At 45.4% G+C, this 59,360-nt stretch overlaps 2 protein-coding genes across 10 annotated transcripts; both read left to right on the top strand.

The window, feature by feature from the left end:
• Positions 1-6,718: 6,718 nt before the first annotated feature.
• Positions 6,719-43,037, top strand: Ilf3 (interleukin enhancer binding factor 3). Of its 9 annotated transcripts, XM_046436865.2 has the most exons (22): positions 6,730-6,858; positions 16,491-16,567; positions 21,130-21,227; positions 21,532-21,570; positions 22,008-22,237; positions 22,370-22,547; positions 27,232-27,379; positions 28,717-28,808; positions 29,204-29,299; positions 30,113-30,224; positions 30,677-30,774; positions 31,351-31,462; positions 31,543-31,653; positions 32,408-32,607; positions 32,926-33,093; positions 33,412-33,549; positions 33,673-33,849; positions 33,941-34,094; positions 34,256-34,309; positions 37,962-38,327; positions 39,103-39,231; positions 39,768-43,037. In XM_046436865.2, the coding sequence occupies exons 3-22, from the start codon at positions 21,225-21,227 to the stop codon at positions 39,902-39,904; spliced, it is 2,742 nt and encodes a 913-aa protein (XP_046292821.1). In that variant the 5' UTR covers positions 6,730-6,858; positions 16,491-16,567; positions 21,130-21,224; the 3' UTR covers positions 39,905-43,037. The 9 variants fall into 9 exon arrangements, with proteins under 9 accessions (XP_046292822.1, XP_046292820.1, XP_046292823.1 ...); XM_046436866.2 differs by lacking the exon at positions 16,491-16,567 and having other exon boundaries at positions 6,719-6,858; positions 33,424-33,549; XM_046436864.2 differs by lacking the exon at positions 16,491-16,567 and having other exon boundaries at positions 6,719-6,858.
• Positions 43,038-49,483: 6,446 nt separating this feature from the next.
• On the top strand, positions 49,484-57,221 carry Qtrt1 (queuine tRNA-ribosyltransferase catalytic subunit 1). Its single transcript, XM_046437603.2, has 10 exons — positions 49,484-49,756; positions 49,993-50,061; positions 50,171-50,309; positions 52,312-52,390; positions 52,492-52,607; positions 56,046-56,184; positions 56,436-56,511; positions 56,642-56,751; positions 56,824-56,911; positions 56,995-57,221. The coding sequence occupies exons 1-10, from the start codon at positions 49,514-49,516 to the stop codon at positions 57,145-57,147; spliced, it is 1,212 nt and encodes a 403-aa protein (XP_046293559.1). The 5' UTR covers positions 49,484-49,513; the 3' UTR covers positions 57,148-57,221.
• Positions 57,222-59,360: the final 2,139 nt, after the last annotated feature.

Raw genomic sequence — 59,360 nt, 5'->3', positions numbered from 1 at the left:
TTGAACTTGCAATTCTGTCTCAGCCTTCCAAACCACTGGGATTGCAGGCAGGCACCACCAAGCCCAACAATGGACGATTCTTAAGTAACCACTTTTGTGTAACTGTGATGGGTATGCAATCTACAACTTTTGTTTGTTTTGTCTGTTTATTTTTATGTTGTGCTGAGGATTGAACCCAGTGCCTCACGCATGCTAGGCAAGGGCTCTGCCACTAATCTACAACCCCAGCCCTTACAACCTTTTGTTTATGCAAGCATATATTATAACCTTGAGCTACATCTTCAACCCCATTTACCATATTTTGAGTATAGTCATCCCTCAGTATCCATGGAGAATTTATTACAGCTTACTAGGCTACTGAAATTTGCAGATTATCAAATCCCTTATACATAATGATGTAATATGTGAACAGCTTCCCGTAGACTCAGTCATCTCTAGGCAACTTGTAATACCTGATGCAATGTAAATGGTATGGAAATAGTTGTTACGCTGTTGTTTAGGGAATAATGACAAGGAAAAAAACTCTGTACTTATTCATTATAGATGCATTACACAGGGCCATGTGCAGGATAGGCAAAAAGAAAAAAGTTCTACCACTGACCTACAAACCCCAAAACACCTTTTTTTAAAATATTTAATTCTTAGTTTTAGGTGGACACAATATCTTTATTTATTTATTTTTTAATGTGGTGCTAAGGATCCAACCCAATGCCTCACGCATGCCAGGCGAGCGCTTGAGCCACATCCCGAGCCCCTAAAAACATCTTAAAAAAATTTTTTTCATATGCTGTTGGTTGAATCTGCAGATGCAGAACTTGCAAAAAAAAAAAAACAGGGCCAACTATCCTTCTTCTGTTGTGCATAGCACCCCACTTCTATTACTCTATATTTTCCAAGGATGAAAGTGAAAGCAGAAAGGTTTGGTGACATGGCTAAAGGATGCCCAGTTGGAAAGGGGCCAAGAAGGCATTTCAGATGAGATCAGGTACTTTCAGGGTGGTATGGCTGTAGGCCCAAGAAGGTATTTCAATGCACGCCTCCTTGACTCCAAAGTCCTCAGTCTCTACGCTGTACTGATACTGACCTCTCTGGATGCTGTCCTTTTTGTTTGTTTGTTTTAATTTTTTAAATTTGTTCTAATTAGTTATATGCTGACTTTTGCCTGGATGATTTGAATCTGGTTTTTCCTCACCTCCAGCTCATACCTGCCTCCAACATAGCTCCTCACCCCACCCACTTTTTTCCACCTGCCCAGCTTTCAATTCCCATCAGCAATCATCTGGGTCACAGTAGTCCAGCCAAGCAGCTCCCCAGTTCCGGTCCCTCTTCCTAGACACATTGTTTCCCCCTACAGGGGACAGAAGGCTCTTGTGAACCTTCTTATCATGCCCCCCTTCAAGAATTCTCCTTCGTAAGATCAAGGCCAGCCTGGGCAACATAGCAAGACTGTGTCTCAAAAAATAAAAAGCACTGGGGATGTAGCTCAGTGGTAAAGTGCTCCTGGGTTCAATCCCCAGGACCAAAAAACCATAAACAAAAGCCAAGGTAACTAACAGGATACTACTACAATGGTCCAAACATTGTGGTGGACTGCACTCAGGTGGTCACACGTGGAATGTGAAAGAAAGCAAGGAGTCAAAGAGGAGGGGTAAGGGAGGGTGGGAAGAGGGAAGGGAAAAAAAAAGAAAAGAAAAGAAAACCAACAAGGCAAGGGTGCAATGTCACAAACTTTCCTTTAGAGGCGCCCACTGCTTGATCCTGATGTGAGCTTGGCATGTGGATTGCATTCTTTGTGTATTCTTGCACTGAAAAGTCAATAAGAGGCTACCATGGGGGAGCATGAATTCTGAGACTTCTGATTCTCTGTGCAGTCAGAATGGCACTGGCACCGTGCCCTGAGCCTAAGGATAGCTGCTGAGGAAGAGCTGCAGGTGTGGGGTATGGGCAATAACATTTCACAATGCTCAGACAAGGGTGTAAAAACACCCTAATAAAACAGATCTGTTGTCAGGTGCTGTGGTGCACACCTGTAAGACAGGAGAGAGGGGGATCAAGAGTTCCAAGCCAGCGTTAGCAAAAGCGAGGCGCTAAGCAACTCAGTGAGACCCTGTCTCTAAATAAAATACAAAATAGGGCTGGGGATGTGACTCAGTGGTCCAGTGCTCCTGAGTTCAATCCCAGGTACACCCCCCCCCCAAAAAAAAAAAAAAACAGACCTGTCAAACAGATGGTCGATGTGTGTATCTGAACTCCTGATAATTTCAAGCTGGAAGCATGCAAATGATTTTTTTTTTTGGTACGGAGATTGAACCCAGGGGGAGTTTTACCATTGAGCCACATCGCGGGCTCTTTTCAGTTTTTGAAACTCTCTTGTTAAGTTGCCCAGGCTGTGCTCAAACTTGTCCCTGTCTGAACAGCAAGAGAAGCTAAGATTAGAGGCATGTGCCACTGCACCTGGTTCTATCTATATGTTATTGGGAATTGAACTCAGGGACACTTTATCACCGAGTTACATCTCCAGATCCATGTTTTTATTTATTTATTTTCTGTATCGAGGATTGAACACATAGGGCACTTAACCACTGAGCCACATCCCCATCCCCTTCTATGCTTGATTTTGAGGCAGGGTTTCACTAAATTGCTGAGGGTGTTGCTAAGTGGCTGAGGCTGGCCTTGAACTGGCAATCCTCCAGCCTCAGCCTCCCAAGTTGCTGCAATTACGGACATGATTCAGCTTATTTCTGGGTTGGTGTCTTTTTCTCTATCAAGTTCTTTCAACAGGATATTAATCTCTGTCCTCAACCACACCTTGTGGCTTCAAGATCAGGTTTCATGCTCCATGGACCCTAATTTTGGTGAATTACTCTCTTTTTAATATATTTTTAGTTGCAGATGGACACAATATTTTTACATAGTGCTGAGGATCAAAACCACAGGTGCTATGCAAGGATTCTACCAACGAGGTGAAGTACAACTCCAGCCCCTGGTGAATTACTCTTAATATGTTTGGGCACTGGGCCTAGTTTTGGAGTCAGGCAGGAGGATCTGCCATTTGAACTACAGAGTGAGCAAGGAAAAGGAATTGTTCTCTAAAGCAGTGTGGTCATCCTATGTCCATCCTGAGATGAAAGGAAGGCAGCAGCAGTCTAGCTTTCAAGGGGAGTTCTGGGTATGATCAGGAACTCTCCTGTAATCTTCAAAGATGAGGAAGGCAATGGATGGAGGGGAGTGTTGTTAATGAGGTTGGCAGCACCCTCAATGGAGGACAGCAAGAGCAGGGGCTGGATCTGTCAAACTAATGAGAGTGAGGTGGGAAAAGCAGAAGGGGGAACAAACAGATGTCAGGGAGTGTCTTGTAAGGCAAGATGATAGAGAAGTATGATACCTATAGGGGACTGTTAATCCTGGGGCAGTGGAAATCAAGGACAGTGGTTGGAGGCTGGGTCAGGGTAGGGATGCAGGGAGGAGAGAGGGCAGATGGCATCCTGCATCTTCTACCTTTTATGGTGGCCAAGGAGTAACGTGGACAGGGAGCAATGTTGGATATGGCTCATCAGTTTGGGCTGAAAACCTTTTACCAACCTGCGCCCAGGGGATTTTTTGGGGGGAGGTATAAGGGATTCAACCCATGGATGCTTAACCACTGAGCTACAAAACCATCCCCCCTCAGCCTTTTTTGAGACAGGGTCTCAACTAAGTTGCTTAGGATCTTGCTAAACTGCTGAGGCTGGCTTTGAACTTATGATCTTCCTGCCTCAGCCTTCTGAGTCACTGGAATTACAGGTGTGCAGCACCTTGCCTGTTCTTTTCTTGACATTTCTAACTCAGCCCAGTGGGTCTTATAAAAGTGCAAGTTGGCCTGGCATAGTGGTGCAGGCCTGTAATTCCAACTACTCAGGAGGCTAAGTCAACCTCAGCAACTTAGTGAGACCCTTCCCTGAAGTAAAATATAAAGGTCTGGGATGTAACTCAGTGGTAGAGCACTTACCTAGCATGAATGAGGCCCTGGATTTAAACTCCAGTATCAAAGAAAAAAGACTAGGAAGGATGGGGTGCCAGTCAATAGGTATCAATGATAAGCATGACTGCTTTTTCAAGAACCTGCTCCTTGCCAGGTACTCAAGCAATTCCTTAAGGTTTGAGTAACTACAGATTGGTCCTGGGCTCCTCGTGGAGGAGATTCTGGTTTGATCCAAGGTCTGTGCTTAAGACTGTGATCTACCTTCTCTTAATTGGGTTTGCAGGCCCCTTTGATGGGAGCTGCTTTATAGTAATAAGACATTCAACAGCATTTTCTTCAGAAGGAAAAAAGAAACATAAAAGATATGAAAAGAAAACAATGAGAACAAAAATATTTTCTTCAGAAATGTTAACAGGAGGTTCTCTGAAAAAGGCCTATAGGCTTGGGAGTCAAAAAAACTAGAAACTATTCTTGTTCTGCCACTTGGTAGCGCTGTTAGTTTAGGCAAGTCCCTCGAGACTCAGCAAGTTCCTTCCAGTGTAAAAAAGAGGTATTGTTGGTCTTTCTTCAAATAAGATCATGTATGTTAAAAACAACTTAGGTTCTGTTATTACCATTCATTATCATCAGTGTCCTTGAAACATCTGTAAGGTAGTGAATTTTATCTGAAAACAAGACCTATTCAGGTTACCACATTTTTCTTTTTCTTTTTTTATGGTGCTGGGGATTAAACCCAGAGCCTTGTACATATGAAGCAAGCACTCTACCAACTGAGCTACGTCCCCAGCCCCCACATTTTCTTTTAATCTAGAAGTTTATTTGAATGAGATGATCTCTGAAACACATCAAATGAACCAAAACTGTCAGAGGTACTCATCATCTATTATTTGTGTGGAAAACATCAATAATTCCTGTAGAGACAAAACTTTTACAATGGCTGCCAAGAGAAAGGAGTCCTGGATGCCTGAGGGAGATTGACTTTACTCTTTCATCTTTTCGCCCATTTGACACTTCATATTATGTGAATATATGATCTACTAAAAATTCTTTAATCTCAGCCATACAGGGACAAGGCAAGATCCTATCTCAAAAAATAAAAAACACAAAATCTTAAGTAAAGTGTAAATAATACAAAAGCAGTAGGCACAGCAGGCATCCATTTGGGTAATCATATTTTTACACATTATGTTCTTAATAAAAGAACATGTTCTTAAATATCATTTTGGGAGATTCATTCTGCACAAATAACTGTGCCGATGCTTTATTTTACTTTAACAAGATACGAAGGTTCAGTGCCTTGGTCACACCGGGAACTCAAACCCAGGACAAGGACTTGATTCTACTTAAAAAAAAAAAAAAAAAGAATTTAGAAACAAGATCTCGCTGTATTGCTTTGGGTCCTGCTAAGTTGCTGAGGCTGGCTTTGAACTCATGACCCTCCTGCCTTAGCCTCCCAAGCCACTGGGATTACAGGCATGTGCCACCGCACCTGAAGATCCATTATTAAAACGTTTTTGTTCGTTTCCCTACGTCCCCAAATCTTCTCACCTTCTTCAGCAACTTAAAAAAAGTATTTTTAGTTGTAGTTGGATACAATACTTCCTGACCCAAATAAGCATGGCACCTGACACCTTTTTTTTTTTTGCCATACGATTTATTTTTTTTAGTCATACATGACCGCAGAACTATTTTGACACATAATACATACATGGAATGTACATACATCAATCATAACGTCTATTCTATTGCATCTGTCACCTTTCTAGCCACTATTCCTGTTGAGCTCCAAGGACCCTGGACCTGAACCGGGGTGTGAAGATTCTGCCACACAACGCTAGGAAGGTACCGGGTCACCAGTGCCTTTACTTTTGGGCCCAAGCGCACCCTGGCTAAACGTCCTGAGTCTCAGCCTGTCTCTTCAAAGAACGGCGTGGAGCCCCGCAGTGCGGTCTTCACCTGTGTGGCCCTCCCTGTCTGTCCAAACTGCCAAAGGGGTGGGAGGGCTGCAGGATCTCGTCCAACTCATCTCCCGTCTTTGGCGGCTCCGGGCGGGAAAGACCAGCGGGCTCTACACGGAGGAAGGTTTCGGTACCAAAGAAGTGGGGCGCCCTGCAGGGCCGGTCTGGGCTTGATTTACAAGATCGAGGGACTCGGTCCGGATTTTCCTCGTACACATCTTTTCGTCTTCGTCTGCAGCAGAAGATGGGAAGAGCGCAGCCTCCCTCCACTGGAGGCCGAATCCCCACGGGACAGCGTTTCTAGCACAGAAGACACACATGTGCCAGACATTCGGAGGCATTTCCGTCTACGAACTCCTAGAGACCGACTAAGATGGGAGCCGCGCAGCAGCGGGAAGGTCCGGTCCCTCCGTGTATCACGTGGCAACAACTGCTCGAAAACCGCCATTGAAAAAAAAGGGTCGATCTTGTCACGTGACGCAGGCCTATCAACACAGAAAAAAAGAAAACGCCAAAGAACTTGTCATATGGAAAAGGCGGCTTTTGCATTCGCAAGTGTCACGTGACAAAGCAAATACGTCAATGGGTGGGACCAGCACCAGAGGCACGTGACCAGCCAGAGACTATATTCCCACCACGTGACCAGAACACACCTCCTTCTCTTTCCGCTCCTCCCTCTTATTCCGGCTGGGCTTACGTCGAGAGAAAAGCGACGAAAGGGCGGGGCTTCCGCCGGTCACGTGCTCCCGCACCTCCCCGGCGCGCGCGCCCGCCCGCCCGCTCGCCCCCGGCCCCGGCTCCTCCTCCCTCCTCTTCTCGCCATTGCAGTTGGAGTCAGCCGCCCGGCGCGCACCGCGTGGCTTTAGGGGGGAGACCCCGGTGGGCTGTGGCAGGAGGGAGGCGACGGCGGCTGCGAACGGGGAAGGGGACGCCGACAAGGTAAGCGTCAGTGTGGCCGCGGCTGGGCCCACTCCCGCCTCTGCCCCTCCCCCCCGCCCGTTCTCCCTCTTAGCACGGTCCCAGTTGAGCGGTTGCGGTGGCAAGGCTGGTGACTTCTAGTGCCTCTTGCTTGCTTTTGGCTCCCGGGTCCAGACATCCAATGCCTTTCTCCTTTGCCGGCCTCGCTCCCGCGCTCGGCCGTTACTCTCCCCCATTGTGCCGAAGAAACAAAATGGCGGCGGCGGTGGCGGCGAGGACCCGGTGCGCGCGCATCCTCCCCCCCACTTCGTGGCCCCTCGGCCCGCTTCGGCGCCTCTCGCGGGGGGTGCGCGCGCACTGGACCCTCGGTTGCCGCCTCTCCCGGGCCGGGCTTTGTCTGTCGCTGCGCCGCTGGGCGCACGCGCGCACGTGCCTAGAGCACACACCCCCTCCGGTTCTGAGCATCCTGGCAGGGACGGACCCCCCCCCCCCCTGCTTTTTCACCCTCTCCTCCACTTTGTCCCAGGTTCTTTCTGGGTTCCTGGAGGGTCACAGGTTTCTAAGGCGGGAAACGTCGCCTCCATTGTCCTCACAGGGTGAGGAAAGACGGATTTCCCCCTTAACGTAAACCTTTTCTCTAGACCTATTACGGAGGAAGACTTTGTGGGTTCGTCGTGTCCCCAAATCTCTGGTCCAGAGGCCTCCACGAGGTAGTGGCCAAACTTAGGATTTAAGATGGCTCGTTCTTTAGATCAGGTGGTTTTCATTGATGTTGAATGTTTTCCAGATTGTTTAGGATTAGCATCCTACCCCCAAACGCTGATGTGATGTGATTCTTGGGGACTGTTAACTGCAAAACTGGGACCCAAACGTGCGTTCTTAAATCCTTTTGTACCTTTATTTTCTCAAGTAGCTGAGCAGTTGAGATTCTTGAGGTTAACCATGAGGTTCTAATCCAGTTAATCTGCTACCTGGATGAATTATTTGTGCTATGTGATGACCTGCATGTACTTCCGCTGTTCATTGACCAAATTTGGGAAGAGTAAGCTTACTTTTCTCACTATTTCCAAAATTGCTTGCAAGTTGCTATTTAGGGACATGATGGATCAACAAGAAAGTATCATTTTTCGGTGATAAACCTCCCTTTTCTGGATACAGGTACTTCAGTGGTTCTGAATCTTTCTGGTTGTTCAAGATTTTGTGGTCTCTACAGTAAGTGGTATCATAGCATATTTAGGGTCTAGGAAAATGAGACTTGCTATCTGAATGTAGGACTTAAATTTAGGATTTTACACTGTCTTTTCCTCAGGTATTTGTGATTGGGACCCTCCATGGATTGCTCACAGTGCTGCCACTATGCTTTGTGTGTCCTCTCCTGGGATATGGCCACCATATCAGACTGTGAAGAAAGTGTGTAGACCTGAGCCTCATGTACAGCTGGAAAGAGGAAGGGAAAAGGCCTAGGAAGCTGACAGGTGTTACTGAATCTGCCCAGTAGTGCTGGGGTCTTTGCATTTAAGCTGTCTCTTGGCTGTTTGGAGAGCCCTTGCACCCTGAGATTTGTGAATGGAATGGAACAAGCCTTAGTGTAAGAGTTTCACAGGCTTATTGTATTCCTGATTGTGAAGAATCTAAATTTGTTGTTCCTTATTTTTCTTCCTTTTTGTTTTTAATCCTGTATTGGGGTTTGAACCTAGGTCTTATGATAGGCAAATATTCTGTCACTTAGGTCCTGATTTTTCTTTAATTCTTTCTGTCCAATAACACATTGACAAGAGCAGCTACTAAGACTTTGATCTCACAGATGTGCTTTTTTTAGGATCTCTGGATAAGGCCTTCAGGTAGGACAAGGTGGAGCCAGTGCTGTAAGTTGATCTCTTTCCTTTGGGTAAACCATAGGCAGCATCTTTTCTGATTTTAGGCTCTAGAAAGATGTAGAATTTAGAATTTTTTTTTCCTTAAAAAGGCATTAGATGTTTTCTTCGGGGTGAGGCAGCAGTCTCTTACCTCTTTCACCCTTCTTTCAAGTGCCTTCCAGTCACCCCTCATGGCCTCATGGGAGTGATTTCTTTCCCCAAGAAACTTGAATTTTTATAAGCCTTTGGCCTTGGTGTCCTGCTACATTTTGTCAGCAAGTTAAGTCCACCTTTTGCAGTTGTGAAAGATGGGCAATGTCACCATCTAGTGTTAGCATGAATGGTCCAGGAACTTAGGGGATCCCTTTATTTTGATCTTGCTTTGATTGAAACTTCTCAGCAATTTGGTTTTTTTCTAGGTTTTGTATATTGGGCGCCTTGTATTTTAGCAAAGTCCCAGGAGAGAGAGATTTGGTTACTGTTAACAGTGGGTTGGAGTTACAGGCAACACAGTGAGTGAAGTGGGCTTTGGGCTCTATAATGATGATGTGGATTTCCGTTTTCTGCTGTGGCATTTGGCGGTTTTATCCAAAACAAGTAGGTTATCTCTCTGCTTTAATATTTAGAGTAAGTGCTGAAATCATAATGAAGGCAGATGTGTGTAAGGGAACCTTGTATTTTTAAAAATTGTCTATGGTAGGGGCTGGGATTGTGGCTCAGCGGTAGAGCACTCGCCTAGCACGGGCGGGACCCGGGTCAATCCTCAGCACCACATAAAAATAAAATGCATTGTGGTGTGTCCATCTACACCAAAAAATAAATATTTTTTAAAAAATTGTCTTTGGTGTGGATACCTTTTTTCCAGAGGTGATCCCTTTATAAATAACAATTGGAAATTTAAACATTTTAAGTAAGTGTTGTTTTTCAGATGTCTTGAGAAATATCCAGTTGAAAAAATTTTTTTCCTGTTGCTCATAAAATGTCTAACAGGGCTGGGGTGGTGGCTCAGTAGTAGAACACTTGCCTAGCATGTGCGAGGCACTGGGTTTGATTCTCAGCACTGCATGTAAATAAATGAATAAAAGATCCATCAACATCTGAAAAACAATGTCTATGTAACAAAGACTGAAAATGTAACTGTGTATGTTGATTGGGATGGAACCCAGGGGCCCATTGAATCTGAGGCAAGTGCTCTGCCCAAAGATGTAACTAGTTTTAAAACCAAAATGTGTATACTACCTAAGGGCCATGTTCTTTAGACCATTTATGATCACCAGGGATCATTTAGTTACAAAGTTGAATGTATCTTTTTTATTAAAGTGAGTAAACTTGCTTCAGATTATTTTTAGAATTTTAGTAATAATGAGAATGACCCTGCTGGCAATTTGAAACACATAATTTGTCTTAAACTTGCCAAACAGCTGTCTTTCTTTCTTTCTTTTTTTTCCTCTTTTGCAGCAATCTCTGAGCTACATCCCCAGCTCTTGTTATTCTGTTTTGATACAGGGTCTTACTGATTGCTCAGGGTGGCCTTCAACTATTGGGCTCAAGTGATCCTCCTGCTTCTGTCTCCAGTAATTTATAATTTATTTTAAAAAATCTAACCCAGGGCTGGGGTTGTGGCTGAGTGGTAGAGCACTTGCCTAGCATGTATGAGGCACTGGATTCGATTCTCAGCACCACATATAAACAAATAAATAAAGATTCATCAATAACTATTAAAAAACATTAAAAAAACTAACCCATGAACATCCGTAATCTCAGCTACTCTGGAAACTAAGGCAGGTGCATCAGGAACCGAGGAGATCATGGCCAGCCATAGACTCAATATTAAGGGAAAAAATGTCAAAAACATGGAAACAAACAGCTCAGGTTCATAGGAGAATTTAATAATCATTTGATTCATAGGTACAGTGCAGTATCTTCATAGGAGGGAATAATTGTTGACCAGTTAAATGTGGAGGTTCTGTGGACTGCCTAGTGATGATAACTACATTTTCGCAAAGCAAACTGTATAAACTAACAGAAGGGGAGAGCAGGAATTAAATGAATTTTAGTGAAGTTACTTAAGTCTTTTTCTTTTAATTTTGGGGATTGAACCCAGAAGTGCTATACCACTGAGTCACATCCCCATCCCTTTTTTTTTTTTTTAATTTATTTTTTAGTTGTAATTGGAAACGATACCTTTATTTCACTTATTTATTCTTAGGTGGTGCTGAGGATCCAACCCAGGGTCGTGCATGTGCAAGGCAAGCTCTCAACCCCAGCTCCCCCAGCCCTTTTTGTGTTTTGAGACAGGGTCTCACCAAGTTGCTTAGGGTCTTGCTGAGTTGCTGGGATTACAGCTTCTTTCTCTGCACACAATATGAGTCTCTTTAATCCCCCCCCCAAGTTATTCATTTATTTATTTTTTAATATTTGTTTTTTAGTTGTAATTGGACACAATAGCTTTATTTTATTTATTTTTATGTGGTGCTGAGGATCGAACCCAGGGCGTTGCACGTGGTATGCAAGCGCTCTACCCTTGAGCCACAACCCTGCCCCAAAATTATTTATTTTTTTTGCAGTGCTGGTAACAGAACCCAGAGCCTCAAGTTTGCTAATAAGCAAGTGCTGTACTACTGAGCTAACCCTCAGGTCTGCTTTTTAAAATCCAAGGTTGCAACTTGGAAAATGGTTTAGCAGTTTTTTATAAAACTGAACTGGCAACTGGGACTGAGGTGGTATAGCTCAGTGGTAGATCACTTGCCTAGCATGTGCAAGGCCCTGGGTTCAATCCCCAGCACCCCAAAATACTAACTAGCTACTACTATGTGATGGAGCAGTTACACTCTTGAAAACATACATATTCATAGTAGCTCTAAGAGTCACGATCTGGGGGCTGGGGTTATGGCTCAGTGGTAGAGCATTTGCTTCCCATGTGCAAGGCCCTGGGTTTGATCCTCAGCACCACATTAAAAACAACAACAACAACCCAGATGTCCTTCAGTATGTGAATGGTTAAACAAACACTAGCACATGCATCCTAATGAATATTATTTAGCAACAAAAGAAGAACTCTATTGAGTGAAATAAGGAAATATGAAAGGTTACATAGTCTACAATACCATTTCTATGCCATTCTCTGTGTGTGTGCTGAGGATTGAACCCAGGGCCTTGCACATGCTAGGCAAGGTGCATGGTAAGAACTTGCTTTACCACTGAGATAACACCCTCATTCCTCTGTGACTTTTTTTAATTTTTGTTTTTTGGTATCTGGGATTGAACTAGGGTGCTTAACCACTGAGCCACATCCCTTGCTCTTCTTACTTTTTATTTTGAGACAGTCTCACTAAGTTGCTGTGGGTTTCACTCGTTTGCTGAAGTTGATCTCCAATTTGCTGTCCTCCTGCCTCAGCCTCCTGAGTCACTGGGATGATAGGCCTGTGCAGCCATGTCCAATCTTGTGCTGACATTCTTAAAATGACAAAATACAAAATGGCTGATTGGATTAGTGGTTGCCAGGGGCTAGGGAGTTGAAAAGGCTAGAGAAGGTTGAAAAGTGGATTTAAGCACAGAGCAGCAGGAGGGATCCTTGTGTCGTGGGGGCATTTTCTATACTTTTGACTGTTTCAGTGTCTTATAGTGATTAAGCTATTGTGCTATAATATTTTTGCAAGGCATTACCACTGGAGGAAAAGAGTAGTGTATTTTTTTTTTTTTTTGGTAATATGAAAGATTGAACCTAGGTCCTAGGGGCCTGGATCACTAAACTACATCTGTAGCCCTTTACATTTTTATTATTTATTGGTACCAGGGATCAAACCCAGGGTTGTTTTAGAACTGAGCTACATCCCCAGCCCTTTTTTAATTTTTTATTTTGAGATGGGGTCTTGCTAAGCTGCTGAGCCTGATCTCTTGGTTCAGCCTCCATAGTCACTGGAATTACACACGTGTCACCACTTGACACTAAAAATGAAGGAAGGAAATAAACTTGAAGATGATAGTCCTTTAAATAGAAAATATTAGAAGTAGTTTATTCCTAATCTTTTTTAAAAAAATATCTTTATGTGGTGCTGAGGATTGAACCCCTGCCTCACACATGTGAGGCAAGCAGGCGCTCTACCTCTGAGCTATAGCTCCTATTCCTAGCTTTTGACCTGTTGGTCAGTAGAAACATTGTTGCAGGCAGAACCAGGAACAATTGAGTTATACTTTTAAATTTGTGGTGGATTATTCAATTTCTCAAGAGTAGCACAGAATTTAGATTAGCATCAGCTGGCTGGGTTGATTTGTATAAAATTGCTTTCCATATGTTCTTGATGATGTGAAACTATAAAAAGTTTAAGGAATCACTGAGAGTAGCTCGTTTGTATCATTTTACTTCAGAGCCCAGGATGGGCTAGCTTTAGAGACATCCAGAAGCTGGCTTGAGTCCATGCAAATTTTAAAACCTAATTCAGTCTTTTTAAGATGGATATCCACTTCAGGACCATCCCCCAGAGTCACTGGGAAGGCTTTTAAGATTTTGTGAAACAAGGTGGCAAATAGGTGGGTCATGCCTGTTTATTCATTCTCCAAACATTGGTGTGCCAACTTGGGTATGCTTTTTCCCAGCTGCAAGTTCCTTGAACTTCATATTGTAGTCAGTGAGGAAGAAGGCTATCACATCCTAGGCATAAAGGTTTTGTGGTTTTACATCTTACTCTGCATGCTGTGGGTGGGCTGGTTTCAGGAACAAAAGAAAGATACCAATTCCTGCATGTTAGAATATGCAAACCACATGCAAAACATGTTTAAAATCCTGGTGCTTCACTTACCACTTTTACCTGCCTTGCGCCCCCCCCCCCCCCCCTTTCATGAGGCTGGTCTTGCTAGTGCCAAGCTGCATCATGACCATGGTTACAGGAGCAGCTTTTGTGGAGGTAGATTGCTATGGGGCAGTGGAGGCTTGTGTATAGGTGGGTGCTGTGGGCTTCCCTCCTTTATTGTTCATTCCTTAAAAATCTCTTGAGAAGGAGGTTGGTGCTCACCTTGAAGACTCTGGAGTCAGTTCATGAGATGGAATCCCTGGTGTTCAAGGCCAGGTCAGCTGTCTTTTTTTTTTTTTTTTGTACACAATACATTTATTTTTATGTGGTGCTGAGGATTGAACCCAGGACCTCGCACATGTTACGTTGAGTGCTCTACCACCGAGCCACAACCCCAGGCCCAAGTCAGCTGTCTTGACTGACAGATCTGGAGTCAAAACTAGATCTTGATGCTAGTTTTGTTGACTTGCAAAGAAGAATAGCTCCAGTCTTTAAACATATGATAGTCCTTTAGATAGAAAATATTAGAAGCAGTTTATTCCTAATCAGTTAATGAGTACTCTTACTTGCTTTGTTCCTCTGATTCAGAAGGCATCACCACAGTGACCTGGTCTAAAGAAGGGGGGCCCAGGGATCAATGGACTATAGGCAGGCCAGGTGTGGTGGCCATACCAGCTGAATAGAGCCAAGTGAGTCACTTCAAGGGTGCACCTGTCTACTAGAGGAGAGAATGAAGTGAGGCAGCCGCCGGTAGCCAAGACTTGCCTACCGTTTCTGTTCAACAGAGAACACAGCAGACAGAAAACTCACATATGGCAGGCTCTCTCTTTTTTTTTTTTTTTTTTTGTACCAGGGATTGAACTCAGGCACTCAACCCCTGATCCACATCATGTCCCCAGCCCTATTTTGTATTTTATTTAGAGACAGAACAGAGTCTCACTGAGTTGCTTAGCACCTCGCCAAATTGCTGAGGCTGGCTTTGAACTCGAGTTTCTCCTGTCTCATCCTCCTAAGTAGCTGGGATTACAGGTATGCGTACTGTGCCTGGCCAGGCCACTTATGTGAAGATGTGTTTCTGGGGCATGTTAATAGATGGTGGGGGTTCTTTTTTCTGTTTTTATTCTCTATTTGGGAGTGAATCCAAAGGTGCTTTGCCATTGAGTACATCTCCAGCCCTTTTCAGATTTTTTTTTTTAAGAGGGGGAGAGAGAGAATTTTAATATTTATTTTTTAGTTTTTGGCAGACACAACATCTTTGTTTTGTATGTGGTGCTGAGGATCGAACCCAGGCTGCACGCATGCCAGGCGAGCGCGCTACCGCTTGAGCCACATCCCCAGCCCCCTTTTCAGATTTTGAGACGAGAGTCTTGCTAAGCTGCCCATGTTGGTCTCAAACTTCGTGATTCTCCTGCCTCAGCCTCCCTAGCAGCTGGGATTACAGATGAGAGTCAGTTGCGCCTGGCTATGGGGTGGTATTTTGACTCAATGAATGTCATTCCCTACTGGTGGAAGAGTGGTTTTCTATTCAGGACCCTTGCTGCCTGTCAAATGGTATTTTTAGAGGTTTTGCTTCAGCTGGGGGGTGGGTGGGCAATGTTTTCTCTTGCTTTTAACAATACTCAGAATATAGTGTAGTATTTTTTAAAAATATCTATGGATTAAGGGATTTGTATAAATTTAATGTGTTAACCATTTTAATTGTCTTATGTTTAAACATATTCATAACACTGTTACAAAGAGAAAATAAGAGAAGGGTGACAAAAGTGAGCACATACCTTTACACACAGCTTCGGTTATGCTATTGACTTTTTTGTGTGTGTGCTGGGGATTGAACCTAGGGCCTTGTGCATGCTAGACAAGCTCTGTACAACTGAGCTATATCCCAGCTCATTGATTAAGCCTGTGTTTCACACCTTGTCCACTATCTGTATATTCTATTTATCCTTTAGTAACTTCACTTTTTTAAAAATATTTTTTTAGATATACGTGGACACAATATCTTTTTTTTTCCTTTTTTTAAAGGGGGGAGAGAATTTTTTTTTAATATTTATTTTTTAGTTTTCGGTGGACACAACATCTTTATTTTATTTTTATATGGTGCTGAGGATCGAACCCAGCACCCCGTGCATGCCAGGTGAGCGTGCTACCGCTTGAGGCACATCCCTAGCCAGGGCACAATATCTTTATTTTGTTTTTTTATTTTTATGTGGTGCTGAGGACTGAACCCGGGTCTCACACATATGAGGCGAGCGCTCTACCACTGAGCCACAACCCAGCCCAGTTACTTTACTTTTTATGGTGTATTTGAATCTAAATAGCAGCACAAAGTTGAAGTCTTCCCTCTGTGGCTTAGTTGGAGTTATTTTTTGTTGGGGGGTGCTACTGGGGATTGAACCCAGGGGTGCTTTACCACTGAGCTGTAATACCCATCTTTTAAAATTTTATTTTGAGGCAGGGTCTCATCAAGTTGCCCAGCTTTCAACTTGTGCTTCTCTTACCTCAGTCTCCCAAGTAGCTGGGTTTATAAGTATGCAGCATTGTGCTGGCTGTTTCAGTAGTTTTTTAGGTAATTATTGTTCTTTTTCTTTACCCCCTCTCTTCCTTCTGCCCTACCTCACTCCTGCCACCCCAGTACTGGGGAATGAACATAGGGGTGTGCACTACCACTGAGCCACATCCCCAGCTCTTTTTTTTTATTATCTGATACTGGGGATTGAACTTGTGTGCTCAACCACTGGATCATATCCCCAGTCCTTTTTTCCCCCCTTTCTTTCTTTTTTTGTCGGACACAATATATTATTTATTTATTTTTATGTGGTGCTGAGGCTCAAACCCAGGGCCTCGCACATGCTAGGAGAGTGCTCTACCGCTGAGCCACAACCCCAGCCCCCTTTCTTAATTTTTGAGATAGGGTCTTACTAAGCAGCTTAGGACCCCAGCCTCCCAAGTCACTGGGATTATAGGTGTGTGCCACCACACCAAATCTTTGTTTTTTATTCTGAGACAGGTCTTCCTAACTTGCCTGAGCTGGCTCAAATTTGCCAATCTTCCTGCCTCAGCCCCCGAAGTGATGGGGGATTACAGGTATGTGCCACTGTGGCTGCCTCCTCCCCCTCCCCCCCACCCCTGCCTTTTAAAGTTATGTACAGATCTTGAGTGTGCTCTTGAGTGGGTTTTGACCAGTGCATCATCCTAAAAAGCCCTCTTAGGCTCCTTCCCAAAGTGGTCCCTACCACTATCCCCACTCATGGTTCTGAATTTTTTTCTAGTGTTCATTAGTTTTGCCTTTTCTATAACTACTTTAAGATTGTACCCAGGGGTGTTTAACCATTGAGCCACAATCCCTGCTGTTTTTTTGGTGTGTGTGGGGGTACTAGGATGAACTAATGGGCATTCAGCCACTGAGCCACATCCCCAGCTCTATTTTGTATTTTGTTTAGAGACAGGATCTCACTGAGTTGCTTAGCGCCTCACCAAGTTGCTGAGGCTGGCTTTGAACTTGTGATCCTCCTTTCTCAGCCTCCCAAGCCCCTGGGATTACAGGCGTGCACCACCATGCCTGGCCCCAGCCCTTTTTCGTACTTCATTTTGAGACAGGGTCTTATTGAGTTACATAGTGCCTCAGCCCCCTGAGCTGTTGCGATTACAGGCATGCACCACCACACCCAGCTTAGAACTTTTTGGAGATGGAAATATTATTCATTTTGGTTCTCAGTTATACAGAACAGTTATAGGAGCCCTCACAAGTCAGTTCCCATGCCTTCTGGGAGCCTGTATTAGTTTCTAACACTTGTGTATTTTCTGACAATGCAGTATGACCCTGGCTCACCCTACCTGGTATGTTCCTGTTTCAGTCAACTTACTTCTCCAAGGAAGTTGTTTTAAACTAACAGTCCTACAAACCCATTAATAAAAGGGTCTTAGTCTTAACCTTGCTGTAAAGTCTGTTCAAGATCTATAGTGGAGGCAGACTTTGAGGTGAAGAGATGGTACTGTGTTTCATGAACCTTAGTGCCTGGCATGATCTTGCACGTGGAAGGAAGGAATGATTTTCTCTTTTAGGATATGCGAGATGGTCAAGTTTCTAGGAATGGTCCTAGTTGGCCTTACCCATCATTGTCCCAACATCTATAGCCCAAGGCCTGGCACAAAAGAGAGGTGCATGCTAAATACTTTTTCAATAAACACAGAGTGGGTTTTTTTTTTTGTTTGTTTGTTTGTTTGTTTTAGTTGTAGGTGGACACAATGCCTTTATTTTGTTTGTTTATTTTTAGAGTTGAACCCAGTGCCTCACACATGCTGGGCAAGTGCTCCTCTACTACTGAACCACAACCCCAGCTCAATAAATAAATAGGGTTTTAAATTGCGTTCTTCCTCATCATATTGATGATATTGCAGCATAGATGAGACCAAGCCTGGTGGCCATGTGACAGGACTTGGGAGACTGTCACAGTTTATCATGTAGCTTAGGTGTCTCTTTGTGCCTGTCAGAAAACAGGCTGTGTTTGTTTCATTTTTTAGTTTATCTGCCATGTCTGCACCTTTGTAGAAGTTTTTTAAGTTTACTCTGCGTTAAAAATGAAACTGGGCTGGGGTTGTGGCTTAGTGGTAGAGCGCTTGCTTGCCTAGCATGTGTGAGGCACTGGGTTCCATCCTCAGCATCACAAAAAATTAGAAAAAAAAAAAAGGTATTGTGTCCGACTACAATTAAAAAAACTGTCATGGAGGGGCTCAGCAGTAGAGCGCTCGCCTAACACGTGCGAGGTGCTGGGTTCGATCCTCAGCACCACATAAATATAAGTAAGTCATTGTGTCCAACTACAACTAAAAAAATATTTTAAAAAACTGTCATGGAGGGGCTGGAGTTGTGGCTTACTGGTAGAACACTTGTCTAGCACATGTGAAGCAGTGGGTTCAATCCTCAGCACCACATGAAAACAAATAAAATAAAGGTATTGTGTCCATCTACAACTCAAAAAAAAAAAAAGCTGTCATGTGGGCCTGGGTTGTGGCTTAGTGACATAGCACTTGCCTTGCACATGTGAGGCACTGGGTTTGATTCTCAGCACCACATAAAAATGAATAAACAAAATAAAGATATTTTAAAAAAAACTGTCATGGAAATTTTAAAACATGCACAAGCGAACCCCAGTATATCCATCTCCCAGCTTCAGCAGCTATCAACTCCCATAGTCTTTGAAACCAGGGGAACTTTACTATTGAGCTACAGTCTTCAATCCTTTTATTTTTTTGGTATTGGTGATTGAACCCTGGGGTGCTTTACCACTGAGCCACTTCCCTAGCCCGTTTTTCTTTTTATTTTGATACAGGGTCTAAGTTGTTTAGGGCCTTGTGAAGTTGCTGAGGCTGTGAAGTCTACCTCAGCTCAGACCTTTTATTTATTTTTTTTGGTACTAGGGATTGAACCCAGGGGTCTTAAACATTGAGCTACATCTCTGTTTATTTTTTTAATTTTGAGACAGGGTCTGTTGAGGCTGGTCTTGAATTTAGGATTCTCTTTCTGCAGTCTCCTGAGTAACTGGGATTATAGGTGGTATGTGCCACATTGTCTGATAGGTTCATATGTTTTTAATAATTTTTTTTTTTTTAATCGGCTCCTCCCCCTGATCCTTTCCTGTATTGGGGCTTGAACTCAGAGGCACTCTACCACTGAGCCATATCATCAACTCTTTTCAATCTGAGATAAGGTCTCCCTCAGTTGCCTAAGCTGGCCAGGTATTTCATCCTCCTTTCTGGAATATTTTAGGGTGAATACTTGGCATGTAATAAATGTATCTGAAATATGTATAAAATAGATAATGATGTTCTTTCCAAACATGACCCCAGTATCATATGTTCCTAGTTGAAAGATTATTCATTATTACAGGACACACTTGGGTGTGCAGTTTGCTCATCACTTAATCTGCATCAGTCTGGTAATGTAGATTTTTTGGGGAGTACAATTTGGTCTTTTTTCCCCCCCAGTAGTTACAGATAAGCAGCATGCTTAGGCAAGCGCTCTGCCACTGAGGTACGGCCCCAGCTCCAAGTTGGTATTATTTTTGAGGGATTTCTATCATATACTTTTTGTAGGTTGACTCCTGTAATTTTCATAGTCTCCCTGCATAGAGTAAAGGGACCACCTCCATGCTGCAGCTGTAGGGAGGAAGCTGCACTGAAACTGTTCAAGAGGGCACAGCTAGTGGCTGAGGGCACAGGGTTTCAGGCTCAGGTTTGTGTGGAACTTCCACTTGATTGAATGGCTCACCAAGGGTCCAGGCACAGGGAGCAGCTAAGCCTCAGACTTGGTCTCCCACTTTTCCCACCCCATGCTCCCTCTGTTCCTTTATCCCTCTCCTCTCATGAAGACTTTAACCCTCCTACATCCTGTTGCTTGGCTCTGTGAGGGTATCACCCACTGTTTTTCCCTAGGTGTTAAGGTTTAGAAACTTACATGTTTGTAATTCGAATTGCTAGGTAGTCCTGAAGCAACATGAGAAATTCTTGATTTGGTCAGTTATGTAAGGATTTGTTCGTGAAACTGCTTGCTGTTTGTATGATTGAGGGGGAAAGTGGAGTCATCTGGTCTGTGGATGGCTGTTGTTGTTTACTTCTTTGGAAGATTTCAGTATGGGCAGACTGTTTGTTTACAAAGAGCGGGAATTGAGTAGGTTATACTTGGCATGTTATTTAGTAGAGACCAGAATTGTAATTATAGCCACTTTTATTGTGAAGACTTACATTGTCTATTTTCGTTTGTCTCAACCTCTCTAGAGTTGAGCCCAAAGGAATACCACTTGATGTAGTTGTCATATGTGCCTGTTTTTTAGAAGGTCTTTGCTTTTCTATAAAACAGAAGCCTTTTGGCTCACTCTCGTGCTTGTTTTCCTTCTTTTTAGCACATTTAAGGCCTAGAGCTCTTCTAAAGCTCTTTTTTCTTTTTTAAGCACCAAGATTTTGATGAGCTTTTCTGCTTTTTACTGTTTTTTTTTTTTTTTGCAGGCTTGTTAATATTCTTGTATATATATTTTGGTCCTGTTGATAGAACCCAGGGCTTCTAAGCATGTGCTCTACCACTGAGCCGTACTTATAAAAATTGGTAGACTTGGGGGGCTGGGGATGTGCCTCAAGCGGTAACGCGCTCACCTGGCATGCACGGGGTGATCCTCAGCACCATATAAAATAAAATAAAGATGTTGTGTCCACTGAAAACTGAAAAATAAATATTAAAAAATTCTCTCTTTCTCTCTCTCTCTTTAAAAAAAAAAAGTTGGTAGACTTGGGGATGGGGTGTGACACAGCAGTAGAGCATTTGCCTGATGTGTGCAAGGCACAAGAAAGGAAAAAAGAATGCTTACTGTATGTGAAGAGATGATGAAGGAAAATAGAAAAACGAGTTAAAACTGACTGAGTGTGGGCTGGAAGTCAGACCTGACTTCCAGAAAGTAGCACTTTTCATTTTAAGGGAATTTATAGTTGAGTGCCTTGCTTTAGCACTGGATACTTGAAAACAAAGATGTGTCCTTCTGTGTTAACAGGCCCCTTTGTGAGGCAGCACCCATGTTCTTACTGCCAAATATCTGACTGCTAAAATTAGAAACTATGTATTAAATATTTGCAACTAATAAGATTTTCTGGTCTTATAGATAGTTGAAGTATTGATAACACCAAGGAAATCTGTGACAATTTGAAAAGATAAGCAAAAGTTTGATTTGCAGACACTACAGAAAAAGAAATAAAAATGGTAAGAAAGTTGTGTTTTTGTTTTCATTTATGCACAAAGATGTTTGTAGTAATTCCCCAAAGCATTTGACTACTACCATTTTATATTAGACTTTTTAAATTATAAAGTAATGTGTGTCATAATAATTCAAATACAGTAGTCCCCCCTTATCCGCGTTTTTGCTTGCCATGGTTTCAGTTACCTGTGGTCCATCGTGGTCTGAACATATTAAATTGAAAATTCCAGAAATAAACAATTCATAGGTTTTAAATTGTGCACCGTCACAATGCCTGCGTCATTCACCTCACTTCATCTCATCACGTAGGCATTGTATCATCATCACTTCATCACAAGAAGAAGAAGGGTGAGTACAGTGCAATAAGATATTTTGAGAGAGTCCACAGTCACAGAACTTAATTACAGTTTTTGTTATAATTGTTATGTTATTGTTGTTAATCTTTTACTTGCCTGATTTACAAATTAAACTTTATATACTTACCTATGTAGAGGAAAAACAGAATTATGTTGGGTTTGACATGTTGACGGCTTTAGACATCCACTGGGGTCTTCCAATGTGTCCCCCCGCGGACAAGGGGGACTACTGTAGTATAGAGGTGTATATTGCCCCATTCCTTTTGCTTGGATAAAACAGCTAAATTTAGTTGTCTAGCTTCCTAGTCCTTCAGTTGTATTCATACAGTCATTTTTTATGTGACTATTTGGAAATGTGCAACTCAAATGAGAAGTGGTGGGTTGCCTAGTCTCTTTACATCATTTTTAGCTTAGTTTTCACATTTCCAGCGTCCAATGCGAATTTTTGTGAATGATGATCGCCACGTGATGGCAAAGCATTCTTCAGTTTATCCAACACAAGAGGAACTGGAGGCAGTGCAGAACATGGTGTCCCACACTGAGCGAGCCCTCAAAGCTGTGTCTGATTGGATTGATGAGCAGGAGAAGGGCAGTGGCGAGCATGCTGAGTCTGACAACATGGACGTGCCCCCAGACGATGAGAGCAAAGAAGGGTCAGGGTAAGTTTGAGATTTTGTGTTGTGAGACAAGTCAGTGTAGAGGTCATCATCTCTTTTTCCTAAGAAATTCTACCTTTCTGGGTCCTGGCTATACCCACTTCCCACTGAGCCAGGCTTTGGTCTGTCCCTCAGGGAACAGAAGGCAGAACATATGACCAGGACTCTGCGGGGTGTGATGAGGGTTGGCCTTGTGGCAAAAGGCCTTCTCCTGAAGGGAGACTTGGATCTGGAGCTGGTGCTGCTATGTAAGGAGAAGCCCACAACTGCCCTCTTGGACAAGGTGGCTGACAACTTGGCCATCCAGCTCGCTGTGAGTGTTAACACCACCAATGGCCTGGGGTGGGGGCAGGCAGGAGGGTGTAATGGAGGACATGAGGCAAAGGAAAAGGATCATGTAGACTCCCTCTTATACTTGCATGTGGAGACCTCCTCTGTAGGTAATAGAAAGAATACCACAGAGCAACTGAGGGTCTGTAGGAAGTCACCTGCTGGTGATAATGGCATCCATACATTGCCAGCTAGTAAGGACCTAGTGATTGTCATGTACAAGGCTGCACAAGATCCATAGCCAGACTCAATTGGATGGGTGGATAGATGATACAAGAATTAATCTTCCTTCCTCAGCCAGACCTGGTTACAGACAGACATTTTATTTTTAAACATTCACTTATTTTTTAAAAATGTATTTCTTGTTGTACATGGACACAATACCTTTATTATATTTTTATGTGGTGCTGAAGATTGAACCCAGTGCCTCCCATATGCAAGACGGGAGCGCTACCACTGAGCCACACTCCCAGCCTCTCAACATTGATTTATTTGTTCCATTAAAAAAGCATTGTTGGGGCTGGGGATATAGCTCTGTTGGTAGACTGCTTGTGTCACATGCACAAGGCCATGGGTTCAATCCCTAGCAACACACACACACACACACATACACAAACAAACAAGAAAACATTGTAGCCTTGCATGGTGGTGCACATTTGTAATCTTCAAGGATTTGGGAGGCTGAGGCAGGAAAATCAGAAGTTCAAGGCCAATCTAGGCAATTTAGTGAGACCTTGTTTCAAAAAAAATAGAAAGGATTGGGTTGTAGCTCAGAGGTAGAGTGCTCCCTTGAGTTCAATCCCCAGTAGTAGAAAGAAAGAGAGGAAGGAAGGAAAGAAGAAAGAAAGGCAGGCAGGCAGGCATAAAGTTAACGTGGTGGCATTCCTATAATCCCTGCTATTTAGTAGGCTGAGGCAGGGAATTGTTAAGAGGTCAACCCGTACATCACTGCCGTATGCTGCCTCTTCAGGATGATCTCTGGATTTAGCTACAAAAAAAGGAAAGAAAAGAAATTTAAAATGAGCCTTAAGTCTTGTTCTGTTAAAAATAAAACATTTTCACTTGTAATCATTTGTTCTTGCACATGGGGCTGATAGTTTGGGATTCAGGACAAAGATCAAAATTGAGATCTGTAATGAGTGTAGTACCTTAGGAACACTTGAGGACCTACTAAAGAGGATGCCCCTATAGTATTTATTTTTAGACGTGATTTTTAAATTTTATTTATTTATTTTTTCATATTTTTTAGTTGTGGTTGGACACAATATTTTATTTATATGTAGTGCTGAGGATCAAACCCAGGGCCTTGCACATATTAGGCAAGCACTCTACCGCTGAGCCACAACCCCAGCCCTTAGTTATGATTTTTAAATTCGTTTTACCATTGTGTAAAAAAGTTGGTTTTTTTTTTTTTTAAAGAGAGAGAAAGAGAATTTTTTAATATTTATTTTTTAGTTTTTGGCAGACACATCTTTGTTTGTATGTGGTGCTGAGGATCGAACCCTGGCCGCATGCATGCCAGGCAAGCACGCTACTGCTTGAGCCACATCCCCAGCCCTGTAAAAAAGTTTTAAGTGTAGCAAATTGATGTATTTTTAAAGGAAAAACTTGTAGTCGTTCTTTTTTTTTGCCCCCTATGTGGCACTGGAGATTGAACCCATGGCCTTTGGCATTGAGCCCTGGGTTCTTTATTGTATCTTGGGAACAGGGTCTTACTAACTTGCTTCAACTGGCCTTGAACTTGCAATCCTCCTGTGTCAGCTTCCAAAGTTGGGATAATAGGTGTGTGCACCACATCCAGCAAGAGTCTTTAAAAAAAGTAATGGAGGGGCTGAGATTGTAGCTCAGCAGTAGAGGGCTTGCCTAGCACATGTGAGGCACTGGGTTCGATCCTTAGCACCACATATAAATAAATAAAATGAAAAGGTATTGTGTCCACCTACAACTAAAAAAAATATTTAAGGAAAGAAAAAGGTAGCTGGGTGTGGTGGCACACACCTGTAATCCCAGCGGCTCAGGAGGCAGAGACAAGGAGGATTGTGAATTCAAAGCCAGCCCCAGCAGTTTACCGAGGTGCTAAGCAACTCAGTGAGACCCTGTGTCTAAATAAAATACAAAATAGGGCTGGGGATGTGGCTCATTGGTTGAGGGCCCCTGAGTTCAATCCCTGGTACTTCCCCCCCAAAATTAATAATGAAACAGGGCCTGCCTACAGTCCCCCCAACTCAGGAGGCTGAGGCAAAGAGAATCACAGGTTTGAGGCCAGCCTCAGAAACTTGGCAGACCCTGCTTAAAATAAGAAGTAAAAGTGGTGAAGTACCTCTTTAGAAAAAAGATAAAATAATTAGTATGGGCTTGGGCTGTAGTTGGGTGGTAGTAGAGTTTATGTTGAACATGTGCAAGACTCTTTTAGTTCAAAGCCCAACTCAAAAAAAAAAAAGAGCTATCTTAATCATTTGAGTGTTATTGTTTTTCCTCAGGGATATTTGGTTGTATCTGGAGACAACAGGGGTGGGGTGGATACTCCCACACCTAATAGGGGACAGGGATGTTGCTGAACATCCTGTGATGCATAGAGCAGCTTCCCTCTCCTTCAACTGAGAGTTATTCAGCCCAAATTGAGCACAATGGCACACACCTGTAATGCTAGCAATCCAAGAGGCTAAGGCAGGATGATGCCAAGTTTGAGGGCAGCCTTGACAATTTAGCAAGATCCTGTCTCAAAATACCTAGGGCTGGGGATTTAACTCGTTGGATTTATTCCCAGTACTGTCCAAAAAGAAAAAAAAAATTCAGCCCAGAAGGTTGATTGTGCCTAAGTGGATAAATCTTTTTATTGGTACTGGGGAACCTAGGGGCACTTTACCATTGGGCTACATGTACAGCCCTTTTTATGTTTTTATTTTGAGATAGGATCTCACCAAGTTGTTTAGGGTCTTTCCAAGTTGCTGAGGCTGGGTGCAGACTTGTACACTTCCTTTCCTCTGAGTGACTGGAATTACAGGAAATAAATCTTAATTTAGATTTTCTGGTCCCTTCATTTTCTCCACAGCACAGTTACTTTGTTTCCTTTAACCAAAATATTAAGAGCTTGAGTTTTTGTCAGAAGTGCTATAAATAATAAAGAAAGGAAAAATCAGATTGTTGTAAACATCTTTATAGATTTTCATTTGTAGTACATACTTACAAACGTGTCATAGGATATAGACTTTGTGTGTGTTTATATACCAGGAATTGAATCCAGGGTTGCTTAACCCCAGAGCCACATCCTCAGCTTTAGTTTTTTGTTTTGAGTCATGGTCTCACTAAGTTGCTGTGGCTGGCTTTGAATTTGTAGTCCTCCTGCCTCAGCCTCCTGAGCTGCTGGGTTATAGGCCTGTTCCACTGTGCTTGATGGAGGTAGTTTTTTTTTTTTTTTTTTAAACCTCATGTGGTTTGTATTCCACAGTTTGGCAATTTAATGCAGCATTAAAATAGCCATAGCTGGATACCATTTGCCTATGCTTCCCACATACTTCAAACTGTCCCTGCAGCCTTATGGTGTGGACATGTTCAGTTCATTTTTCAAATCAACTTTTTTTGTGTGTGTGTGATCCAGGGATCACCTTAACCACTGAGCAACATCCCCAGGCTTCCCCCACTTTTTAAAATTCTTTTTGTACTTTTAGATGGACAGAATGCATTTATTTTATTTATTTTTATATGGTGCTGAGAATCAAACTCAGTGCCTCACATATGTTAGGCATGCACTCTGCCACTGAGCTACAGCCCTAGCCCTCCAGCCCTTTTGTATTTTATTTAGAAATCGGTCTTGCTGAATGCTTAGGGCCTTGCTAAGTTGCTGAGGTTGGCTTTGAACTTGGGATCCTCTGCCTTAAAAACCTCCTGGCTTAGAAACCTCAGTCTTAAAAAAATTGATTAATCCAAAGTTATCGATTACTAAGTAACAAAAGGAAGATTCACACTCTGTTCTCCTTCAATATATATATTTTTAAGTCTTTTATGGTGCAGGGGATTGAACCCAGGGCCTTGTACATGCTAGGCAAGTGCTCTACTACTGAGCTACATCCCCAGCCCCATGTCCTGTTCTCCTGCCTGATCCTAAGCTCTTCCCTGTTGCATTTTTTGTTTCATGGGGTTTTCACTATGTTGACTACACTATCTTTGAACTCCTGGGTTCATGTGATTCTCTTGCCTCATCCTCCATAGTAGCTTGGACTTTTGCCACTGTTCTCAGCCCTCAGTGCTTTTTCTTTTTGATACTAGCAATTGAATCCTGAGCACTTTACCACTGAGCTATGTCCTCAGCCCTTTTTATTTTTAAGACAGGGTCTCACTAAGTTACCCAGGCTGATCTCCAACTTGGGATCTTTCTGCCTCATTCTCCCAAGTCACTGAGATTACAGGTGTGTGCCATTGTGTCTGGTACACATTGCATCATGAAGTTAGTAGAAATGATTTCTCTTGCCTATGGAATTAGTGACGACTCCTTCAGAATAGCAAGAAAATTCCCCAGGGCTGAGCCAGCTAAGGGACAGGCTAGATGGAGGCTTACCTGGCATATTACACCCTGAAAAGCTGGCTTCTGTTACAGAAACTGGCAGAGTCGACTAGAACTGTTGGTTGCTCTGGGGAGAGTGTTTTGAAATTTGCATTTTCTATTTCAGGCTGTAACAGAAGACAAGTACGAAATACTCCAATCTGTGGATGATGCTGCAATTGTGATAAAAAATACAAAAGAACCTCCATTGTCCCTGACCATCCACCTGACATCCCCTGTTGTCAGAGAAGAAATGGAAAAAGTATTAGCTGGAGGTAGGGAAGCTGAAGCAGGCTGGCAGGACATTGAAAACTTGGTGTTCCCTCACTGTTCAAATGTGCTATTCAGTTTTAGACTGCTTTGATTAGAGGGTACAGGTGTAGATTTGTCCACCTTTACTCTTGAGGTCATATCTCCTATTGGCTTTGATCACTGGGAGTTTGTCCATTTGGTGGCACTAAAAGTGAGTAGCACTTTTCATAGGGAATTGCACCATTGTTTTTCTTAATCCTTGAATCTTCTTTCATATAAGCATTAAACTTGTCTCCCTGTTGAGCCATTCTCTGGCCTTGGAAAAATGGGTCCCTGGTAATCTTACAATTTTGCAGTTGTTAATGACAAACAGATGGCTTGTGCATGAATGTCACATTGGAATTGTTAGGTCAGTTTGTGTTGCAGCAGAACTGAGGGCTGCTTCCTTTGTCCTCTGCCATTGGTACTTCTGTCTGGTCAAATGTCTGAGACATCAAGGGCCCATTGCAACATTGTAAACTGTTGCAAGCCTTTCCAACTGAATCTTTGCACATAGGACACTGATTCTGTGTCCACAATTCATTGTCTTCCCTGGGCCTCTCCCATGACTGTCTCAGACTTTATTCAAGTCCCAGATAGATGGCAGAATAGATACACACTCCGGCTCTGTTGCAGCATAGAGTGACATGGCACCCTTTTTGCAGTTATGTTATTTACCTTTGGCTCTCATTATCTGAAGCTGAAAAGCAAAAGCCCTTCTAGCTTATCCATTTAGGGACGCTGGACCTTTGACCAACAGGACTCTCTCTGTCAAGGGCTGGGGCTAGGGCAGTCCCGCCTAGTGGGCGGAGGTGGTCCCCTTTGCCACAGATGCCTTGGGATGGCTGTTGTGGGAAGCTGAGCGGGAGTTTATTTCCCCTCCCCCACCTTTTTTGTCGTTTTTTTTTCTATTGAAAATTCTAGTTTAGAGAATTTATGGGGAGGAAGCAAGGGAATAGTCTATTAGAAGATAGGATGCACCTATCTTTCCTCCCTTCCCCATGGATTATTCCTTTTAGAATAACTTCCCACTTCTAATTTTATTTTTTTGTTTTTTGTTTTTTTTGTTGTTGTTTTTTGGTTTTTTTGGTTTTTTTTTGTTTTTTGTTTTTTGTTTTTGGAGGGGGCCTCCAATTTTTCTGATTTCCTCTCAGGGCAGAGTTCATTGCACTCTAGCTTCTCCTTCCCTGGTCAAGGGTGGAGATGAATTCAGATTCTGGGAGACTCAGCTGCCCTTTAGGAAGCTGCCATATCCCCTTTCCACCTGACAGAAACCCCTTGGTCAAACTGTACCTTGTCTTCTTATTCCATCCATGAATAGAAACGCTATCAGTCAACGATCCCCCGGATGTTCTGGACAGGCAGAAATGCCTTGCTGCCTTGGCGTCCCTCCGACACGCCAAATGGTTCCAGGTTTGCATTTTGTTCTTCTCTTTGTCTTTTGGTAGAGAATTCCTAAGTTTTAACTTGGCTAACTTTTACCATAAAGTTTCTGTAACATTGACGATAGCCGTGCTGATCTTAGCACCTGTGGCCATGGCCGTGCAGCTGCTAACACAGAGCACGTAAACAAATTTGACACCCCTGAGGAGCCTTGTGACCAAGCAGGTGGGCTGCTGCTGCTTTGTGTTAAGAGTAACAGCAGTGTCATACACCCGGTGAAGTCACTGCTGACCACATAACTTGGTGGTTGTGCACACTTAACCGTTTACCCTTGGCAAAGCAGCACCATGAAACTTGTGTTGTCCATGTTGGTCTTGTTTCTAGGGAAGTGCTTTCATGTAAAGAATCTGTCCTTTCTTCTTTAGGCAAGAGCCAATGGGCTGAAGTCATGTGTCATTGTCATCCGAGTTCTGAGGGATCTGTGTACTCGTGTACCCACCTGGGGCCCCCTCAGAGGATGGGTAAGGCACCCGTAGCCATGACCAGAGGGTTGTATATAGCAGAGGCTGTCTCCTATTTCAGGAATACTGGGTGATATTGGGCATGTATGGCCTTTCAAGGTGTGGCTATCATGTCCCTTCACTGTTTCTTGTTGGGCAGTTACTGTTGTCCAGACTCTGGGTTGGGGCCTAAGAGCTAGATAAGGATCCTCCATGGGGGATGTTCAGGCTTAGCCTAGGGGAAAAGGCAGGCCAGCCTGTACAATGTGACTTGTTTCATAAGAAGCATTTGCAGATCCTCTTGGATAATCAGCAAACTAAAGCTTTTGAACCATTCCTAGCCAGCTGCCTATTTCCTTTGGGTGTTTTTATGTACCTACTTATATGCTCAATATTGTATATTGGTATATACAGCCAAAAAGATTTCTTGGGCAAACCTGGTGATATGGCTCAGTGATAGAGCACTTGCTACGCATATGCAAGGGCCCTGGGTTCCATTCCCAGGATCTCCCAAGAAAGAGAAAAAGGAGCTTGTCCCTTTGGAGGTAGCCTGCATTGTCCCTTGAAAGATTATTCTTTGCTTTATCTTGAAAGCTTCTTGCTCTCAAGGTGGTACCCATTCTCCCTTGAGTATGTCTCTGTGGGGGAAAAAAAAAGAACGAAAATAGTGTACTGAATCCTGCCCCAGGTCTCACCTTTGGCTTTGACATAACTGGATGGCTGTGATGCTAATACTCCCCACCCCTGTCCCACTCACCCAGTGATATTGCCTTGCTTTGGACTTAGCCAGGCCCATCCCAAAACCTGTTACTCACTTTCACTCTTTCCTTTCAGCCCCTGGAGCTCCTGTGTGAGAAGTCCATTGGAACAGCCAATCGGCCCATGGGTGCCGGCGAGGCCCTGAGGAGAGTGCTGGAGTGCTTGGCGTCCGGCATCGTGATGCCAGGTTGGGGCCTTGTGGTTTGCAAGTTGCAGGGAAAGGACAGGGATCAAGGGCCTTTGGCCACCTCCTCGCTGGTCCACTGACTGGGTTAGGGCAGCAGCAGCAGCAGCAGCAGCAGCAGCAGCAGCTCCGTGTACCCCGCTAGGGCCGAAGCATGTGATTACCCTCTTGCACCATCATATCCAGCCCTGTGCCGGGTCCGCAGCTGTGATTCAAAGGGCGGATCCGGGGGCAGTGGTGACCCACTCCCACATGACTTTCTTGCTCTGAGACATATGTGGATTATTTTTGTCAAGGGCTGGATGCCGAGTGGGTCACCGAGCTCGGCGTGTTTTCCAGAGCTGGGTGTGGATGGGGCGCGGGGGAGTAACGCACCTGGTCCCCTCAGCCAGCACAACTCTTCTGAGATGCTAAAAGATAATCCTCTGCATATCTTCCTTGTTTCCTGCCTTCAGATGGTTCTGGCATTTATGACCCTTGTGAAAAAGAAGCCACTGATGCTATTGGGCATCTAGACAGACAGCAACGGGAAGATATCACACAGAGTGCGCAGGTATAGTTGTCGCCATTGCCAACGTGAGCCCGTACCCAGTTTGCACTCACTGGCTCCCAGTTTCATTACTGAGTATTCACAGGGCAGCCCCTGGATCATAGGTTCAGGTTGTGAACTGAAGGCAAGGCATGAATTTTGATACAGGGCGCCCCAATCTGGGATTCTTCTTTCCCCTTGGCGCCATGCGTGGTTGTTGTCTGCCCCTCAGTCTGCCTGAGTGCCCTGTTGGCATATAGAGTGCAGCGGGGAGACATGTTTGCTATACAGATTGCTCCAGGGGTCCTTCCCCTGTGCAGGCCCACCACCTGGCTCCGTGTGGCAACCAGTGCCCAGGTTGGGGTCTCCTGTATTCTTCTTTAAGGGGGGTGGTCACTGGCTGGCCTTCCCCCACAGCAAGGCTGGGCTGAAGCAGTCGGTCAGGCCCTGCCCTGGCTGTTGGGGGACCCCTCCTTTATGTAGGGGACATCATTAGTAGTTACCTAGCTCCTGCTCCATCTCAGAAGACATTAGTGAGCAACATATGCTATAGCTGTGAGCACAGGGCAGCCAGGTCAGACTCTTCTTCCCCTTCTCCAGCATGCACTACGACTTGCTGCGTTTGGCCAGCTTCATAAAGTACTCGGAATGGACCCCTTGCCTTCCAAGATGCCCAAGAAACCAAAGAATGAGAATCCAGTGGATTACACCGGTAAGCATACACAGGCATTGGGTAACTAGGCTCTTCAGAGAGGCCACCTATAGCCCTTCCACCCTATTTTCCTGTTTCAGTTCAAATCCCCCCCAGCACTACTTATGCCATTACACCCATGAAACGCCCAATGGAAGAGGATGGTGAGGAAAAATCTCCCAGCAAGAAGAAGAAGAAGATTCAAAAGAAAGGTACAGGCATATGTCTTGTTGGTGTTGTTGTTTTAGTCCTCCTTCAATTTGGTTGGCCCCAGCACTGAATTTTGCTTTCCTTTTTTTTTTTTGAGACAAGGTCTCCTGGGTTGGTGAGGGCCATATAAATTGCTGAGGCTTGCTTCAAACTTGCTATCCTTCTGCCTTAGCCTTCCAGCTTGCTAGAATTACAGTTGTACACCACCACACCCAGCAACTTGATTTTTTTTTTCTTTTTTTAAATTTTTTATTTTGTTTTGTTTTGGTATGGGGGATTGAACCCAGGGGCTCTCAACCACTAAGCCGCATCCCCAGATCTTATTCATATTTTATTGAGACAGGGTCTCACTAAGTTGCTAAGGACCTCGTTAAGTTGCTGAGGCTGACTTTGAACTCTCAATCCTCCTGCCTCAGCTTCCTCAGCAGCTGGGATTATGAGTGTGCACCACTGCGCTGACCTTCATTTTTCTTGAATGTGATTTTTAAGTCCTTTAAAAAATTAGACTGGGGTTATAGCTCAGTGGAGAGCCCTTGCCTGACCATGTTCGAGGCTTCAGTTTTGATCCCTAACACTCTCACAGATGACTGGAACACATGGGGGTGGATGTGCATCTGCGGGTGGCTGTGGGAGAAGCACAGGCCAAACTGTCTGGCAGTGCAGCACTCACTGAGACTTCAGCGTCCTCACCTGGGCTTTCTCTGACAGAGGCATTTTGGTGTCTCATTCCAAACTATCTTGGTGTTCTCTCCTCAGAGGAGAAGGCTGAGCCTCCCCAAGCTATGAATGCTCTGATGCGGCTGAACCAGCTGAAGCCAGGGCTGCAGTACAAGCTGGTTTCCCAGACGGGCCCTGTCCATGCCCCTATCTTCACTATGTCTGTGGAGGTGGATGGAAGTTCATTTGAGGCTTCTGGGCCATCCAAAAAGACTGCCAAGCTGCACGTGGCTGTTAAGGTAAATGTGGCTGATGTCGTCTGAATGGCAAAACCAGTTTTCTCCTGGGCTCCTTTAGAGACCTCAGTCCCCATAGATATAGCATGCATCCTGGGGAAGGCATGGATACACCAAGGTTTGATTTTCAGACATTTGCCAAGTACCACGTGACAAGAATGCTTTTAGAGGTTCCTCAAAAGTAACTGCAAGTTGCCGGGCTGTACCCTCAGCTTCTGATCCAGGATGCCCCAGGCAGCTGTAGGGTGCTGCAAGGACCTGCAGGGAAGGTTCCACACTGGTCCTTTCCATATTAGGACTCTGGGTCTGGCCTCCTTGCAGGTGTTACAGGACATGGGCCTGCCAACTGGCGCTGAAGGCAGGGACTCCAGCAAGGGGGAGGATTCTGCTGAGGAGACAGATGCGAAGCCAGCAGTGGCGGCCCCGCCTCCCATAGTGGAAGCTGTTTCAGCGCCCAGTGCTGCCTTTCCCTCAGATGCAACTGCCGAGGTGAGCGTGTGGTGGGTGCTGGGAGTGACTGCCAGGGCAGAGCGGGCAGCCATTGGTTGTTTCTTTATATAAAAAAAGATTCCCCCCACGCCTAAAACTGTAGCCACAACATACAGGGGATGGTTTGGCTCACCAGAGTGGGGTCTGGTGGGGTTGGTTGCGTTATTTGGCGTAGGCATTTGTGAGTTGGCATATACTCAGATGGGGATGGCAGGGGATGTGGAGCAGAGGACCTCAACCCCGATTGGGTTGTATCCCACCATGTGGTTGGATAGCCTGTAGCTGAGTTTATTGGTTTTCTTTTGTGTTTTCCCTGAGAACGTAAAACAGCAGGGGCCGATCCTAACTAAGCATGGCAAGAACCCAGTTATGGAGCTTAATGAGAAGAGGCGCGGCCTCAAGTATGAGCTCATCTCTGAGACTGGGGGCAGCCACGACAAGCGATTTGTCATGGAGGTGAGTGACCAAGGGCCAGTCCTGTGCTTCCTGGATTGGGGGACTGCTCTCTACAAAGGTGGGACTCCTTCCCCAGAGGAAGGCACTGTGTCACCTCCACACCCATGCATCCTTTGTCTTCAGGTCGAGGTGGATGGACAGAAGTTTCAAGGTGCTGGTTCAAACAAAAAGGTGGCAAAGGCGTATGCTGCCCTTGCTGCACTGGAAAAGCTTTTCCCTGATGCTCCCCTTGCCCTCGAAGCCAACAAAAAAAAGAGAGCCCCAGTCCCTGTCAGAGGGGGACCTAAATTTGCTGCCAAGGTAAGCACATGTCCTTGAGTCTTCAGCTTCAGCAAAAATTCTCTCGTATGGTGAGGGGAGACGACTCTCACTTGTCTGCTTTCTCTTCCAGCCACACAACCCTGGCTTTGGCATGGGAGGCCCCATGCACAATGAAGTGCCTCCACCTCCAAACCTCCGAGGACGGGGAAGAGGAGGCAACATTCGTGGACGAGGGCGAGGGAGAGGATTTGGTGGCGCCAATCATGGAGGCTACATGAATGCTGGTGAGGGCCCTTGTCCTGTGCTGTCCCCATCTACCCAGTTTATATTTTCTGGGTGTGTCCATGTTTCTTTTGGGATGCAGGGACTTGGGTGGGGCTGAAATGTGGAACTCAAGGGGGCAAGGGCAGGTCAGACGCATATAACCCTGTCTGTTCTCTTCCAGGTGCTGGGTACGGAAGCTATGGGTACGGAGGCAACTCGGCGACAGCAGGCTACAGTAAGTGTGCTTCTCTCTGTGTCCACTTGGGAGGAAGCGGCAGCTTAGTCGTGGGCCTGAGTTAGTGTAGGGCGGCCTAGCCACAGCCTTCGTGAGGCTAAAGATCGACCCGCACCTTTTTGCGGGTATTAGGTCAGACAGCCCTCAGGTCTTCCCCGACCCCACAAGTGTGTCCTTGACTCTTAAGTGCTAACACACCAACTTGTGTGACTTCCAAGCTCCTTAGAAGTCAGAATTTTAAATTTCTCTGCTTTAAGCCATGCGAAGCACCCATCTTGCAAACGCACCTTTCCTGCCAGTGCACCGCTCTTGTCTTGAGAAGGAGCCTTCATTGGGGGTCACAGGAGCAGAGAAATCTAAAACATGAATTTCAAATGTGGCGCTCTGTGCCATTTTTCAAAAGAATTCTAATTTCTTCTCTCTGCTCTGTCTCCCCCTTTTGTAGGTGACTTTTTCACAGACTGCTACGGCTATCATGATTTTGGGTCTTCCTAGAGCGTCTAAAAGTATTGCACACAAAATCAACTTTTTACTCCAATTTCCTCCAACTCCAAAACCCAAAGTGTCCGTGCTGTGTCCCTGTGCTTCACTGGGTTTCTCAACCGTGGCTTTCCACCGCAGCTTGTCTGAAACTCTTAGCCTGCAGAATTTAAGACAATGGCAGTTTTTATCGTGATTTGCCTTTGAACTTGGTCATATTGAAGTTCACAATAAGTGGAAAACAATTTTCTCAGAGAATGTATTTTTGTGCAGACTTGCACAGAATTCTAGAGCCAGCGTTGTTCAGCATCAAGGCAAAAGCCCACCTTTGCTTTTTATGGAAAGCATTACTTTATTTAAAGAGACAGATAATGATGCATTTTAATCTACCTTTGTCTTAATTTACAGCAGGTTTTGTATGAATTTTTAACCTTTTAACAAATTCCCACATCTGGTTGATGCCTTTGACAGTGATGAAAATGATTTCACCACATCTGAATCCAGAGCAACTGAGTTTTTTTTCTTTTTTTTTTTTAAACAAGCATGTAAAATGTTGGGAACATGGGGAATTGTACACTGTGCTAAGTTACCTCCTCCCGCCTTTGTAAATGCTCTGGTGGGTTCTTGTTTGGGGTGCGGTATTTTGTGGCTGGTTTAGCTAGAGAGTGAACTCTCAAAGGTATCAAAACTGTGCTTCCATTTCCTGTGCAAGAAACAGACAGGCTTTAAGGGGTAGAAAACATGAAATTTTGCAAGTCTTGGTCACAGTTGCAAATGTATGGGATTCTGGATTTTTTTTTTTTTTTTTTGATGGGGCTTGAAAAATCGTCTAGTAGAGCTGAGCATGGTGGCACACATTTATAGTCTCAGCTACTCTGGAGGATCACAAGATTGAGGCCAGCCTTGGGCAACTTACCAAGACCCTGTCTTAGAAAAAATATAATAATAATAAAAAGGTTGGGGATGTAGCTCAGTGGTAAATTGCCCCTGGGTTCATTTCCCAATACCATTAAAATAAAAATACATGGCCTGGGATTCAGTGGTAGAGCGCTTGCTCACAATGTGAGGCCCTGGGTTCAGTCTCCCAACACTGCAAAAAAAGGGAAAGAAAAAAAAAAGCCTAGTACATTCCCAGATTTCTGCTGATTACACAGCTGCACACTCCCGAGGCCTGGATATTTTTCTGTGTGTGCAAAGGCACATGGTCTTATGGCTCTTTGCTGGGACCCCAGTGGTCTTTGGCTCTTCTGGTGGGAGCCATCCTTGAAAACTGGGGTTTTGGCTGTGCTCAGCAGTTCTTTTTGCAGGAAAGCCTGCCTCTGTGCTGACTTGCAAGATTTTGCGTTTATTCAGGCAAAAATGGTCAAAACGGTTAATATGTGATTTGTTCCCCAAGGTTTGAAACATTCAGTGAAACTTTTTAAAAACTTTGATTGCATGATGTATTATTATTTTTTTTTAGAAAGTTATTGTTTGAGAATAATGTCTTTTTATACCAGGAAATAGTTATCTTGAATGACGTTGAAAACTTCCCCTTCCCTTTATTATTATTTTTTTTAATCAATACATGTTAAAGTAACGAGTCCTCGATACTTGCGTCTTCATTCATTCCCGGCTTTAGGCGGGGCAAGGTGGGGTGCTCAGTGCAGGACACTGGGGAAACTGGGATTTGGGGTGGTGGGGGCAGTGCTCTTGGGGAGTATACTGAAGCTCTTATCCTCCAAGTCTCCTCACTGAGCCTCCACATGTTTGCTTTCTTGCTTTGTGGTATACATCCTCCCCCTCAGTGTTGGCTTTGTGAATGGTGGGAGGGGAAAGAGGCCTTCCTGAAGAAACAAACTCAAGTTTGGAGACCAGTTCTATTTCCATATGCTTGTGCCAGTAGCCCATGGCACATCAACATGGGCTACACATCTGCAGAGGATGGAAGGCATGTGAGAACTCCAGTGTCCCCATCCAGAAGGCATGGAACCCTCATGCTTGATACGGGAAGAAAGGACAGGCTGTGTGGGAGCCTCCTCTCCCATTCCCATCCATCCTGGGACCTAACAGGGAAGCTGCCTTTGATGTCTGTGGGCAGAGGTGCCTTCATGTTTAGTCCTCCCTTCTGCAGGGACCCAGGAACATCGCAGCCCCTGTTGAAGTGCTGGTGAACGTCTAACTGGGCTGGAGAGCTGCCCACACAGCCTGGCCTCCCAGGCCTCACATCCAGTTCATTCTGGGACTTCCCACAGCCAAACCTGAACCCCTTGATTAATTAGAGTCCCTTGTAAAACTGAGGATGAAGTGTTCCTTAGCCTATCCCCTATTCCACCCCAATTTTAGCTACAGCAGTGTGTTGAAAGCCTAGTTACCAGAAGGCAGGTCCTCACTGTAACATCCTGCCTCAGGACTGAGCATGTGGCAGCCACAGTGCAAGTTTGTCAGTGCTGCTACTCTGTCCTGCCTGTGCCCCAGTAGCTGTACTGGGAATGAGGAAGGGGCCTTGGGGCGGCCACTGAGGCTTTAAGGCTTAAGGCTCTGCCTGACATCCTGTTCCCAGCCTTAGCCTGAGCTGGTCTTCCCAATAGGTCGGAAATCTATATTGCTTGTAGTCATGTTTTTCTGTAAGTAGTAACCAGGGAGAGGCCCACATCATTTGAGTCTCAATTTGTTTTTCTAAGATCCAGCTTCATACTAGTTGGTCTTCCAAGAGCGAGGGTGGTTTTAGGGGCCTTATTACAGGGTACTCCTGGGGTCTCCAGTCTCTGCCTGCTGAATTTGTTTCCAGCACAGAGGGGAGGAGGTAGTAGGGGTGGCTTGCTGCTTCTCTGGGGCTTTGCTTTTCTTGTCACCTTTGGGGGACATCTGGGTACCCGTCAGCTAGTCCTGAATGTCATCTGCGCTGGGAGCCCATCTCATTGTAATGTTGACATCTGCTGCAAAAGCTGCTGTCCTGCCGCTGCTTGGCAAAGATCCTTTGTTGTCGTCAGCTGATGGGTGAGTGGAGCTGAAGGCTGGGCTAGCCGAGCCAGGCTCCTTACAGCAGAGCCAGGGCTCTCCTTCCTCCTTGCTGCCTCTGGGCAGCCAGTTTATGGGTCAGCCTTCAGGGCCCACGGCTGCCACCTCCCTTTCCCTTCCTGCCCCCTTGCCTTTCCTTTTCCTCCACCTGACCCGCTGCCTCCCTGTTTAGGTCAGTTCTACAGCAACGGAGGGCATTCTGGGAATGCTGGTGGTGGCGGCGGCGGGGGCGGTGGTGGCTCCTCCGGCTACGGCTCCTATTACCAAGGGGACAACTACAACTCACCAGTACCCCCAAAACATGCTGGGAAGAAACCGCCACATGGGGGCCAGCAGAAGCCCTCCTACAGCTCGGGCTACCAGTCCCACCAAGGCCAGCAGCAGTCCTACAACCAGAGCCAGTACAGCAACTACGGGCCCCCTCAGGGCAAACAGAAAGGCTATAACCATGGACAAGGCAACTACTCCTCCTACTCCAACTCCTACAACTCTCCCGGAGGCGGGGGTGGGTCAGACTACAACTACGAGAGCAAATTCAGTGAGTTGGCTTCCAGCATCCCTGGGTCAACCTGGCAATGAGTCCTGTGGAGTTGCAGAAGCCCAGCAATGCCCAGACCTCTGCCCAAGGAACTAGGAGGAAAACAGGTGGTGTTGGCTGCAGGCAGGTGTTAGGAAGGATCTCATGGCCCAGGTCTCTGCTCTTTCCTCTGCTTTGCCCCATGGGCAGGTATAGCTGAGGCCTGTCTCCTCAGGGTGGCTAGGCACGAAGGTAGAGGCTGAGAGGCAGTCTCCCGGGATAGTTCTTAAAGTGTTATTAATATCCTTTTATCTCCTGCACAGACCCAGCAGGCACTGGCTGTATTGTTGACCCAATTGGCAGAGTAGGTGTGCACTTTTCCTTGATATAGAATAGTGGTCACTAGCAAGACTGGAGACTTGGAGGGAGCTGTGCTGTGTACATGTAGGCTGGAGGGAGCATCATGTCACTGAATTTACATCTGGAAAGCTTGGGTTGCAGGGACAGGTGGGAAGGCTGGAGAGAACAGGTTTCAGAGCTTTCTTTTTATTTGTTTATTTATATGCGGTGCTGAGAATCCAATCCAGTGCCTCACACATGCGAGGCAAGCGCTTTACCACTGAGCCACAACCCTAGCCTGACCTTGTTACCTCTTGCCAAATTTAAGCAGACACACATCTGCCAAAGGCAGGGGCAAGGCTCTGTCTAGGGGAGCCTTGCTAGAGTCCTGGACCATGCCAGCCACGTAGTCCTCAGGCCCTCAGATCCCCTAATGACACTGTCTTCTCTCCCCTAGACTACAGTGGTAGCGGAGGCCGAAGCGGCGGGAACAGCTATGGCTCAGGCGGGTCGTCCTACAACCCAGGGTCACACGGGGGCTACGGTGGAGGCTCTGGGGGCGGCGGCTCATATCAAGGCAAACAAGGTGGGCTTGGGGCAGCAGGTGGCACAGCAGGGTGGCCCTGAGCCTGGCAGGAACAGCACTGCATGGGCAGGACAATGGTGGCAGCTGTGCTGTTGCTTTCTTGTGGGGCGTTTGGGGCCCTATAAAAGTTGGGCTCTGGCCATACCAGCTGCTTGGCCTTTTCTGAAGCTGGAGACCAGAAATTGCCTTACTCTTCAGTATTGGTACCTGTTTGAAGAGATATTGACAACATTGAGACCCAAACTGACTCATGATCTTGGATGCTACCTTTGGTTTGGGGTGGTGAGCTCAGGCAGCCCCCCTGTTCTTTAACCAAGAAAATCACCATTTGCTATCACCCTTGGTATAAGCCAGGATCACAGTGGTCCCACCTCTCAGTGTGCTGGGTCCCAATTAGAAGTGAAAGGCACTTAGAATAAACGAGGAGCCTGTGGGGCTTGCCACCTGGGGACACAACTCAGGTGCAGCTGAAGTCCTTAGGCCTGGTGGGCAGGCAGATCCTTGTCACCACCTCTAATCTACCCTCTCTCTTGTAGGAGGCTACTCATCACAGTCGAACTACAATTCCCCAGGGTCTGGCCAGAACTACAGCGGCCCTCCCGGCTCCTACCAGTCCTCACAGGGTGGCTATGGCAGAAACGCAGACCACAGCATGAACTACCAGTACAGATAAAGGCCCTGGGGCTGCCCGTTTGTACCTTCTGCATTTACGCCGTTGGAAGATTCAGTTTTACGTATCACAGTTACCATGTCAGCCGGTCCTCCAGGCGCCCCCACCCGTCCACGTTGCTGTGTTGTGAGGTGCAGCGGTTCCTCCTGGGACCTGTGCTGTGACCCATATTTAGCCGTGTTTGGGACTCCGTGTCTTCAATGGTTTGTTAGTTGCCATTACAACCTTGTCTGGGTAGAGTTTTGCGTTCTTGCCGTTCAGTATCCCTCTGTCTATTTACACTTGGTGTTAGTGTTGACTCAGTTTGTCTTTAAATAGTTACAGAAGGGATACGTCATCTGTTAATGCTTTTGTGAAGTGAGTTAAATGAGCTTTCTGTATTTTAATGCTTTAGTGTTTCAGTTTTATAAGTGAAGATTTTATTTTAAAAAAACAATGGGAAAGAGTGGGGTTTTTGTATGTCTGGCTCATTCAGGCACTACATCTGAATTCAGCTGACTGTAGACAATAAAGAAAAAGAAAACTGTGCCTGTCTCAGGCCTGGGTGTCTGACCCTCCAGCAGGGCAATGGGCAGGTTCCTCCACTCTGTTCCCGCTATTGGGAAGCAGGCTGGGGATGGCAGGACAGTGCCTGGTCAGCATAGAGGGTCCAACTCCAGGCCTCCAGACATTACTCAGTGCTTGGCAGGGGCCACCAACCTGTGTACCTGAGATCTTGTCAACCCAGTGGGCTCCACAGTTCTAAATCCTGGTGGTGTGCAGTGACCCTCAAGGTTGGATCAAAAAATGGAAGCATATTCTTTGCTACTCCATAAATTCCGGTGGTTATAAGTGCAATTTTACATCATTATGGGATAAAATGTCCCTGTAGAGTTCACATGTACATGTACCCCACTTGAAAAAGGGCAGCTGTGACTTATCTAATGTAAACCAACCCAGCTGCAGGTGAGCTGTGCCCTGGGAAAATCTGGTGTCTGCTGTGGCCTTGCCCCAAGGTGCTCTGCCACAGGGAGATTCACATGGAGAGTTTGCTCTTTTTAATTGTCCAGATTTACTCTAGCAGACTTCCCTGGAGCGGTTATTGTCACTCTCAAGGGAGATTGTGCAACGTTTGAGGGACACTTATCATACCTGGAAAGAATGCTCCTGGCATCTTGTGGGTAGATGCCAAGGATGCTTGTGAACAGCCTGTACCATATGGAATAGTGAGTGCCCCACTGCAAAGAACTGTATTTCAAAAGTGTCAGCACTGGAAGTGGAGAAACCCATCCTAAGGTTGCCCTGCCCATGGGAGTGGGGTGGTGGGGGCTATAGGGCTGCACTCCAGTTGAATTTACCCAGGCTCCAATTCAGTGTGTTTGGGAAGAGCCTATTATGCACCTGTCAACAGTGTTCCTCGGCCTTCCAGCTTCCTCGTTATCTGGGAGCCGCCTCTCCAGCTTCTGAGACCTGGTGCTATTGGCTGGCTGAGCTTCAGGTGTGCCCCTTGGCCTCCCGTGTGTGAGTAACTGGCCACTGGGAATCCCTCAGCTGACACAGCAAATCAACTATACTTTGAAGGGGTGAAGGTTGGCTTTCTGGAAAGAAAGGTATCCTGTATCAAACGAGAAAATATTGGTACAATTCTGCTTTATGCTAGTGTAGAGGATGCCCCATATACAGTGTGAATCCAGCCCAGGAAGAGGCAGGAAGGAGGAGGTGACTACACAAAGTGAAGCCAAGAGGTGACCCACAATTGGAGCTTTCAAGTTACCCTTAAATGTCCCAGGATCCCACCAACGCACACAGTAGTGGAGAGACACAATGCTGTGTCCATGATCTGCCTCTCCCAGTCCCATCCAGGGGCTGGGACAAGAAGACACTCAACGGCGCTTTGAGCAGAGAACATGGGAGTGGAGGTTGTCTGCATTGCTCAGAAACCCACGGGGAGGGACTTATCCCGGCCTTACCTGCCAGGCCCCACTAAACCAGTCAAGCACCTATATCCTCAACACAAGGGTTTTCTTTCCAGTTGATTCTCAGTCAGCAACAACCACCATGTTGAAGTTTCTGAATACAGACCTATGGAGGGAAGGAATCATACCCACCCACACCCCAGAAATTGCAGCAAACCTATCCCAAAGACAATCGGAGAGCACAGTGCCCTTGGAATCCTGATTCCATTGGGAGGAACTCACTGATGATGAGGGTGACACATTTGACCAGTGGCAGTATCCCAGCCCTCAGGATCTGTCAAACTAGAAACTGGCTTCAGGAAGACAAAGCTGTTAAGTTGAGCACACAGAAGTCCTGGGGCTGGTGTGTCCTATCTGGAGCTGAGTGAGCCATCCAGCTGGTGATCCTGCAATTCCAGGAAGCTGATCTGGGGAAGTTCTTCTTGGGTCCAGCATAATATAGGCAAGAATTAGCGTAAGATGGAGAGACTTCTTGTGCAACATGGTTCGGGTGATTGATGTACAACATTTTGAATCACCAGCAGAGGTCACCAAGAGATCAAGTAGGTTTCCTACTGCTCTTCGTGGATTTGATCAGGATGGGGTACTTGGTGTGAGCTGGTGTCAGGGATGGGGCACCCAGTGCACACTACCCCAGTCGGCTCTGCTCTAGATGCTGCTGGGGGAAAGGAAAAGGATCATATGAAGACAGGAGTGGCCGACTGAAATGACATTTTGGGGAATGGCAGGGCCTTAGGGAATTTGGACTGGTCCTTGGGTTCTGGAAAAGTATTGGGAATTGATGATTAGAAATGAAGGGGGATATCAGCCTCAATGAAGGACCCAGCATTTCCACTTCCCTGGTTAAGCAGTGCCACCAGGACTGTTTTTTTTTTTCTATTTGGGGGCTACCACTTGGCTGCCTGATCTCCCTCTACTCTGGCAGGAAGGTATACTTCTTGAATGTTGACCATTCTTGTGCAATTCATAAGGCTCATCTTACCCTGAAGCTTTGTGTGTACCTGGTCACTGCAGCTGGGGTGTTTGTCTGCATTTCAGTCTTGGTGTTAGCTCCACACTGGCCGTGCACTTTACATGCCTGAGACTTCTGGAAAAAATTTTGGGCAACAACCTTATCGGAGGCTCAGATTCTCACTAATCCATCCCAGAATAAAGAGAGACTTCATGTGTTTGTTGCTTCATTCACTTATCATGTGTCTATTGGGTGGCACTTATATGTTATGTCCTGTGCTGGGAGCTAGGAATAAAATGGTGAGCCTGGTCCTTGCCTAATGGAGCTTGGAGGCCCCAAGAAGGCCCTATCCCTGCTGGTCAGGAAATGTCTAGGAAGGCTTCCAGTCTTCCCTCTGGTGAAGAGCAGCATGCACAAAAATTAAGTTGGCGGGTGGGAATAAACTTGAAGGAGCTGCAGTTCAGTAGGTGAAGGATTTTTGAATGCAAGAGGAAGGGGAGGTGAGAAGTGTGGCGGGAGGTTAGTGGAGTTTGGAGTGCATAAGCAGAGGGTTCCAACCAACCCTTATAAAATCCCTGAAGCACACAAGGATTCTGAACCTGGAAAAAGCTAGTCCAGTTTTGCTTCAGAATAATCCTTTGGGCTGGGTTTGGTGGCACACATATACCTGTAATCAGCTACTTACGAGATGCGAGAATGACAAGTTCAAGGTTATCCTGGGCAACGTTGTCAGACTGTCTTCATAAAAGGGTAGACCTGTAGCTCAGTGGTAGAAGATCAATCCCCAGTACTGAGAAGAAAAACTATATATTTTTTAGTTGTAGATGGACACAATACCTTCATTTTACTTTGATGTGGTGGAGGATTGAACCCAGACCCTTTCATATGGAGGTGAGCACTCTACCTCTGAGTCATAACCCTAGCCCAGAAAACCTCTTATCATTCTGTTGTTCAGTAGGTGAAGTGAGGAAGGAAGTCGCAAGGCCAGCAGAAGTTTGGGTTCTAGAATACTTGAACTGAGGTTTGTTTTGCTTTGGGGGAGGGGGCAGGGAGGGGAGCAGGTGTCAGTGCTGAGGACTAAACCAAAAGGTTCCCTGCACTTGGTGAGGGAATTGTTTTGAGATGCAAAGGTTTAATAAAAACTGCACGTCCCAGAGGTGCCCAGATGTCAGGGTACTTCTCTCTGCCATGAGAGACAAGGAGGATTGTCAGCAGTGGCCACCATGCTCTGAACCCCAAAGCTCTTCCCAGTGTCTTCCAAGAGTTGAACCTGTGTGACACCTGGACTTTGTAGACTTATACCTCTAATCCCGTCCAGATAAGCCAGAGTAAATGTGTACCCTCCATGTTCCCCAGTCACCCCCCAGGCCAAGTCCAGGGTTTCAAGGACCCCTATTTCAAAGTTAGGTGTGTTCAAACAACCAGTTCTCTACCAGAAATCTCCCATTCTCCCCTCTGCACAGAAATACAGCTCTTGCCTATCTCAGCTCCAGATCTCAGCACCAATGCTCCCTTGCCAATCACCTAGTCCCCAGATTGGGAGCTTTCTATCCACAGCCGCAGCATCCCCAAATGGGCAGAGTTGGGCTAAGAGTCCCAAATATCTTCTCACCGCACCTAGTGGTTATGCACAGGCTTCTTGGCCAAGTGCGCAAAACCCTCTTCAGGTCCAGCTTCTGAGAACACCACCCCTCTGAACTTCTGATGTGTCCCAAAGTCTCCCCACACTTACTGCCCCTTCCTTACCCAATCAACAAGCTGTGCCCCGAATATCGCACACAACCACCCCAGGGTAGTCAGCTCAATGAATTCAGCCAGCTTTCTCACAGAACACCCACCAAATTATTTTAATGTAAGTTGAAAACTCCGCACCCGGTACGTGGGCATAGTGGTTAAACCCTTTTCTAATACGACACTTCCACGGGTCTCGCCACGTAGAGCGCCAGGTCCAATCGGCCACAAAGAGTGCTCTGTGCAATAGAGTACGCGATTCCTAATAGGACACTTTCAGAACCTGCTCCATAGGTGTGCCCTGTTCTGGGAGCTCGCTGGTTCCTGTAGGACGGTTTCATAGGCTCCGCCCCCAGGAAGACTGCTTTCCGGGTCTCCAGGCCAAGGGCACGGCGCTGTCCATTGTGCTGAAGGTGCGATCTTAGCGCCTCAAGGGAGTACTCAGGGTGCCCCCAAGCACTCCAAGCTGAGCAGCGCCAATACCTTAAGGCAGGATGTCACCGAGCCTCCAGTTGCCCTTCCTTCGTACCCTTTGCTTTACCTCTTGGTGATAAAGCTCATTACCCTCCTTTATCCACTAACAATGCTCCACCCTCCCGTAAACTCAAGTCCTTGCTGCAGATCCTGAGGCCCTTCATAACCACCAGTGGTCACTTCTCTGCCTTCTCCTCTCAGTCTTTCCAGCCACACTGACCTCCTCCCCGCACTTCAAACAATATTGGCACGTTCCTGTCTCTGGGATTGACTCTGCCTCCGCTGCCTGCAAAGCTTTCTTAGGCCTTGGAATGACTCCTGCCCCTTACTTTCAGGCATTAATTCAAATCCATAACTACTCAATTAACCAGGCTCTGGCCACTTGACTTAAAATAGACCTCTTAAGCAGGGTGCAGTGGCATAAGTCTATAATTCCACCTACTTAGGAGGTTGAGTCCTTTTTTGGGGGAGGAGCGTGTACTCAGGGGCATTTGATCACTGAGCAACATCCCCAGCCCTATTTTGTATTTTATTTAGAGACGGGTTCTCACTGAGTTGCCTAGTCCTCAGAGTTGCTGAGGCTGGATTTGAGCTCACGGTTGGTCCTCCTGCCTCAGGAGATTACTAGTGAGACCCCGTCCAAACAGAGGTTGAGATTTAGGAATGTAGTTTATACGTCTGTTTCCGAATTTATGGATATTTCATATTGGATTAGGTCCAACTCTAATGTTATTTCCTCCTTATCTTTCCATTATTATTATTATTTTAATATTTAGTTTTTTGTTATAGTTGGACACAATATCTTTGTTTTATTTATTTACTTTTATGTGGTGCTGAGGATGGAACCTAGGGCCTCGCACACATTGGGTGAGCACTCTACCCCTAAGCCACAACCCCAGCCCTAAAAGGATTAATTTTTGTATGATAGTACAAGGTGCTTCAGGGACTCAAGCTCCAAAAAACTAGTGAAATTATTAAACAACAACCATTTAGGGGCTGGGTTTTCTGCTCAGTGATGTGTGTTTAGCATGCACTAGGCTCTGGGTCCAATCCCCAGCACTGCAAAAGAAAAAAAAGTTAATCAGAGGGCTGGGGTTGTGGCTCAGTGGTAGAGTGCTTGCCTTGGCATGTGTGGGGCACTGGGTTTGGTTCTCAGCACCACATATAAACAAATAAATAAAGGTCCATCAATAACTAATAAATTTTTTTTAAAAAAAGTTAATCAGGCTGGGCTCAGTGGCACATGCCAGTAATCCCAGTGGCTCCAGTGGCTGAGGCAGGAGGATTGAGAGTTCAATGCCAGTCTCAGCCATGGTGAGATGCTAAGCAACTCAGTGAGACCCTGTCTCTAAATAAAATAAAAAATAGGTCTGGGGGGGATGTGGCTCAAGCGGTAGCGTGCTTGCCTGGCATGCGTGCAGCCTGGGTTCGATCCTCAGCACCACATACAAACAAAGATGTTGTGCCTGCCGAAAACTGAAAAAAATAAATATTAAAAAAATTATCTCTCTCTCTCAAAAAAAAATAGGTCTGGGGATATGGCTCAGTGGTCAAGTGCCCCTGAGTTCAGTCACCAGTACCACCACCCCCCAAAAAATATCAACACAGGATGAACAAGTCTGAGTTTTGAGTTAAATTGTTTAGGAGACTTATGTTGTTTGGGATCATGGTAAAGCTATGGGCTAATATAATTTGTTATATACCACTTAAATTAATAGAGCATGAACAAAAATACAAAAATTAACAAAGTAAAAAAAATCACAGAGTGCAAAAGTTTCATGGTACTAGAAGGAAAACATGAATTGAGAGCTGATTGTGGAAGCACATACATACAATCCCAGCAACTCCAGAGGCTCAGGTAGGAGGATTGCCCAGCCTGGTCCACTTAGCAAAACCCTACAGGTCAAACAATAATGTTTATTATATATTATGCGATATTGTATATTAATAATAACATTATTATTAATGGAGCACAGCCATCACACACTATGTCCATGACTCAACATCCCTCACGTTGGAGCACCATGGAGAATGGCTATGTACTCACACATATTTATGTATAGGTCTGTGTGTGTGAGAGAAAAAAAAAGGGTCTGGGGTTGTAGCTCAGTGGTTGAGTGCCCTTGAGTTCAATCCCCAGTACCTCCAAAAAATAAAAATAAAACAAGGGCTGAGGATGTAGCTCAGTTAGTAGAGTGCTTGCTTCGCATACACAAGGTCCTGGGTCCAATCCCCAGCATCATCAAAATAAATAAATAAATAAACAAATGTATTGTGCCCATCTACAACTAAAAACAAAACAAAGTAAAAAAACAACAAAAGATTAGTGATGTACCTTTATAGTAGAGCATCCCTGATTCTGTCACCAGTACTGCCAAAATAAATAAATTAATTTGGGCATTGCCAATGTGTAGAGAAATCTCACAAGGCATATCAGTTATAAGTGATATATAGTGATGGAGAATGGAGTGTTTATTTATTTACTACTTTTTGGTGCGGGAAATTGAACCCAGGGACACTTTACCATGAGCTACCTCCTCAGTCCTCCCCATTTTGTGGTGCTTGTGGGGACTGAATCCTGGGCCTTATGCATGTTAGGCAAGGACTCTACCACTGAGCCACATCCTCAGCCACTCCTGCTTTATTTTATTTTATTTTTATATAGGACTTCATTAAGTTGTCCAGCTAGGCTTAAATTTGTGATCTTCCTGCCTCAGGCTCCTGAGTCATTGGGATTACAGGCATGCACCTCTATGCCCGGCTGGGGTAGAGTGGTCTTGAGATTGTGTAGTGGTTTTAGAATTTTCCTAGGAAGAGCAAACACAGTGACAAATACAAGCCCATAGATTTTTGGGTAATTCAGGGGGGATGAATTGTCAAAGCCAACAGCAAGTGCAAAGGTCATGAACTGAACCACCTTGATGGGCGTTTTTCAGGTGTGACCTCAATGAAATCTCTCCACTGCCTTCAGAACCTAACATCACTAGCCTTTATTACAATGTAACAGGCCTGAGGCTTCCACAGAGGCAATCTTGCCCAGAGCAGCCCAGTTTAGGATACTTGCCATATCAGTGAAAGTGTTTTAGATCAATGGCGCCCCCTGCTGGCCACAACTGGCCACAGCTGCATTTCTAACAGTAAGGATTATTAGATATTCTGTAATATTATGTTGTTATTATTATTAATGGAAAACAACCAGCACACAGTAAATCTGTGACTCAGTCCCCCCCTCACTCCTGAGCTGCATGAAGAAAGGCACAGTGGGGATATACATATAAGCCTGTGTGTTTGTGTACGTACATGTATACACGTGTATGCACTAATTGAACAAACCCATATGTGGACAGGTTAGTGGCCTCAGCAGACTCCCCTGTCTTAAAATCTAGGATTCTTCAGTGACGCACGCCTGTAATCCCAGCGGCTCGAGAGGCTGACGTAGGAGAATAGCGAATTAAAATCCGGCCTGAGCAATTTAGCAAGGCCCTAAGCAACTCAGTGAGACCCTGTTCTAAATAAAATATAAAAAAGCGGAGGAGCATGTAGCTCACTGGTTAAGAGCCCCTGGGTTCAATCCCCAGTAAACCCCTCCTCCGCCAAAAAAACAAACAACAATACCAAAAAAAAAAACAACACTAGGATTCTTCCTTTATTGAAGGAACTAATGTTTACTGAGCACTTACTGTGTGCTAGGCCTGGATCTAAGTTATTGAGACAAAGGAGTGAAGAGATAAAAAATATCGGAGCCAGGTATTGGGTAAAGAGTTATAGTATAACTGTCCTTCTTATTATATATGTGTATGTATGTGTGTGTCTGTATTCCTCCCCCGCCCCCCCGCTCCCCCCCCCCCCGTATTGAAGCGAAGGGCACTTTACCACTGAACTATATCTCCAGCATTTAAAAATTTTACACACACACACACACACACACACACACGTTGGCTTTTTTTTTTTTGGGGGGGGGAGGCAGGCTGGTATTGAACTCAGGGGTGCTTTATCACTGAGCAACAACTCCATCCTATGTATGTATGTAAGTATTTATCTATTTTAACATAGGGTCTTGCTAAGTGGCTGAGGGTTTCACCAAATTGCTGAGAGTCTCGCTGAACTGTTTATCCTGGGCTCGAACTCATAACCTTCCTGCCTCACCCTTCAGCGTTGCTGGGACTAGAGGTGTGCACCAGACGACTGGATACTCAATCTGTACAAGGCCCTTAAGCCAAATTGGCTACATTTCGTGCAGGACAATATCACGGCACTGAGAGGCTTTGATTGTAGAGAGAAAAGTCTCCCGAATGGAATTTGAACCTAGAAAAATTTAATTCTTTGCATTAGAGCGCTCCGGAAGGGAGCGTTCAGGAATCCTGCTAAGATGCGCTCAGACTTCGGTTGCCATGGTTCCCTGACACTCTCCGGGTTTCTCCAGCTCTGAGCGTCACGTGATCGTAGCAAATATGGCGCCGCCCACCAGGTTCCACGTCCCACGTGGTTCCGGTAGTCAAGATGGCGGGAGCAGCTACCCCGGTTTCCCTGGAGGCGACTCCGCGAATCATGCGTCTGGTGGCCGAATGCAGTCGCTCCAGGGCTCGGGCGGGCGAACTGCGGCTGCCTCACGGACCGGTGGCCACTCCAGTGTTCATGCCAGTGGGCACTCAGGCCACCATGAAGGGTATCACAGCCGAGCAGCTGGACGCCCTGGGCTGCCGCATCTGCTTGGGCAACACCTATCATCTGGGTTTGAGACCGGTTGGTGAACTGTGCTCTGGGAGGGCTGTGGGGAGCGTTGGGGTGGTGGTGAGGCCTCAAGGTCTGGGCATGGCTCCAAAAGTCAATCGATAAATGTGTATTGAGTACCTCGGGTCGCCCAGGCCTTGTACTGGGCTTGGGAGAGCTGCGGGGATTGAAGCTGGCAGCTCTGTCCCCATTACGGGCCCCTAGAATTGTGCTCACCAGTAACCCGGTAGTTTCTTCTCTCACTGCAGGGCCCTGAGCTGATCAAGAAAGCCGAAGGTCTCCACGGCTTCATGAATTGGCCCCACAATCTGCTGACAGTGAGTGGAGTGGGGTTGGGGTTGGGAGCCCACTAAATGTTTTAGCTTCTCTGTGGTGAGGAGGCCGCCGTCTCCACACCATGACAGCTCTGGGTGGGGTGCCCTCCAGGACAGTGGTGGCTTCCAGATGGTGTCCCTAGTGTCCCTGTCTGAGGTGACGGAGGAGGGCGTCCGCTTTCGCTCCCCCTATGATGGCGATGAGACCCTTTTGAGCCCGGAGAAGTCCGTGGAAATTCAGAACGCACTGGGTGAGTGGAAACTCTAGAACTGCCCCTTTAAGTCTGTAGGGGATGGAAGTCAGGAGGGTCATGCCCCTTAGGCATTGTGTGGTTTGGGGGGAAATCACTCCCCCTCCCTGAGCTTCACTTATTGCAACTCAAATATGGTAGCGCGTTTTTGGTAGGTTCATTGACAAAAATAAATGAAGTAATGTCGGTAAATCTCTTAGAACAGTGCCTGATATGTAATAACCTTTATTATCATCATTGCTATTATTACTCAATAACCAATTATCTAGACAAATATCTTTTGAAATCCTGGTGGCGAAAAGAGGAGATACCAAAGGCTTCTGGCCCCTTGATTGCATCAATATCCTCAATTCTTTTTTTTTTTTTTTTCATGCTTTTGTTTATTTACTTTTTTAATGTGGTGCTGAGGATTGAACCCAGTGCCTTACATATGTGGTACTGAGCCACAATCCCAGCTCTATCCTCAATTCTTTCATAAGGACAATTCGTATTTGTCAATCTTTCTTTTTCTCTCTCTTTGTATTTTTTGTGGTATTGGGGGTGGAATTAAGAGCTTTGGGCATGCCAGGCATGTGCTGTACCACAGAGCTACACTCCCAACCCTAAATCATGTGTATTTTATGCTGGGTTTGATGATGAAGTGATAGTTATGAAGCAGTGTTTTCACTGGAGAAGAGGTGTTTCTAAAGAAGATCCAAGGATCCCCTGAGAGAAAGGATAATTGGACTTAGGACAGTGGGGTTCTTGGCTTAACTGATGGAAAAGAATTTCACCCTGCACCAGAGACATAGAGGTTGATTTAGGAAAGTAGGTACACATTCAAGGTAGAATGCCAGTAATCTCAAGAGAGATTGGGATAAAGCAAGGAATACACATTCAAAATAGAATGTGGGCCATCTTGAAAGCTTTTAAAGTAAAGTGGGTGAGGGGTGGGTATAGGAAGGTTTGTAGGAACAATATCAATCTGGTGATCTCAAGATGACTCATTGTGGTCTGGATAATCTCAGAATCCTCAGGCTATGTACATAGCACTGAGAAGTCTCTTAAATTGTAGGATTCTCAAATATCATTTCTCTCTTTACTTAATTCATTTATGAGGGGAGGTTAATTATCAGTACACAGGCAGATTTACAAATTCCCAGGAATTTGGGAGTACTAGGCCTGAGAAAGAGGCTGTCTTAGGGAGTGTTAGGCCTAGAAAAGTATGCAGGTTTTTTTTTTTTTTTTTGGTACTGAGGATTGAACCCAAGGCCACTTAACCTCTGAGCTACATGCCCAGCCCTTTGTATTGTTTATTTTGAGACAGGATCTCACTGAGTTGCATATGGCTTAACTAAGTTGCTGAGATTGACCTCAAACTAACTTTCTCCCCTCTGCCACATTTTTTTTTATTAGTGCATTATGAAATATATTGGTCTCAAACTTTCAATCCTCCTGCCTCAATTTCCCGAGTCACTGGTATTAAGTCATGCACCATAAATTAAAATTTTATTTCCTTGTCCCTCTTTATGCCTCCCTTCTTTTTATTTTTGTACTGGGGATTGAACCTAATAATACTCTCCTACTGAGCTCCATCCCCAGACTTTTTTATTTTATATTTTGAGCTAAGGTCTCACCAAGTTGCTCAGGCTGGCTTCGAACTTGGTAATCCTGTTGCCCTAGCCTCCTGGATTGCTAGGACTGCAGTTGTGCACCACTATGCCTGGTTTCCTTTCTATCTATTTCTTTCTTTTTTTGTTTTTTGGTGCTGGGGGATTGAACCCAGGGCCTTATGCATTCGAGACAAGCACTCTACCAACAGTTATATCCCTAGCCCTCTACCTATTTCTTATTCCTTTTATTCTACCTCAGTATGAGGTAGGACGAATGGTGTGTCAACTAATTATAATAAGCTGAGGGGAACTTGGAAAAACCTTTTGGATTCTTGTTGTCTTCGGAGGTAAGGACATGTCTTTCTTTCAGGTGTAGATCAGGCCCAGTGACTTGCCCTGTCTTACCTCAGGCTCAGACATCATTATGCAGCTAGACGACGTGGTCAGCAGCACTGTGACAGGTCCACGTGTGGAAGAAGCCATGTACAGGTGCGTGTGCATGTGTGTCTTGGAGGGGCCCTGGGTCCTACAGCCCTGCCTTGCTACCCTTTTTCAGGCCCCTAGGGCTCGTGACCAGAGCCCTCTTACAGGTCAATCCGCTGGCTGGACCGGTGCATTGCAGCCCATCGGCAACCGGACAAGCAGAACCTGTTCGCCATCATCCAGGGTGGGCTGGATGCGGATCTGCGGGCTACTTGCCTTGAAGGTAGAACCACATGCTGGCAGGACCAGGGCTTGTCCCTTGCTGAGGCCCTCACACAGGCCTGGCATACAGGGCTGCTCCTGCAGTGATTGTTAATGGGTCAAAGGGTGTTCTGGGTAGAAGGAACAAGGCAAAGACCCTGAGGCAGCGTGCAATAGAATGTATTTGAGAATGGGAGTAATTCCAGTAGCTAATGGAGTTTGGGTATTCATCAGGCACCATGCCAAATGCTAGTCAGAGATTGACCTTTTGAGTCTTCATAATGATACTATAAGATAAAGCCTGCCAGGCTTCCAAGGATACTGATGGGAAAACTGAGATAGAGACCTATAAGTATATGTCACTTGTTTGAGGCCTCACAGCTTGGATATTTTAGAGCTGAGATTTGGACCCAGGCTTTGGGCAGAAAGTTACAACATTAACTGCTCTAGTGTGTTGCTGCTGCCTGAGATAGTAGGATACACGGGGTCAGGAGTCAGGGGCTAGGCTTGGGGCATTGCTCAATGGTGGAGACCTGGGGACACTGAGGTGCTGGGAAGGTGCTGAGCAGGAGGGTGGCCAGAGCCAAGGGACATCATAGAAAAATTTATGGAGGGGAGGGTAGGGAATTGGACACCCATTGGGAGGCTGGAGTACTTGCTCAAGGAAAAAATGATAAGATTGTGACCATGGAGTTAAAAGACAAGGGCAGAGAGGAAGGTGAGCAAAGTCAGTGAGGTGTTCTGAGCAAACTTCTGGGCATTCATTTCTGTCCATCTGAATCCCTTGATCTTTTGCCTTGTGGATGTGTGCTCCTGGGCCAGCATTTCCATCTCTCGGAGCCTCTCTTCCTCTGTAAAATGGAAACTGAATCCCAGTTATCTTGGAGTGGAGGTGAGGATTGAATGGGAAAGTCTGTTCAAATTGTCCTACCTATTAGCAGGTGCTGAAGAGGTCATTGTTGTCCTCAGACCTCCTCTTCCCCCATTCCTGGTCCAGTAAGTCTTTTGAACAGAGACCCACAGTGAGAGATTCAGCTCATGTCATGGTTCAGTGTGTATGGATGTTTATGAAAATGGAAACCAAGCCTTTCTGAAAGCATTACTTTTATACACCTGATGCTTTCTGGTATTTTCTGTTCTCTTTCGTTAAAAAATGAAAAACTAAAAACAGGCCTGAGGTCTGGGGTTGTAGCTTAGTGGTTGAGCACTTATCTCACATCCTCAGTACCACATTAAAAAAAATAAATAAAGGAAACAAGGATATTATGTCCATCTTCAACTAAAAAAAAATATATTAAAAATAAAAAACAACAGGGCTGATAATCCTTTAAACAAATTCGTTTCTTGTCTACCTGTAGCTTGACAAGCACCAAAGTGCTCAAAGTATTGTTCCAAGGCTCACCTGCAGCAGAACATCTGGTCATGTGCAGCCTTTTGGGCCCCTCTCCCATTCCTGGCCTCAGCAATTTAGTGAGGCTCTAAATGGGTCAGTAACTTAGTAAGACCCTGTCTCATACCCTGGGTATGTGGCTCAGTGGTGAAGCGCCCCTGGGTTCAACCCCCAGTACCAAGAAAAAGGGAAGAAAAGAAACCCGGCTCCAGATAGCACCTGCTTTATTAATAGTATGGCCTCACTAGGTTGAACTGGGTAGTTGGGGTCTGAGACATGCATGGGCTTGGAGGCCAGTTGGAGGTAATATCCAGTTTTTGGCATATACAGCCTGGGCTAATGGTTTAAGCTGTGAAGGCTTAGTTTCCTCATCTGTCAATGATGAGTTGATTGATGCTATATTTGCACCTCCTTTCCCTTGGGTTCTATAACTGTAGACTTAACCAATCATGGTCTGAAAATATGTGGGAAAAAAAATTTGCATCTGAGTCAGGTGCAGTGGTGCATGCCTATAAACCCAAGAACACTCAGGTGGTGGAGGCAGGAAGCTTATAAGCCTCAGTAATTTAGTGAGACCCTCAGCAACTTAGCAAGACTTTCTGAAAACAAAACAAAACTGGTACATAGCTCCATGGTAAAATGTTCTTGGGGGCTGGGGATGTGGCTCAAGCGGTAGCACGCTCGCCTGGCATGTGTGCGGCCCGGGTTCGATCCTCAGCACCACATACAAACAAAGATGTTGTGTCCGCCAAAAACTAAAAAATAAATATTAAAAAAATTCCCTCTCTCTCTCTCTCTTTAAAAAAAAAAAAATGTTCTTGGGTTCTATTCCTGGTACCCCCCAGCCCCAAATTTTATCAGTACTAAACATTACAGATGTTTTTCTTTTCATTATTTCCTACAGAGTGCCATATTACAACAAGTACATAGCATTTATATTGTATTAGGCATTATAAGTCATCTAGAGAGGGCTGGGCATGGTGGTGCATGCTTATAATCCCAGCAGCTTGGGAGGCTGAGGTAGGAGATCACTAGTTCAATGCCAGCATCAACAACTTAGTGAGGTCCTAAGTAACTTAGTGAGACCCTGTCTCAAAATAAACAATAAAAAGGGCTGGGGGTGTGGCTCTGTTAGGCCTCTCTGGGTTCAATCCCTGGTACCAAAATAAAGAAATACAGTCTATAAGAGGATGTACATAGGTTATATGCAAGTAGTATACCATTTGATATGAGGGATTTTAGCATCCTTGGGTTGTGGTATCCACAGGACCCCTGTGGAACCAAACCTTTGTAGAAACTGAGGGATAACAGGTCACTAAACATTAGTCATTCTAGAGGTTCAAGACCCAATTCTAAAATCTAGCGTGCTTTGGAATTTGCCATTCATTTGGTGGCCTTCCAGAATTCATGTATTTTAAATTGTAGAAATGTTACAAGGTTTGATGCCAGGATCTTACTCAGCATATGGAATGTTTACACATTCTCAAATCTAGAAAATTCTGAACTCCTAAACTCATCTGACTCCAAAGGTTTCAGCAATGGAAGTGTGGGTCATGGGCTTCTCCTGAGAATTAAGTAGAGGGTCTTACATGTAGGGCACTCAGAGTCAGCATCCATAGACAGATTCCTTTCCTCCTGTGTGTTATATCTCCTCTTCCTTCTCTCTGTCTTATGGATATCTAGACAAGGTCTTTCCTGGGGACAAGGATATGAGGTACATTTCCTTTTTGTCTGGTCACCCCTTACCTTACCCTATTCTTCAGGTCAATGATGGGGTTATACCATCATAACTTGAAAACATTGTAAGTTGAAATTCATTTAATACATTTGCTTTAGTGAACATTGTAGCTCAGCTTAGGCAACCTTAAATGTGCTCAGGACATGTGTGTTAGCCTAAGGTTGGGCAAAATCATTAGACAAAAAGCCTGTCTTTACATGATGTTCTCATGTTATTTATTGAATACAGCCCTGAAGGTAGAAAACCCGATGATTGTATGGGTATGCTTTTGCATCTTTGTAAAGTGGAAAATTCAGAAATCATTGTAAATTGAGGACCATCTGTACCCTCAGAGATGACCAAAAGGGACGTGCCAGGCTTCGCCATCGGAGGCCTGAGTGGTGGTGAGAGCAAGGCCCAGTTTTGGAAGATGGTGGCACTGAGCACTTCCAGGCTGCCTAAGGACAAGCCCCGCTACCTGATGGGCGTTGGGTATGTTGGGGTGAGAGGAGACAGAACCCTGCCTATGGGGAGCAGATTCCTGAGCACCCTTTCCCTCCCTTGTAGAAGACATGGGGGAAGGATACAGCCCTGCTGTGGGGGAACTAAGGAGGACATGACTGCCCCCAGGGGATGGTTTTGAGACAATGTGGCCCAGCTAGGGGTGGGATAGGGGCCTGGGAAGCCCATGTAAGGCTTCAGGCTCTCTCTTACTCCCTCCATGGCTGCCCCCCTACCCCCAGCTATGCTACCGATTTGGTGGTCTGCGTGGCTCTTGGATGTGACATGTTCGACTGTGTTTATCCCACAAGGACAGCGGTGAGGCCCTGGGCAGGGAGCTGACAGATGGGCAGGGTACTGGCAGGGAGGGAGATGGGGGAAGCGGGAGAGGGACCAGGAAGGATTCAGACCTTGTGATCTGCCCTCCACTGCCATTCTTGGTCCCCAGCGCTTTGGCTCTGCCCTGGTGCCCACAGGCAACCTGCAGTTGAAGAAGAAGCAGTATGAGAAGGACTTTGGCCCCATAGACCCCGAGTGCATCTGCCCCACTTGCAAGAAGTAGGTGATGTAGTTGGGGGCTGGAGGTGGGGAAAGCGGGGCTCTGCTCAGCCACCCCCTGCTGACCTACAGGCACAGCCGGGCCTTCCTGCACGCTCTACTCCACAGCGACAACACAGCCGCCCTGCACCACCTCACTGTCCACAATATCGCCTACCAGGTGGGCCTATACCTGGGGGTGGGTGAGGGCAGGGGGAGGTCTCCTGGGTGCCCCTGGCCCATGCTGATGCTCCCTTCCTGCAGCTGCAGCTGATGAGTGCCATGCGCACCAGTATCGTGGAGAAGCGCTTCCCTGACTTCGTGAGGAACTTCATGAGCACCATGTATGGGGACCACACCCTTTGTCCCACCTGGGCCACCGAAGCCCTGGCCTCTGTGGGAATAACACTGGGCTGACCTGACCAAGGGAAATGGAGGTTGGGGCTGGAAGATACTGAAGGATTTTTTAAGCTTTTAAAAATTATAACGTAGTATGTGTCTGTTTTCTTTTGGGGAGGCGGCCTGTCCCCATTACCTTCCCAGACTGAGCATTACTGCAGTTGGATTGTCCACCCCTCCCACTGACAGTAAGAAGTGACCACATTGGCTCAGTGGTAGTGACCATGCTTAGCATGCAGGAATCCCTGGGTTCCATCCCCAGCAGTGCAGGGGGGAGGGGAAAAAAAGGAACATGGCAGCAGCTGGTAACTGGAAACCACTTGGCACAGCCCAGCATGTAGGATGTGGTCTCAGGGTGGTAGCTACATCCTTTTTCCTGTGGCCCAGGCTTCCCAACTACTCCGGAGGTGATCACTCTTGTCCGTCTGTTGACAGGTAAAGAAACAGGCCCAGGGAGAGGAAATAGCTTACCTAAGGTCACCGTCAAGGAAATGGCAGTTTGATTCTGCTTTTTGTCTTCACTCTTATTTATTTATTTATTTTTTTGGAGATGGACACAATAGCTTTGTTTATTTTTATGTGGTGCTGAGGATTGAACCCAGTGCCTCATTCGTGCTAGGCAAGTGCTCTACCACTGAGCCACAACCCCAGCCTTTGACTCTTTTTTTTTTTTTTTTTGAAGTGGGGGGGGGTACCGGGGATTGAACCTAGGGGTACTTAACCACTGGGCCATATCCCCATCCCTTTTTAATATTTTATTTAGAGACAGGGTCTTGTTAAGTTGTTAAGTGCCTCACTGAGTTGCTGAGGCTGGCTTTGAACTCGAAATCCTCCTGCCTCATCCCCTGCTGGGATTACAGATGTGTGCCGTGGCACCTGGCTAGTCTTGACTCTTAATTCAACCGAGGGCCTCACATATGTCAGGCAAGTGCTGCACCCCTGAGCTACATCCCCAGCGCTGCCCTTTTAAATTGTATTTTGAGACAGGGTCTCACTAACTTGCTTAGGCTGCTTAGAACTTGTGGTTCTCCCGTCTCAGCCTTCCAAGTAGCTAGGATTATAGGAATGTGCCACCATGCCTGGCTTTTAGTTTCAATTGACATGTGGCACAGTGTAGCTGTCAGTAAATGATGTGATAATACATGTGATCTAACATTTTTACGCTATGGCATGTTTTCTTTTCTGGGGGCCATCCTGGGAATGGAACCTAGGGCCTCTGGCAAGCTAGGCACATTCACACACACTATCACTAAGTTCCTAAGCTGTCATTCCCTGTGTCACTGTTTTAAAGTGTTGTCATGTGTATTTAATTCTTGCAAAGTTATGATGCAAGATACAGATATGTTCCCATTTTATAGATGAGGAAATCGAGGTTCAGAGCTATGAAGCTATTTGGTTACTATCAGTGTCTGTTCAGACATGAACTGGGTGGCTTAGAAAGCACAGGAATTTATTCATCACTGTTTTGAAGGCTGGAAAAATCATGGTGCTAGCAGATTTGTTGTTTGGTGAGGATTTGCTTCCTAGTTCATAGATGGATGACTATCTTCTCAAAGTGTTCTCACATGGTATAAGGGACAAAGTAGCTTCCTGGGGTCTCTTATATGGGCACTAATTACATTTAAAAGGTCTCTGCTCATATGATCTAATCAGTTCTTTCCTCCAAATACCATCACATTGGGGTTAGGTTTCAACATGAGTTCTGGGGAAATCAGAAACATTTAGGCCACAGGATCACACAGGTTAACAAAGTGGCCCATGATCTAACCCAAATATGAGCTGTTACAAAGCTGGTGTTTTTAAGTTAGGTTTTTAAAACTGAAAAAGTTGTGAGGAACAACTCAATAGTGAAACTATTTGTATTAATTTATGTATTCCAGAAAATTTCCTTGTATGTATATTGTTTTTCTCTAAAGTCAGAATCCTGTACAATGCAGTTCTGAATTTTATTCCTCCCCACCTTAGTATCCTCAAATTTTATATAGGCCAGTACATAAAGAGCTTTCTAATCTTTTGGTTTTCTTTTATTTATTTATTTATTTATTTATTTATTTATTTTACAGTTTCTGCATATTATTATTCAACCAACTCCTTGAATGGACAGGGAGTTTCTAGTTTCTGCAATACCAGACCTTGTTGATTGTTCTCTCCCCTTCACACTTATTTGTTTTCAGTTTTGGAGAGTAAAAAGCTCTTTATTACCTCCAAAGGGGGGGAAAAAAAGGTGTAAA

Source organism: Marmota monax, unplaced genomic scaffold (genome assembly GCF_021218885.2).
Source record: "Marmota monax isolate L192 unplaced genomic scaffold, Marmota_monax_Labrador192_F-V1.1 WCK01_AAM20220418_F8-fsc00021, whole genome shotgun sequence".
NCBI lineage: Eukaryota > Metazoa > Chordata > Mammalia > Rodentia > Sciuridae > Marmota > Marmota monax.
The sequence above is the reverse complement of the archived record's forward strand: the minus strand, read 5'-3'. Positions and strand labels throughout refer to the sequence as shown.

Coding starts and splice junctions, on each gene's coding strand:
- Ilf3 (XM_046436864.2), top strand. Junction 27,380..28,716: donor GGAAAAAGTATTAGCTGGAG/GTAGGGAAGCTG, acceptor ATCCATGAATAG/AAACGCTATCAGTCAACGAT. Junction 31,654..32,407: donor GAAGAAGATTCAAAAGAAAG/GTACAGGCATAT, acceptor TTCTCTCCTCAG/AGGAGAAGGCTGAGCCTCCC.
- Qtrt1 (XM_046437603.2), top strand. CDS start 49,514: ATGGCGGGAGCAGCTACCCCGGTTTCCCTGGAGGCGACTCCGCGAATC. Junction 50,310..52,311: donor GGAAATTCAGAACGCACTGG/GTGAGTGGAAAC, acceptor GTCTTACCTCAG/GCTCAGACATCATTATGCAG. Junction 56,185..56,435: donor CGCTACCTGATGGGCGTTGG/GTATGTTGGGGT, acceptor CCCTACCCCCAG/CTATGCTACCGATTTGGTGG.